Consider the following 72,089-nt stretch of genomic DNA (forward strand, 5'->3'; position numbering starts at 1 on the left):
TTTTAGTAAAATGATTTTAATAGAAGTCAATGGGAGCTTGTTTAATGATTTATATAAGTAAGAATTATCTTTTGATTAATTTAGAAATTATTTTTAAATAATAGAGGGATAATCCTATGTTTTATTCAAAGAGATAAATGGGTTGATTGATAGAATAAATGATGAATCTTATACACTTGAAAATATACTTGACTGAAAATGGAAACCTCTTACTTGGCATAACCATGTATTTGCATCTTGATTATCTTTGGAAATTGAATGGGGTAATTTTGTATTATATTTGACCAATTGAATGAGTTAAACCATATCGAGTAAGATGTACCTCTTTAAATGTAGTGCCTGCCCCCTAGGTCGCATTTTTGTTGTCATTGTCGAACTCTTTTAGGGTTAGTTTTATGTTGATGGTTAGCAACATTGTTTTGAGATTATCAGATATTGTGCTATGGATTCAATTAATACATGATGAAATTACTTGGTACTTTATATTTCATGTACGCATGACGATTATTCAAGTGATTTCAGTTATTGATGGTTATTAGCTAGATGGTTTATTATCATGTGTTTTCTTATGGATACTTACCCCATACTTGCATGTGTATGGTGTGCGTGTTTGCTTTTGTATGGTGTATCTGATGTGGTTAAGGAAGGGAGTGGTAGTCACCTGCTAGTCGAGATCTACACGATGCACCACTTCCTGCCATTACTTGTTTAGTTCGTATATATTGTGCTTGTACATGCATGGATTTTATGCAAGTTGCAGGTACCAAGTATCGACTTCCCTGAATTGCCAAGATGAGTGTACCCTATCACATTATCTCAATGATAAGAGAGGGGAGATAAATTCTCAAGTTCAAATCCCAACCCTTTAAGCCATTTGTCCTAATTGAAAATTAGGACAAGTATCTGAGTTGAGTACCCTCTAAATACGTCGAATGACGTAATTCATGATATAACCCTTGATTTGATTTTGTATGTATATTGGCTATGATGGATTTTCATATTTTTACCTTGTGAGTCTTTGGTGTATTTTCTATTAATTAAGCCTAATGAAAAGATTTAATTAATAGTTTAATTTAATGAAAAATTAATATGATATTTTAATATTTATTTTATTTAATTAATTGAAAAATTAATTAAATAAAATAATTAAATTTAAAAATTAAAGTTACAAGTTTAAATTTGGAATGTGACAACATTTATTTTAATAATAATATATTTGGAGTTCATTTTTAAATAAATGACTAAATAATAAAATTATTAAAGCTAATAAATATTTTAGCAATTAAGTTTTGAAAATAAAATTTAAAAGTGAAAAATATATTTAAATTATTAAAAAATTCTAGATTTCATGTGATTAAAATATAAATATATTAAAATTGAAAAGTGAAATTATTAAAGTTAGTGCGTGAGATTTAATAAATAAATAAATTAAATTGGAAAGAGTAAATTAAATATTATATTAATTATTGTGCATTATTTTAATATTTGCTCACATAGGAGTTGGCAAATTTTCGAGAGTTGTCATGTAGAAAACACAGGGGTTTACACTCTAAGAATGCACTAGTTGTCTACACTTGGAAGTTAGCATTTTATTTGAGCACATGGTGTCTACAACCTTAAGACTCATCTAGAAGGTTGAAGAAGATTCATGCTTGATTATCATGCTTATCTTCTAGTTGTTTCTAGAGACACTCTAGATGCATCTTAGAGGCTTTTAAATAGAGGCTCTCCTAGTGTGTTTGGACAAGCTACAAGCTTCAAGCTTACATACATTTGAGAAGCTTATATGCTTCTACATGCTCATATATTTTCTACTTGCTCCTATGCTTCTTCTAGCACTTCTAGGCACTTGGAGGTTTTCGGTTGGCTTGGATCTTGAAGAAATTGTGAATGATGGAGAAGGAAGAGATTTTCTACGAACTTCTAAGGCATGACAAATTAGCATCAGTGTCCAGGTGTACTCGTGATATTCACATATTCCCTTTGCACTCTTTCTCTTCTTGTTTTCATCGTGTCTGTTATATGTGTCTGAAACTTCTCTATGATTGAATCCTTAATCTTGAAATTGGAATCTAGATATTTTATTTGGTTGAGAAGAAAACAATATAAAAATCTTAGATCCAATTGAGGAGGAAATTAGATCTGAATCGGGTTTGGGTTCGAATTTATATTGTGAAATTAGATAGACAAGATTTGAAATTAAAATAGAAATTCTAAGTTGAAAATTTGAATGGCTAGATGTAATCTTTCTATCAAATTATATTTTCAGATGCGTACGAACAAACCTATTAGATGGATGAATGGGTAAATTTAGAGAACAATTACCTTTTAGGAGAAATTTTTAATTCATCACAAACTGCCCTGTTGCTGCCTCTTGAATAAACTCGAACTCAGTCATTCATAACTTTTTATTGTGATAGAATTTATTCGATCGCTTCGGTCAGAATTGGTGCAACTTGGCCCTCTCCAACATATTTCAATTTCAGCCCGATCCAACGGTTCATTAGGGAGATATGACCCTCGTACTAGGACTTTTTTATTCAAAGACAGATATTTTTTCATTTTTCATAACCAAGAGTTCTTTATGCTGAAACTTCACAAAAATAATATATCAAAGCATGGAATGAATTAAGGATATTATTGCAATCTTCTCTTAATAGAATCTTATTACTATGCATTAGTTTTATATGATTTATTAACTAATCTATTAAATTAAATTAAATTAAGATTAGTTAATAGTAGAAGAAGTGTAATTAATTATTAGTCAATTAAATTTCAAATAAGTGATATAGTTAGAATTTTATTAGAATGAGTTAAATATTTAAGTCATCAATTATTTTTGGGGCTTTTGAAATTATAAATCAAAGTTTTGAATTATGCAATTATTGTTTGATAATATTGGGTTCATTAGAATTGCTAATTGATTATTGAAATTGATAGGGGTCTTTTTCAAACAACATTTATACAAACAAAATATTATTAGAACAATTAGAAAATTGAGTCTAATGGTTGACTTTTAATATTAATTATTTAATGTATATTAAATATTATTTAATATATATTAAATAATTAAGAGACGGTAATTTATATTATGTAAAGATGTTTAATGATGATTATTTAAATTAAGAAAATTTAATGATATGAGATTTAAGATCTAATTAACAAGGAGTCATTGTTACATTATAACAACATTGCTACGATTTGAATACGTTATATATTATTAAATAAATTATTGATATACCTTAATGGTGGTAAGAGTTAGTTAAATATTAACTAATGAAATTTATGGAAGGTTCTCTAGATCGAGTTTTGATGAGCTTATTATTTATTAATGTTTGTTGGGTCTAATAAACTATTAATAAATAATAGCATAAATGGTTTAAATAGTTATCAATAAATCCGATTAGAGTTAATCTAGTGGAGATTATCTTATGATTGAAATTTTGTAAAAGATATTAATTTTTGGATTTGAAGTATAATCGACTTGTAATCAATTGATGTTCATTGAGTTGATATTATAACTATGATATTAATAATTAAGTTGTGCGATAGAGTCTTATTTGAAATAATTATTGATAATACAAATTTGTCAAAGGAATGTTAGTTTTCTTTGAAAGAATGACGTATGTGCTCATTAGAGATTTTCTATAACGTACTATTAAATAATAACAAGTCGTTATTGAACTATTAATATGAATATTATAGATTTGAGTTATAGTTGACTTTTTAACTTACAAAATTATAGTTACTTATTAGTCAACTGATATTAATTGGAACATTGCCTTGGATATGTTATTATTAATTAAATTAATTAATTAGAGTTAATTACATTTAATTAATAATCAAGTTATGTAATAGAGTTTTAATTGATATGCTAATATCAATTCCTCTAGCGTAATTGTGAAGTATTTATATCAAAGTTGACAAGTTGTACTCTCATGACTTGAATAATAACCTTAGGATATTTTAATGGTGAGACTTAGTAATATTTAATTGAGAATTATTAGAATGATAAAAGGTCATGGATTGTGAATCTATGAGAATTGATTGATTTAATTGATCATTCTAATAAAGTTATAATCTTCTTATTCGAAGATTGATAATTGGCTTTCTTATAATATAATGAATAATGATCTTTGATTTAAGTTGAAAGTTGAAGTAACATTATAGGAGAGTTAATCAATTAGAATATGGATCTTAGTTAAATAAAGAAAGCAATTTAATTAAAGGTCAATGATAATCAGTTTAATGAGTAAATATTTATCTTTAAGCTATTCTTAGAATGTTATTTTAAATAATGAAAGGATAATGCTATCGGAGAAACAAACGGGTTGACTTGTAGGTCAAATGATAAATCCTATACACTTGAAGTATATTTGCAAACAGAAACAAAAAACTCCACGCATTATTCAGCTATGTGATATTAGTAAACCAAAACATGTGTTTGCATCATGTATTCTCTATGCTTCTTGTTTTGGATTTTGGGTTGACTAGTGTTGACCAGTCTTAGGTTGTTACTAGTGGCTTGAGGGTTATGAGATGTGATGGCATGTTGAACTTATTTGGTCTCGATCTTTATAAACCCAACCATGGTTATGTGATCGTATGCTCTATGAAATATTTGTATTTACTAATTGTTATTGCTTTTTAGTCTTCATGTGTGAAGCTGAGATATATGTGTATGAGACACTTGAGCTAATCATTTTTGAGTCATCGATCAGTTATCCTTGGATTACTTTCAGTCACCATGATGAGACTGAAGTGTTGATTTATTTCTTGATGATGTCATGTTGTGACATGTTTGACTCAACCATTTTGGAGTCTTCGATCAATATGATTTTGAGATATTTTTGGTTGCTTGTTGAGAACCAATGGATATTGTGATTTATTTTTAGATATATTTTGGTTATTGAGAACCAATGGATACTTATGATTATCAGTGATGCCTTCAGTTGCCAATAGAGAACTGTTGTAGTCATGATTTTCTATGGATGCTTTCCAGATGCTCATGGAGATTTGATGATTCTTATTATGGATATTTGATGCTTTTATCATGGATATTTGATGATTTTTTTATGGATTATCTTTTGGTATTTTTACAGTCGCTTGTACGGGACTGTGGTGATTTTATGATTCCATGAGCTTAGGGTAGGTTATCTACTTGTAGTGTCGGGAAGTGGCTTGCAATGGGGGCTGGGGCCCTAAGTGGCTGCCAGGGTAACTCATTGTAAGTTTGGTTAATAAGTGATAACATTTACAAACTAAATGGAGATTAAATGAACCTAAAAAGATAATTGTTTTGGTTCTCGGCCATGCCTCGAGTGCTTGTACAGACTAGGATGGGAGTAGAGAGAACGCATGGTTGCGACAGTGCATTCCATAGTATGCCTTGTCAGTATGAGATGATACTAGTGGCTGCATGAGATCAGTATGGACCCGTAGAGTTTAGCTAATTGCTAAGGTAACTTGTACGTGATAAATGCGATGACACTTTCCCGCTTGTAGAGTAGGTTTTCTACATGTCATTGTTGTGCCTTTGGGAATTAGATGTTAGTTTTGTGTGATGGAAACTTTGAGTTAATATACTTTTAGGATTCCAAGACTTAGAGAGTATTTTTGCTATATGGTTTTAATAGCCTATTTGGGACTTGAGATTATCTCCTCAGCACGGTGAGAGTGAACTACTTAGGTTTCACGCGATCGAGTGGTAGTGTATTTCCACTCTTATCATTTGAGATCCATCTAAGACACCATGGCTGGAGTATTCGTGGTCGGTATTTATCTTCATCATTATGATTGATGATATACCTTATGATGGATGTATTTACTAGTATGTTTCTTATATTGATGATTTGCATATGTTAGATGATGATATCTTATGGTTTACTTTGCATGTTAGTAGGATGTTTTAGGAATGACATTCCTACTATGTTAATAGTTGATGATCTCTTCGGTGCTTTGGAATGTTACACATGGAGGGATGGCTAGGATCCACGATGGTCTAATGATGCTATTTACAGTTGGAAGGAACTGTGCACTTAGTTAATTATGTTTGTGATATATGGTTATCTTTTATGATGGATGTTTATATCTTTTGTGATGATGTATCATGTATGATATGTGGTTTCATTTACTTTAATTGCATCATGGATTAATATTGGATGATGATGTACTTTATTTACATGAATGTTTATTCTTTTAAGCTTTTCATACCCTGTGACTTGTACAATGGGTGATTGAGCTAAATTAAAATGTAATTACTTAAAAGACACTTGTATATTGTTTAAGAGCATTGGATGTATCATTGCTAAGGATGTAATGTTAGATGAATAGTTAATTTAGATGTGATTCAACGTTAAGAGATCTTTAAAGAATGTAATCTATTATGTATGTATGTTATGTTATGTTTACTTTCGATTGGATATTACTATTGCTTCCATGAATGTTATGATGGTTTTATTTTCATGTTTTAAAAAAAAATTGTTGGGTAAACTTACTAAAATTCTTTGGATCCCTTGGTCGAGCATTACATTAAATTTGAAAGCTCACACTGTGTGTATTGGAACTTTACTATAAATTGACATTGTGTGTTCAGAGCTAAACCCAAACATGAAACTTACATTGTGGTATGTATATTGTTTGTGTTTTGGGATTTTGGGGTTGACTAGATTGTTGACCAGTCTTAGGTTGTTACCAAAGGCTCGGGGGTTATGTGTTTGCGATGGCATATTGATGTTATTTGATCTCGATCTTTCTAAATCCAACCATGGTAATGTGATGATGTGCTCTATGAGATGTTTGTATTTACTGATTGTTATTCCTTTCTAGTCTTCTTATGTGCAACTAAGGTGTATGTATTTGAGATACATGACTTAACTATTTTTGAGTCATCGATCAATTGTACTTAGATTACTTTTCAGTTGCCTTGATGGGATTGAAGTGTTTGTTTTTTATCTTGATGATGTCATGTTGTGACATGTTTGACTTGACCATTTTGGAGTCTTCGATCAGTATTATTTTGAGATATTTTCTGGTTGCTCATGGAGAACTGATAAATATTATGGATTATCATTTAATGCCTTTTAGTTGCTTGTAAAGAACTGTTGTGAGTATTATGACTATCTTTTGTTGCATTTTAGTTACTCGTGGAGAGTTGATGTGAATATTGTGGATTATCTTTTAATGTTTTTCAGTCATTTGTTTAGAACTGAGATGATTTTATATGGCTCTTTGATTTGTGATTTTCATGAAACTTGGCCAAACTAGGGTATACACTTGAGGTTTTGTGAGATATCCTTTATACTATTTATGTGGCTGGATGTCATGATATGTCCTATGATTCAAATTGGAAATTATATTTATGAGGTTTACTTTGTGGAGCATTTATGTGTACTTGGGTGGAAGTACCAGCTTATTTTCAAGTTGCCTATTAAATAACCGAGTTTGATTACTGTGAATGTTGTGGTATGGGACACAACTATGTTTTATGTTCTTAAAAGAGGTTGTCTAGGTACATGTCTTTGGGAGTGGCTTGTAGTAGGGGCCTGGGGCCTAAAGTGGTCAATGTCAGGGTAACCTATTGCAAGTTATGTAATGAGTGATAATCTAGAAATTAATAATTTTGGGGAAACACACTAAAAAGATAAGTTAGAGATATTTGACCTGCCCATGCCTTAAGTGCTTCTAAAGACCAAGGATGGAAATGGGATGATTGTCTCATCTTCGTGAGAGGGCTTTCTAGTTCCACACGTGCCACATTGAGGGTCCGGGGTTCAGAGTAACCAGTCCAAGGTAACTCAACGCTTGAGGGTCCAGGGTCTATTGAGAGACTAGTCCAGGGTAACTCAAGTAGCCATGTGATGACACTCCCTAGAATGTAGTCTGAGTCTCCTCTATAGAGTTTGTGTGTACCTTAAGTGGTGTACTTATTGTTGGATGTCTTTATTGTGGTTATTCACTTTCATTGATGATGATTGGTGATTTTTGGTTGATGTACTCTTGACATGTGGATTTTGACTTGAGCCTATCTCCTCCAGTATATTCTTTGTTAGCTTTTACCTTCAAAATGTTCTTGGACCATTATGATGGATGTTATATCTTATGCTAGATGTTAGTTACTGACATGTTTCTTTATATTGATGATTAGCATGTGATAGATGATGTTATCTACTTTGTAGGATCATCTTATGCTTTATTCTTGCATGTTAGATTTTTTTATGCATATGTTGTAGCATGTTTAGGAGTGACATCCCTATTTACTATAATACCAATGATCTCTTCGGTGGCTTGGGATGTTACGTGTGGAGGGATGGCTAGGGCCCATGATGGTCTAATGATGCTATTGATGGTTGGGAGGAACCACGTACTTAGATAATTGTGTTTGTGATGGATTTTTACGATGGTTGTTATATCTTTATTGATGGATGGATGTAGCATGTATGTTAATGGTTTCATTTACATTATTGCACTGGTATCATGGATTCGATGAGGATGATTTATCTTTATTTTTACATATGTATATTATTTTTAGTTTTTCATACCCTGTGACATGTACTTTGGATGATTGAGCATTCCGAATTTAATTGCCAAGAGGCATTCGGAACAAATGTATATTATGGACATTAGACTTTTCATTATTTTTTCATATGGATGTGGTATTAGATGGAATCAATATTAGTTAATTTAAATGTGATTCAACATTAAGGGATCCTTAAGGAATGTAACCTGTTATGTATATTTATACTTTTAGTTGAATGTTGTTATTGCTTCAACTACTATGTGTATGTTGTGAATGGTTTAACTTTCATGTTTAAAATAAAATAAAATTTGTTTGGCAAACTTACTAAAATTTAGGTTAATTCTTTTGGATCCCTTGGTGGGGCGTTATAGAAAACCTATATATCAAATATAATTGGAGGATAATCAAACCTAATTGCTTCAATCTCGGCACTAGTGTCATTGGTCATGAATGCATTGACTTGCTAATCTTCTTTACATTGCTTGCCTCTTTTGTAAACTTCTGCTAGCCACCCATGTATATCATCAATTTTATTTCTTGAGGATATGGCCCACGCAATAGGTACACCAGCCTTTTGTTCATCAAATACAGGTAATGAATATAACTCATATTACACATGAAGAAATCAATAAATTAAGATTTTAGATAAATTTTAGATGAACTAAACTAAAATATATTAATATAGTTGACACTGGTAAACTCACATCATATTTGTTTGTTGAAATATTGGAATCCATTACTATAATAAAGTTATGTGAATATCTCACCATAATCTCTCGCATCCATGGTGTTTGAATACCTATGATAAATGGAATATTTTCTCCACTATTGGGTGTTTTATAGTAGAAGAAGTTGTCTTTCTCCTCTACATGCCATAAACTTACACTTTTGGCATCATTTTCATTTTTTTGTGATTGAAGGGAACACACCCTGTTCCATGCATTCATTACATCTTTTCTTAGCAGAAATGTGTCCCTATTATTCATTAACTTTGTAAGACCAGGATCCAAATAATGTTGCTCACATATTGTGGAAACCCCCACACCCATCAATAACAATGACTCAATATAAGATTTATATTCATTTCACAATCTCAGTGTAACCATACTCCTTGGATCACCAGAAGGGTCATCCTTTCCATGACAAAATTCACCATTAGCATCTTGATGACTAAACTCATTATAAGTAATGATGGCAATATTTGGTCTTCCATACATAACTCTAACACAAAAGTGCATTTTACAACCTCTCTTCTTTGCAAACCTTGGTAACCTTTCCATATTTGTTTGGGATTTTCTTCTATTATTATTAGGTCCAAATGCACATTGATATCTATATATACATGTACAAATATATTTATACCAATTTATAACCAATAAATTTTTAAAAATTAGAATATTGCATGCTTAATTATTATACTAAATCTAAACAAACCTTCAATACATCTTGGTAGCATGGTTAGTAGGGTTTGTCAAGTTCATCTCATTATGTTCTTTTCGTATGAATGTTGTTTCTGTACCATCCAATAGACCTTCTCCCTTGAAAAAGTGAGACAATCTCTCAAGAGGGATAGCAACACATAAATCCATAAATGCATTATGATTTCCAATACTAGTTGTGAACTTGAAAAATCATTTCCTTCATTGGGGACATCTTGCATAGGTAGTTTGATGAGTGATTGCCATTTAAAATTTGTATCCATTCTAATAAATATTAATATGGTTAGTGATCCTTAACTTGTTGAAACATGTTAAAAAAAAAACTAATACAGATTATTACATATATCCTCAATAAAACAATTAGTATATTGAAATCACAATAAATACAATTATATCCTCGATATGAAATAATTTCACTATACCATCAATGAAATGATTTCTCAAAATTATATTAGAAGTTTATATTATATATTTTATTCTATATTTTTCCAATCTTGTGATCTAGTAATGAGATGCATGTTACTGCAAGCCTAGGACACATGATTCATATTGCCCTAATAAGCAAATTCCTCTTATATAGAAAATAAATTTCTATAATTTCAAAACCTTTACTAGGAAATCATGTTGTCACTTATAAATTTATAGATATTAAAATCTAATTTGATTAGTCCACTAGTCATATATTCTAATTCATCATTATTTACCACTAACTAATTCATTTATTTTGTCATTAAAGATGATCACCTAATTTACTTTTTAATACTAGGCTTCGTGTTATGTATGTACATTAATTTAAGCTTATGATAATTTTGAATGAATTTGAGTACAACTAACATGGGGATGTAATTCTCCTACCTTCCTAGCAATAAATAGATTGATTTGTTCTCCTGGCTTCATGTTTGTTCCCTGCTTTCCTTTAGTTGGGGTATCTTCCCTACTTCCCTTCTAGTTGTAGAGTTTCTCTAATAAAACTAGATCATAACTCATAGCATATTTATCTAGGTGAAGTTGTAGAGTTTCTCTTATGATTAAAGTCTATAGGGTTTGAGTTATGGAGTTTCTTGCATGATTTAGTCCACTCAATTTCAACCAATTTAGTGTTTATCCCATGTAGTGTTCATTGCATCAAGGCATTGGATCTTAACTCATAGCATTTCTATGTTTTTCTTATGATTAAAGTTTTCTTATAACATCTATATCTAGGTGAATTTGTATAGTTTTTCTTACGATTAAAGTCTTCTTAGTTTGATTTATGGATTTTCTTTCATGATTCAATCCACTTGATTTTAGCCAATTTAATGTTTAGCCCACTTAGTGTTCATTGCACCAAGGTCTAGGTCATTTTCACATAGTGAAGTGATGGAATTCTAAGTCATTTTCACATAGCGAAGTTATGGAGTTTTCCATGGATAATTACATTTAGCTATCAAGATCTAAGTCATTTTGTTATCAAGGTCCATAGTGTTCATTGTATCAAGGTCTAGGTCATTTTCACATAGAGAAGTTTTGAAGTTTTCCATGACTTAAGTCCATTTCATTATATCAAGGTCTATAGATCATTTTCACATAGTGAAGTGTTCATCATTGCATCAAGGTCTAGGTTGTTTTCACATAGTGAAATTATGGAGTCTTAGGTCATTTTCACATAGTGAAGTTATGGAGTTTTGGGTCATTTTTACATAGTAAAGTTATGGAGTTTTTCGTGGATAAGTACATTTAGTTATCAAGCTTTAATTCATTTACTTATCAAGGTCCGTAGTGTTTAAGGTCCTTAGTGTTCATTGTATTAAGGTCCAGGTCATTTTCAAATAGTGAAGTTATAGAGTTTTTCATTATTTGAGGTAATTTCATTGTATCAAGGTCTAGATCATTTTCACATAGTGAAGTTGTAGAATTTTCCATGATTAAGTCTATTTAGTTATCAATGTCTAGGCCATTTAGGGTCATTTGCACATAATGAAGTTATGTAGTTTTTCATGATTTTGTCATTTTCACGTAGTGAAGTTATGGAGTTTTCCCATCATTAAGTCCATGGAAATTTCCATAATTAAGTCCTTTTAGTTATCAAGGTCTAATGAAGTTATGTAGTTTTCTATGATTTAGTCAATCATTTAGTTAAGTTATGGAGTTTTCCCATCATTTTGTCAATCATTTTCACATAGTGAAGTTATGGAATTTTCCCACCATTAAGTCCATTTAGTTTGCCACTGTAGTGAAGTTATGGAGCTTTTCCTTATGGAGTTTATTTCATGATTCAATCCACTTAATTTTAGCCCATTTAGTGTTTAGCCCACTTAGTGTTCATCTCATGAAGGTAAAGAAATTGTTTTCTAGTTGAACATGAACAATTAAATCAATAGATAAAACTATCATATTATCCATCATTTATTAATCTAATTTAGGAGAAATCTTTATGGAACTCTAGTATTATTGACACCAAATCATAACTCATAGGATAACATCTAGGCTATATGTTCACAAGGTGAAATTATAGAGTTTATTCTATGATTAAGCTCACTTAGCCTTCATTGGATCAAGGTCTAGGTCATTTTCACATTGTGAGGTTATGGAGTTTTTCCACGATTAAGTCCATTTAGTATCTCGTAATCAAAAGTATCTCGTGAAAGATATTGACCCTATTAGGAATCTATTACAACTATATAGTTTATTTTTTATTGTTAGGGAACTTGGCCTTATTAGAAGCCTCAACCCTATTAGGAGTTGTTATTATAATAAAAAAGGTACAAGATGAGCCCACTTGTCAAGCATGCATATACAACTGTGCAATGCTTATCTATTGGGATAGATACAAAACCTTTCATTATGTTGATATCTTCTATATTTGATTAGTCTTTGTGGTTCTTCTTTAAAATTGTACATACAACTATTCTTCTTTGCTCTTGCATAAAATTCACATCTTTACAAAAACACTATTACCCTAGAGTCCAAATGATGAATGATGAGTTGTCCCTTTTTAACCAACTAAGATCAATTTCAAATTTATAAATAATAATCAGGCACATAGAACAACAATCAGGGATTTCAAGCAAATGTTTACAAACAATGGGCAAGGGACAAAGCAACCTTGCGCATGAACAAAAATAGTGTCGTAGTATGAATCTAATCCCTAGAACCACTACTGTGTATGTTCTCAAAATATTTTTCAATCATGCACATAGTCCTAGAAAAGAAAATTTGACAGCACTAAGATTCTTAGTAATGGTCAACTCTACAGCTTTTGCAATCTAGAGTTGGTGAAATCCAATCCTGGTGTACCAGGGTTTTGACATAATCTGAGAATTTAATCAATCGGAGATACTGAAGAGATCTAACAACCCAAAAAAAGACTACACCTGTGAGGATTTCCCCCACAAGGACATTTATATAGTGGTTGCTACTACCATGTCAAAAATGGCTATTACCGCTTAAGGTACCATCCACGTGGTTGACCCAATAAAGGGAATGTCCACTACGGTTTAACTCTCTCTAATCAAAGAAGACTCACAAAGTTGTACCACATGAGGACTTGGTTTGGATTTAAGGGTTCCAAATTTTTGATGTGCCTAAAAGAGAATAGAGCATACTCCTCTAGCCTCTTCACCTTACCCAAACATAACAAACAAGATTCTTTGACACACTAATTTGAAATCACATCACCAACTTTTTGAAAAATCTAACAACAAAAACCACCAGTCTCAAAAGAGAAAGTACTAGTGGATGTTGAGGACAAACCCAAGTGGAATAGTGAGACAATAACAAATATCCTTCCCTACCTATAAGGGGATCCGTCGTCAAGAGGAGCTTCGCATGTAAAGCAAGCGAATGAAGTTCAGTCTCTCAAGATCTCCCAAATAGTGTTCATAGTGCCTAATTACTATGCGAAACATATATGCGTGAAAGCAAATCTAGATTCAATTTTAGAGCACCAAATGAAGTGTGAATCTATGAAAGCATGTAAAAGCACTCAAGCCAAACACATGAGATGTTCATTTTAGTTCCAAATCCAAGTGTTATAGAGATCCAAAAAAATACCTAGTAATCCTTGCAACACATTTTTCTCTATTGTACCTTTCGTTAATGCTTGAACGCTCGCTCGCAATGAACAAAGCAACAAGCAAACACAAGATATGCAATAATATACCAAAGCCAAGATGTATTCCTAGATTAGAGGAAAAATGAAAATTAAATGAAAAGGTGTGACCCACATAACAAAATGTGCAATTAACATTTAATTAAGAGATGTGGAGTGTAAAACTCCATAAAAATTATAAGATGAGGGGTGTTTTATTTAATTTAAATGTAAAATAATCATTTTTCTTATAAAATAAAGTGTGTGACATTTATTTAATTATTTCTTTTAAAATAATAATTGTTGCACATAACATTAAGTGAGGAGGAGTTTTATTTAATCAAAAGGGAGCAAAATCTTTTAATTAAATAATACAAAAATTAAGATGATCCAACCATTTATTTAAAATTAATTAAATACATTAACTCCAATTTAATCAAGGATATCGATGTAAAATAATAATGATTAATTAAATAATTCAAATAACTTAATTTTATGAAAGGAAAAGGTGATGTAAATATAAATTCAAGCTTGAAATAAGTTATAAAACAGGGGCACATAGTCAAGATGACCATTTTAGGGTGCATACACTAGGATGTTGATTCTTAGTTGGTTGCTAGTTGCTAATTTATAGTTTTTATCCTTGTAATAGGTTCTTTAGTGGAGTTCTAGATCCCTCTCAAAATCTATTTGTAAAGGGATTGAGGTCCCTTTAAACCTATTTTCTTATAATAAAAAATATAAAAAACCATCTTCATAAGCATTTAACAACTACGAGATGAGATCTTTCTCATCTATATAAAGGATAAGAACAAAAGAGTATATTCTTTAATACTAACTTGTCAATAATGATTAAGCCCCAAAAATGCCCTTTATAGAATTTAAGATATGAACTCAACATTTACTAGACCTGCTATATCCTTGTAAATTTGTAGTATTTTATCTTATAGTGTCTCAGTCAATTTTAGGTATTTAACACTTTAAAGTGTAGAATAGATATTATTTTTTCTTCGTGCGCCTACTTATCCTATCCTTTTCTATTTTCTTTTTTTTGTTGCTATGGATTTTCCATATCAGGTACCTAACACTTATTTGTGGATGACCCCCATCAAAAAAAAAAAAAAGGACTAGGAGTGTAGAGTATTTAAAATTGTACTTGTTTCAATGAGAGATCATTAGATAATTACACTAACTTTATTCTTGATTATTGGAACATTTGTGTAAGTATTGGATCAATTGTACCACTTATTTTGGCTTCAAAGTAAGTGGATAATAGAACGATATAAAATATAATTCAAATGGCATTATGACCACTTTTAACACTTGCATGCATGAAGGATTCCACAAAATTTACCTCAAAGCTAAATCAATAGTTATGAGTAATTAAGTTATATACAAAGTTGTCAAATCAAAAGTTGTGCATTCAAAAACATTTAGGAGGTTAGGTACATTTTTTGTGCATATATATATATATATATATATATATATATGCAACTCAAAAAAGAATTATGTTTAGAATGTCATGTACCTATAAATATGGCAAAGAAAATCATTACAAATTACAAATTTTGAAACATGTCATTCTAATTTACATTAAAGTTTTACATTAATTATAAATTGTTCTTTACATTTTTTTATTATTAGTTGAAAGACTTTTGATTGTGGACTTGCCTTTGTACTTTCATGTAGAAAAACTTGTCTCATATTATCAAATCACCCAAAATAAAATAAAACACAACACAAAAATACTCTGGTTTTATTCTTATTTCATATTTGTTCTAAACAAAAAAACACTCACAATTTGTATTTTTTAAAAATTTATATAATTAAATATTATCAACAAGATAAAGAATGAAAAAATAATTCAATTTATTATTATCAAGTGCTTTAATAAATATATATTTTAATATTATTATACTTAATTATGATATTATATTTTTAATTTTTCAAAAAGTAAAAAAAAATATTAAAGATGAAAAATTAACTTTATTATATTCTATTAATTCTTATTAAATTATAAATAATAATCAAATATATTAGACTTATTTTTTATATATTAATTATTGTATAATAAAAATATATTAAAATTTATATTTTTAATCTTATTAAATTATATAGATTTAAATTACATTATACAATTAGTTATACAATATAAAATAAATTAAAACTTTCAAGTGCTAATGTAAATTGTTATTTATAATAATAATAAATGAATAAATAAATAAATATTGTATATAAAATTTAATTTTAATTTTATAAAAACAACAATTTTTTTAACATTGATATTTTTAAAATCTCAATGAATCTAAACTAGTAATTGCACCTTAAGGTGCAATGGGTATGCCGAATATATATAAGGTCAATTAGGATAAATAAAATTAGATTTATTTTTCACATATTTATAGAGTTAATAAGGTGAGTAGGCTAACTATTTCAGAAATGATATTTGTACAAAATATGTCTAAATAGAGAAATGATAGCTATTAAAATAACTATGCATCTTAACTTAAACTTAAAAATTAACTCTATAATCTATAAAATCGACTTGATTTTATAATAATAAAAATATTGAAGAATATATGGTAAATCAAAAATGAAAAAGAGAAAAATGAAGAGAAAGTATTATGCTAATAAAAATATACCTCAAAATTTAAAGGCTTTTGAATCTTTAGATGTCTATCAAACCAATTTTCATTATCAACATACCTAATGTTATAACTTTGATATAATTTACTTTTTAAATTTAATGGTTATTGTTAAACTTATATTTCTATCAAATTAGCATTATACTTAAAATTATAAATATTTGTAAGCTTAAATAAATAAATCATTTTCAAATTTAATTATGTTATAAATGTTATTGATCTTTATGTACATTTGTTCTTATATATTTATACTATAGATATAATATAATTTAAAATAATATAATAATATAATTATGATTTAATTCAAAATAACATAATAATATAAATTTGCATCAATGTAAAATAAGAACTACAAAAAAATTAGATTTATTTATATCAGTCTATATTATATATAAATTCTAATTTAAATTTTTAATATAAAAATAACATAATTTTAATCTATAAATATTAAAAAAATTAAAAATATCAAAATTTTCATCTATATATAAAATTTTAACAAAAAATAATTTTGATTTTGTAAATAATAAATGTTAAATCTTAGAATTTATAAACCTAATTAAAAATATCTAAATTGAATATATATTATAATTAAAATAAAAAAAATTCAACTCTAATTATAAACTTAATATTAAATCTAATCACCTTAACCCTTACTCTAAACTAAATTGAGACAAACAAATTCTCAAATCAAATTGTAAACTATATAAATGTACTAATTTATCTATCAAATCCTAACATCTTTACCACTATTGGCAACCAAAAGAGTCTAACATCTTTACCATTATTGGCAGCCAAAAGAATCCCCATTAAAAAAGTAAAATTACCAATTTAATTTTTATGGGTTGTCAATGACAAATGTTTTCTAAGGAATTTAAATGTTTAGGAAGATAATGGAAGCCAGCTTTTTAATCCTGTCTGTTACGGAAGGAGATAAACATGCGGCTTTTTTCAATATTAATTGATATTTAAGTGATTTTTATTACATTGTGTCTATTGTTTTTTATTTTATTGGAAATATAATAAATGTATAATAAAAAGCAGATGGACCAATTTGATTCAATCGTCTTGCATCAGTGTAAGGAATTTTGGGCCATAGATTCATTTTTGAAGTTGAACAACTTCACTATAGGAATGTGATCTTTGCATTATATATTATAATGAATAATAATAAAAATCAAAGCAAAACTATATGGACATGGCAAAATCAAAGCAAAACATGCTACGCACGTACCTTTTGCCTGGTGAAGAGTGGGGAGCCAGATGATTGGAAGTAACAGCAGTAAGATTTCAGGGCAAATTTCAGCAGGTGGCTACCTTTTACCAGCGCAACAGTAGTAAGATTTCTGGACGGTTGAGAAGCTTCAACAGAAGCGGTGATGCAGAACACAATATGCTCCAAACCAGTAGCATTTTCTCTCAAACCAGTAGCATTTCCACTCACGGCCCTTCCAAATGCCCTTATTGTCTGCGTTGCAACAAATTTCGAAGCTCCCTGACTGCTGATGAAAAGCGCCACCCAACAATCAAAGGACTGCCAACAGGGATGCATAGAAAGAACAAGAAAAAGAACATAGAAACGAGTAGGCTTCCCACTTTTTTTTTTTTTAAGGAAGTTGGTGTGTCATTGATGGCATTGACATCGCCATGTTGGCGTGCAAATCTTGTTTGCAGCCGGTGATCCCATCTCGGCATAAATTCCCCACCTTCCTGAACACGTCTGTTCCAGGGGCAGGTACTTCGCTACATCATTGTCAGAGGCGAGTATGACAGGGACGCAAGGTGGCAGGATGGCATGCAGAGGAGGCATATGGCTATGAGGATGGGGGCATGGCGGGGGCATACCCGAGGCAATCGATCCTCCTGCCTGGGTAGCCGATGCCCATATCATTACCTACCTATATCTCCTGATTTCTCCATCCCTTTTCTTATCATTCTCCCTATCTCTCTATAATATATTTTATCTACCGATTGGTTGGAGACATAAGAATTGAGAATAGGAACGCATACAACTAGTTTTTGGAATGGAAATAAGCTGATTTTAGGAGCAAAATGAGAATATCTATTCCTATTCCCTATTCCAATTGATGCACCAAACAAAAAATAGAAAACATATTTCTAATTTTCTATTCCTATTCCAGCAACCAAATAGAGTATTATATCTCCTTATTTCTCCATCCCTTTTCTATCTCTTCCTCTCTAGCTATATTTATCTCCTCTTTATTCCATCCATATCTCTATTTCTTTCTATATATATTTTTAAAATCTTTTATATCTTAAAAAAAAAAAAAAACTATAATTTCTCTATTAATAACTTCGCGAATAACACATATTCCATCCATTGAATCGTCCTATTCGACTGTAGAGTTGAAAAAAATGTATAATTTCTCTACTATTTCCAGCTTTGGTGATCGCGCTGGCTGGGGACAGCAATCCAAATTTTGAAACATGACTAGTCTTAAACCCTAAACCTAGAATATTTTTAAATTGCATTGAAATATCTGGAGCCTTGAATTATGTAAGCCTTGGCATTCTGTCAAACAAATCGAGACATGGCGATCTTCAAAGAGCAGGCACTGAATTCTGGCAAGCACGAGGAAACAGTAGCAGCAGCGGAAGAATATGATAACTACAGCGAAGAGGAGGAAGAAGATTCAGAGGATTCAGACGACGAAGAAGATGCCCCGCTTACCGAGCCTCGTAAAGACGCAGTGTACAATACCATTGGTATCCATGAGAAACTTGAGGAGATCGGTTGGCCCGACAATGTCAACTGGATTGAGAAACTTTGTATAGATTACAAAAGAGAAGGAGAAATCGACGCCAACGATGACCTGGCGCGAGAGATGGCCTTTTACACTCAGGCCTTAGAAGGCACCCGCCAAGCCTACGAGAAATTGCAAGGCATGGGAATCCCGTTCTTAAGGCCTGAAGATTACTATGCAGAAATGGTGAAAACAGATACACACATGCTTAAGGTGAAGGATAAGTTGCTTTTCCAGAAGCAGAGAATAGAGGAGGCGGAGGAGCGGAGAAAGTCGAGGGAGGCGAAGAAGTTGTCCAAAGCCGTTCAGGCGGCGAAGTTGAAGGAGAGGGCGAAGAAGAAGAAGGATGATTTCGAGTCGGTTAAAAAATGGAGGAAAATGAGGCAGAATAGCGGTTTTAAGGATGGTGATGATGAAATGCCGCTGGATTTTGAGGAAGGGAAGAGTTCGTTTCAGAAGGGAAAAAAGACCAGGCCGGGGATTTCGCCTGGTGATCGATCGGGCGGAAAGGGGAGAAATAATATGGCGTTCGGTGGAGGCAAAAAGGGCAGAAATATGCAGTCTGGTGGAGGGAAAAAAGGGGCGAAGAATAGGCAATTCAAAGACTCTAAATTTGGACATGGTGGGCCAAAGCGGATGAGAAAGCAGAACACTGCGGATTCTGCTGCAGATGTTACAGGGTTTGCGGGGAACAGGAAAAACAACAAGAAGAAGAGAAGGATGAGTTGAGGATCTTCTGGGCTGTCCGTGTGCCAGGTATTTGTAAATTTGGGTATTAGGGTTTACAATGATTTTTTGTTTTGTTTATGTTTTGACAAAAACTATAATGGACAAAAAGTTCTCATGGATCTGAAGTTTCTGTCTTTTGTAAATAATGGTGGATAAATTTGTTCTATAATCAAAATGTTCAGAATAGTAAGGTTTACATGGGCACAAGTAAGTTTGCACGGCTTTCTTCATGAAGAAACAAGGTTATGAACATAAAAGTACTCAATAGTATCCTCCAAAGCTAGAAAACATAATTTATAAGTCAAACAATAACATATATCCTTAGAAAACAAAATTACTTCAAATAAACTATGATCATTAAATTTAGGTTCATCCATGCTACCATAGCATAATCATGAATATACCAAGTTCTTAATCTTTACTAAATCAACTATCCGAACAAATCCAAGACTGACTCGGTGACCATACAACAAGGGTAACAAAAATGAAGGCAACAAAAGTCACAATAAAGGTCACTTGATCATCGTTGCAACATCTTTGAAGTTCTCAATCTTCTATTTCCTGATAGAGAAGTTTAAAAATCTCAATATCAGTTTCACTTACAATTACGCACTTATAAATAAACAAATATGTAACATATGAACGAGGCTTGAGAAGATGACGAATCATACAAAAACTGAATCGAAATAATTTAAAAAATATAGATTTCTTGAACATTTACAAGATTTTCGTTGAACAGAAAACATATTTAAAAATGGTATTAAGATGATAAAAAATCAATTTCTTGAAAAATCATAAATTGCAATATTCAGATGTTACCATTGAAAAATAAGGTAATAGTATTATTGTAACAGAATTTTACATCAATATATCAACATTTTTGGCCTGCATTATCATCTGGATATATACAGTAAGAGAAAAGATCAAGTTATATATTCTGTATTCTGAGGTCAATTTCCATCAGTTAGGGAAAGAAAAATCACAATCTAAGCTTATTTCATTTAATAAACAAATCAGCCAACATGTGGAAAACTCAAAACCAAAATCTGTTAGCAATGAATTTTTACAACAAACCAATGAGATTACAAACTAAATAGTAAAACATTTATACAAATGAGTAACCACATTTAAATCACAATCAAGCAACAGGAATCCCGTATATGAAACTCCATCACAAACCAGTTCATTTCAATAACACCATCTTGTGAAGATAACCCGTAGAGGCCAAATTGACAAACCAATTGATTTCAATAATTAGGCATACAAAGACCAAATTCATAAATCAATTCAATTGAATAACATCGTCTTCTAGAAGACAATCACACAGAGGTCAAATTCACAAACCAGTTCAATTCAAAAATTAAAGTAATGCAAGTCAAGATGTGGGTTAAGAAAAGAAAATTAAATATTTTGCGTACTTGTGGAAATTGACTTTTTGTTAATGTTTTAGCCCAGAAATGAAATAAGCAGCAATAAAAAAGCATAAACAAAACACAAAAGACTCCAAACATTTATCCTGGGAAAACCCTTCCAGTTGTAGGGAAAAACTCAACCACACTAGCAAAATATCGCTTTTATTGATCAAGAATTGTTTATTGTACAAGGCTTTCAATTGATTGATTTACAATACACCAAGTAATTACATAAATAGATTGCATTTTAGACTCTTCATATTATACATGAAAGTCTCTTTAAATTCCAAATACATGACCTCGTATTTCCGAATATTCAATGCTTCATATTTCCATATGCATGCCTCTTCACATGATGTAAGACATGTTTTTTTATATAATATTAACTTAGATACTCTCACCAATGTCTCTTTCGGCTGAAGGTGACTATCACGGTCATAACAAACATATTTCAATTTTATAAGAGTGGAGATATAGATCTCTATCTCTGCTACAAACTTTAACACTCCCCCTTAGCAAGAGAGAGATCTTTAATAAGGGAGGCTCTCATAGCTGCAACCAAAAAACATAAATTCACATCACATAACACATTTTATCTCAGGATAACATGATTCACCATAATTACTTCATAAGCACATAGAATGACCATGCCTGCTCGCAGAGGGTAGAACGAAGACTTTTATCTCAAAACTTCTCCTAGAGAAGGATACATTTCCACCATGCCTACTTGCAAAGGGTGGTCCATTGTACCTACTTGCAGAGGGTGGAATGAGGGCTTTCACCTCAGATTTCTCCTAGAGAAGAATACATTTCCACCATGCCTACTCGCAGAGGGTGGAACGAGGGCTTTCACCTCAAACTTCTTCCAGAGAAGAATGCATTTCCACCATGCCTACTCGTAGAGGGTTGCCCACCATACCTATTCGTAGAGGATGGAACGAGGGCATTCACCTCAACTTTCTCCCAGAGAAGAATGTATTAATGAGATTTTCTCTTAACATAGACATCCTCTTAGCAGAGACAACTTTAATAACGGAGATTTCTCTTAACAAAGACTCCCTCTTAACAGGGACAACTTTAATAATTGATATTTTCTCTTAACAAAGACTCCCTCTCTACAGGGACAACTTTAATAATACACAGTCCCTCTCTGCAGGGACAACTTTAATCAGCACAATAAGATGGTTGACTATTGCATAAACTTGCAATGTGCTGGATATCTCCCTCTGCCGCTTAATCTCTCTCTGAAGTTGAATAGCCTCCGTCTCTAAATATGATCTTCCCCTTTCAATAAAGTGCCACAAGTTTAGTATCATGACTGCAAACAATGTTGCATAATCTCTCACCCTCCCATTGCACCTTGCAACCAAGAGAGATTTATAACAACTCATAAGATCCTCTTATCATAGAGGTCAATGCAAAGATCTATTCTCTTTCTAGTTAGATACAAAAATCATAGAACACTTATCTCTTTGAAGCCTGATCTCAACACAATATGAGCAAAGAAATATTTGCATACCAGCATTCATATGATAATCATATAACTGGTTTGAACAAAATGTGTTAATAAAGATGTTACCATAAAGAAAAATAAGAACTGACAACTTCTAGAGTAACCTGCCAGTCTCATCGCATGCTTTTGCACAAAGTTAATTTAGCATGCACATGATAAGATTTTGAGAATCAGAATCAGTGAACACAGGTGTAATACTAAAAATAAATATGATCTCATATTTTACCTTAATGGTAAGAAATCATATCTCAACCTTGTTAGACTCAAAATTTATTTTTGAATGAGATAAAGTTGCCACATATTCTCCGAATTTCATCAAACCTGTAAATTCTTCGAAAAAGAGTCAGATTAATGATACAGAGTACTGCACGTCTGGAGAACTTTGGGCAATAGCTAGAGTTATATAGCTCAGAGTTTTATCAATGCAAACGATGAATTTGTCTTCCAGAGTTTTACAAAACGTTGAATAAAAGCTATAGATAGCATATCAATTAATCAAATTTATATCAAAGAACTTTTATTTAAAAAATAGCTTATCGTGGAGAAGAATACAATTATTAGATTTATAAAATTAAGAGCATTCAAAACAGCTATACCTGGATAGATTCACAAATCTTTCTTTTATCAGAGCTTCCACATTTCTTACCACATCTTACATCATAAGGTAGTGGCGATGGTGGAGCTCATATGTATCAGGAATTTATGTCCAAAATAATAGACCTATAGGGATTGAAGATGATGCTCTTTGTACAGATAATGAGGTATCTACCACCCGAATAGGCACTGCAACTAACGACAAGGTTCTCTCCTTCCATGAGACTTCTTCTTTCCCCAATGTGCCATGCTTGTCATGCCTCACACACACTGCATACTTAATTTCCATTTCCTCTAAAGACTGCAAGGACACATTTGGCGACCCCCCCGTCCAACGTAAGACTCGGTTTTTATTTCCGAAGGAGATGGCTGCTTGCAATTTTGTGCATTGGGCAACAATGGCACCTCATTGCCCGTCCAACGTAAGACTCGGCTTTTCTTTCTGAAGGAGATGGCTTCTTGCAATTTTGTGCATTGGGAAACAATGGCACCTCATCGCCCATCAATTTTGATGAAACTGACTGTAATTCTTTTTCTTTCATTGCCATCCTTTCATTCCTCATCCCCAATTTTTTTAGTCAATGCAGAGATTTCATCACTTGATACATCTCTGAATTCAGACAATTATGACAATCGAATAATCCCATACATTGTCACAACCTGTGCTATGCTCCATAGAAGTCAGACCCATAACAATGAAGCAAAAATAACAATAATCAGATTCGATAGTATCTAAAGCAGAGAGCAATGAACATTTTTCTTTAGACTTGGACTTGCGCTTTTGAACATTATAACATCAATACCATCCAAGCTCGAATATGCCCATAAAATACTTTTCATTGAGGATACCAAGAGATAAAGCATGAGATGGTCTGAATATTAAATTTGAACCAGATTAACAGAGATAACAAAGCAAAACAAACTGATAAGCTTATTTATCCTGGGAAAAACCCTCCTCCACTAGGGAAACAACCTAGCCTCGAAAAATGATACCTTTATTATTTAAATAAAGAGAACTTCTCAAAGACTTTCTCAGTCTTTAACAATAATATCATCTTCAATGACTTGATTCAAAGGAAACTCTTGAAGAGTTAACAACAGATACTATAAAACAACAATTTGAATAGCTCCAGAAAATATTATAATCGGAGAAAGAATAAATTAGGAAGAGTTAAATTCTTTTGGGTATCTCAAATGCATGATAGAAACCTCAGCAGAAAACTTGAGCAATACATAGACAAATATGCAGAGATTGAGAGAAATGTGATGACATTTACTGTTGAACAAAGAAAACCCTTCAGTAGAAGGAAGGTACGTAAGCTTCTGAAGAATACTGAATACCAAGAGCTATTGAATCCTCTTCATACACGAGCACCAAGCACACATGAATACTCCTCATCGCATGATTACCTAGGTGTTATATATCCAACACAAGCACCTTTCTTCTCCAAAATATAATGCATAAAAAATGGGAAAATATATGTCGGAACATAAACCCGAAGCTAGAAGTAAGATTATATTGTTCAATAGTTGAACAGCCCCCTTCAATAGAGAAATGGAACTGATGCCAAGGTGAAAGCAAACAACAAGGAAAGAGAGAACGACAGTTACAAGATGATTTGCTGCTTTCATATTGGCGGAAATATAAAGGAACGTGCGATACAAGAGAGGGGCATGATACCAATAACCAGTGTAACACGGGGACTTGCACCCCCTCCCAAACCTCGAAGTACTGGTCCCCAAGACGTTCCCCTACCGGGTACTTGAGTAATTGAGTACCCACACCTCCACCATTTCGCAACCATGCTGCCGCTGGGATGAGTACTTCAATTTCTATTTGAATTTTGATTTTTGAATGTTACTATTATGTAATATGTTACTATGTTAAATGTTCAATGGTTCTAGTTTATATTGCAGTTTTGCTATATTTTAGTATTTAATTTGGTATGTTTTGCTGAAAGATCGTTTCATAACTAGCATTTCAAGTTCTATACGTATACTGTACAACACCCCTACCTACCCCGTCCACCACTTGCCACTGTCCCCTTGCCATCCTGAAAATGAGGCCCATTTTTCCCCCATCCCGGAACCTCGTCCTGATGTCTCCCTGTCCCTACGTACCCCAGTACTGGTGTTACACTGCCAACAACTCATATCCACGTGGAGAAGATAAAAAGGTGGATGGAGATATGAAGAAGGTGAAATATCACAGCTGCTGATAGACTTCAGCAGAACTCTCCAAAAACCAACTGTAGACTTCAGCGCAGCATATCAACTGTAGACTTCAGCAGAGTATACCAACTGTAGACTTCAGCTTAGCACACCAAAACAAAATTGTTTGAGGCATAACACTTGAAAATTTCTTGATGCAGAAAACAGAGAGAAGATCTCTCTAGCAGCTACATCAGATCTTCAGCACTGAAAACTGAAGGCAAAGAATCATCACGTGAATAAGATTTAAACACTCCATGGCAATTATAACGCATGTCACTAGGGATATTATTGGACATTCGAACGGCACCTTTTAATAAACTTTCTCTATACTCCAAAGATGGGCCCTTGTTGAATACAGACTGGCCTTTTTGAGTCGAGCCCAACAATAACTCTATCTCTTTTCTTTCTACAAACTTTCGCTAATATCCTTTGCATGTTTCTTGTGCAGGCTCACCAACGTCACACAATAACAACTCCACTTCAAACAATACTCCAGCTGATGCATACAATAAACACACAAGTCACCATATATGAGAACTCAGCTGTGTTTAGAATAGACATGATGGATTTATTCAGATTGCTGTATCCTTCTTTACAAAGATTGCCAAAAAAACAAAAACAAAGGTCATGATACACAAATACTCATAAACTACTGCTCAAAATCTGAAGATTGGATAATCAATAATTAGAGCTATGAATATCACACAAAAACATTCAAAATAAAAACTTCCCTGCAACATCCGATACTATTCAACAGAGGAATGTGGCACTCATGCGTCTGCAGGGGATAACTATGAAGGTCGCTATTTTGGTCGTATGCTAGAACACTTGGAATCATACATTTTGTTCCATATAAAAAAAAACTTTGTGAATCCTGAGATAGGTTAAATGCTGGGTCAATTGAAAAAATTTCTTGAAACTTGCATGACTCCCTTGCTATGCACAGAGAAGGTGTCGATTCACCACAGTTTTCTGAGAGAGAACTTCTCAGACCACCATTATCTGATCTTTGGATTTAATGTATTCAAATAGGATGAAGCACTCGACCAACACCAAGCATCAAAATCTTTCCCTTGAGCATCCTAAGAAATGGATGGTTCTAAATCAAAGTGACCCAATAGCCGCACAGGCTGATCTGCTTCCTCATCATTGAAAGAATGACAAACTCCTTCCAGACAGTCGGTAGCCTGTGCAAACTCTGTAACTTTAATTGCCTTCCCGATTTCCTCCATTATTGCATCACATGATTTTGAATCCGCTTAATTGCCTGTGCAAACTCTGTAACTTTAATTGCCTTCCCGATTTCCTCCATTATTGCATCACATGATTTCGAATCCGCTTGATTCAAAATTGTTGGGTCAAATCTTGGCATTACCTTTAATTTCCCTGATGCAGCAACTGTTCTTGTTTGTGCCAGGAGATTTTAAGTTCTTCAGGATATGGTCTAGGATACATTCTTACTTGTCCTTGTGATACGAGGCCTGACATTTGTCATCATAACTTAGACATCAAAAGTCATGGAAGAAGAAGAGTTACTGCGATGACTAATAAACATCCTCACAAGATAACTGACGATGCCAGAGAATCTTTGATCACTTGATCATACAAGGTCTCCAGTCCCGTCTACTTACTCTCTTGCTGAACCGACAAATTGACAATCCTAAAGTGCATGTGTTCTTGCTTATCACACTTGATTGCCTTGGGCACACCGCAAATGGTAATGCCTCCGGTTATAACATCAACGGTAATGCCTCAGGCAACCATCTCCCTTACAATAAGACAACCAAATATCAATGGTATATATCATAGCCGCGACCCACATCTGTAATTATGTTCTCCCCAGCCGCTTGGGCATTGCTCTTACAGATCTGCCCTTCCCATTCAGCATCTATGGATATAATAAGATTGAAATAATGAACTTTCAAACATTGGGCATATGAGACATCCACCACTGAAGGAGGTTACGATAGCAGAAATAAATAAACATTGCAAGAAGCAAGATAGCTCCTGAAGCTGCTAAATTTCAACACTTAAGAATGGTCTTTCACACAACTACTGGATCTTTAATACTTCTTTATATGCTGTAATTGAACTTGAAACCTGGCTCTGATACGATGTTAATGTTTTAGCCCAGAAATAGAGATAAACGGCAATAAAAGAGCATAAACAAAACACAAAAGACTCAAAACATTTATCCTGGGAAAACTCTTCTTGTTGAAGGGAAAAACCCAGCCACACCAGCAAAATATCGCTTTTATTGATCAAGAAATGTCTATAGTACAAGGCTTTCAATTGAACGATGGACAATACACCAAGCAATCCCATCAATAGATTGCACTTTAGATTCTTCATTATACACACAAAGGTCTCTTCAAATTCCAAATACACGACCCTTCATATTTCCAAATGTTCAACACTTCATATTTCCATACGCATGCCTCTTTGCATGACGTATGACACATGTCTTTTATATAATATTAACTTAAATATTCTCACAAATGTCTCTTTCAGCTGAAGGTGACCATATGGTCATAATTAACATATCTCAATTTTTACAAGAGCAGAGATAAAGATCTCTGTCGCAGCTTCAAATTTTAACACTTTTTAAGTTTTAGTAATTCCGATAGCAACAACGATTATTTCATCAGATAGCTCACAAATATATTCTGGCAGATAGCTCTGTTACAGACCCATTACGTATATAATTTTCTCTTCGTGCATGCAAAATAAGGCTTTCCCAAAAAAATTTGTACTACGATACATATTGTCACATCTGTTGACATGAAACTAAACTTAACATTCTTACCTAAGATTACTGCCACATCAAGATTATGTTGTCAACAAATTCAACCTTGTCACATAAATCAATCTGATTTCCATCACTATTGACACGCTCTTTCAATTAGTTTCCAACCAGTCCAAAACTTTTAGATCACAGGACTACTGAAAACTACTTATAACTGCAATCTTATTTGTAGTAGTTGTGTATGTCTTCAAAGGCATGATAGTAAAATGTAGAGCTATGCTGAAGACAAACAAGTAATGGACAAAATTTACGTTATAACTTTTTGTTCATAGACAACCAAACACAGTCAATTTGAATTATTTTCATATATCAAAGTTAATGAAATAATTATTCGGTTTCAGCAAATTTACTGTTAGCAAATTGTTCTAGAACTCAGTTTTTTGGTAGAAGAAATTCAAGTAAGCAATCTATAATAAATGGAGGACAAGAAAGAAATATTCTTAGTTACCAGTTCTAATGTGGGTAGTGATGCAAGTTAAGAGAATCAGGTATGTGTATGTGTGGATTTTTTTATAATCGATATGTGTATATATATATAGAAAAAATGAAATAAGTATATATATAGAAAAAATGAAATAAGTATACATATTTATAAAAGAATAATCATTTGATAGTATGATACTTCAATTATTGATCAATACCAAATTTTAAACATACCAAAAAAAAAATAGAGAAATATATAATATATAAATATATAGTCTAGGATGTGCACCTGTACACATCCACATGTATCCAGTGCATTCAACTGAGATCCACAAGGGAAGGGACGAATCCTGCAACTAAGTAATGTTCCAACCAGTTGATAAAATAGTTGTTTTTATTTGCAAGAATAAATTTCAAGAAAAAAGGAACATTTTAAGCTATATTATAAAACAGGGGGAATACCCTTATAAATTAATATTTGAATTACAATTTTCAAAGCTGAAATTCCCAAAGGTATTTGCATCATCTGGTTCGGGTTTGGAAGAAAGTAGTTTGGAACTTTTGTAGTAAGTTTATTGGCAATTAGAATGTAAAATTATTAATTTTAAAACATCAACAATGCAACTAAGATCCCTGAGAAGTAGTCAGGCGACAAATTGAGAAGAGGTTTGTTTTTTATTTGTATGCTTTGGGGAAGTTAACATTGGTAAAAATTTCCAGCTGCTTGTTGTAAGTTCACGTATGAAGTATTTTTAATTTCACAGTGTAGTCTATGTACTGGTGCACTGGTAAAATCAGAGGCATTCATAGTTTATTTTGGTGCTGTAGAAGGGATTGTATGATTAAGAGTGGCAGTAAAATTAAAAGAGAAATCTAAAAAATTATTTTTTCAAACACAACAATGTGACTAAGCTGCCCTGAAAGTAAACAGGCAACAAATTGAGAAGAGGTTTGTTTGTTTTGGATTCATATGCTTTTGGGAAGTTAAAATTGGTAAAATTCTGAGCTGCTCGGGACAATAGATGGACTACTAGCAGAGTGCTCTCCGAATTGCGAAAACTAGCTGAGTTTTCTGGCTTGACAAGTTTTTATGACTTTTATTGGTGCCAAAAACTCGCAAAATTTTGGGCAAGAACTTGTCGAGCAGTTTTTTTTTAAAAACTCGGACATAGTTTTATAATGGCAGTTAAAGGCAAAAGTGGCCCAAATCAGTTTCATTTCTCATTTCTTCACTTGTATTTTGCTAAGAGGGGAAAAGTCTTCCAAATGCTTGCAAACTGATTTCAAATGATTTGAAATGGACTTGAGGTGGGTTTGAAGCACTTTTAGCGGGTTTGGAGCAACATTTTGAAGAGGATGACATCAATGATTTGAAGAGGCAGGATATGGAGGAAGGCATGGTTTTGGTTTCATGCTTGATGACATTGAGTTGAATAAGTAGTCACTACTAGTGAATGGAGATGCTAGAGGCAGAGTTATATCTAAGATTGAGGACAAGCCACAAACTGAGTTAGACATAACAAGCAAGAAGGCAATCATGGCCAGTGCAAACTTCTAAGATTAGATCCTCTATTGCTACCTCTCCCTTAGTTTTTATTAGAACTGAGAAGAGGAAGATGTAATTGGAATGATGTCTTTACATTTAGTTTGACATAAATTATTTACTATCTTGCTTCCAGCCGCGAGTCTTCTTTTGGAGAATGTGTTTTTGTACCCACGTTGTGTTTAAAACTTTAAATACATCTAGACTAAGCTTGTTTGTTTTCTGTTCTCATTTATTGATTCATTGGATGTATCTTCTCATTGATTTTTGCAAAAAAATGCATTTCTAATTAAATTTAAGCAATTTTTTAAGTTGTTGAGTTTTTGCTGAAAACTGGCCGAGTTTTCCCCTAATTTATTTTTCAGACCTTGGCAAGTTTTCCAACTATGCTCGGGAATGATGAATGCATTAGAATAAGTGGTGTAACTATAGGAGGCATGCAAACTGTCGTAAGTTGTGCCATGGGGTTTCCAGAATTTTCAGCTTCAGGTTCAAAATTTTGCGAACCCATAAAAAATGTTAAAAACTGCGAAGTTTGTCATAAAATTCGTACAGAAATGTTTTTTGGTCATTTTGCAGGAAATCATAAAATATTCTGGTCTTTTTTAGTGTTTTCTGGCAAAAATATAAAAAAAGCTTAAGCAATAAATCTTTTTGTCTGCTTTGAAGCTCGGGTAGGGGTAAAACAATTGTGTCTAAAGGTTGCGTCTAAAGATTCAGCTCCATTTTCATTGTTTGAAGGTCGCTTTTGTTCCATTTTCATTATCTGGCGTCTAAAGATTTTATTGTTTTAAGGTTGTGTCTGGTGTCAGCTACTCCATGTTCGTCCGATGACTCATCTCCATCTTCATATGCAACTGCGTTTGTATTTTCCTGCAACTGCTTTTCCACTTTTGTTTGCATTTTGGTTTGCATCTCTTTTGATAAGATCATTATAGTAAATGCTGATATTATTATTATTATTAGGTTTCAATATTTTATAAGGTTATAATAATAAATATTAAATGTTATTTCTATGATTTTTTTTTGACCGGTAAACGACCGAAGCCTTTGATTATATTATGATAATAAAAAATAAATACAACAGAGTATCTCCGTTCAAACAAGCACCGATAGGAAAGAACGGAGAAGAAAATCTCCAGTGTTGCCCGGGACCTTGGTCCTATTTTATTGCAAAATTAAAAGGGGCATACTCTAGTTGAGGATTACATATTTATTTATAATTAATACAGAAGGATACTAATCCCCTCTTACTGTTACCATTTAAATTAGTGTAAAATTGAGAATATTTTTCGAAAATTACAAATAATTATATTAGATTAATATGGGTAGTTATTAGAATACTTATTATATAATATAAAATGAGGGAGGGGAATAAAATAACAAATACTAGAAACCTAAGGAAATTATAGATGTTGGATAATAAAAAACCTTCACCATCAGCGCCCTTGTTAGCTAGCTGGTCTGCCTTCGTATTTCTTTCTTGATAGATATTTAGAATTTGAGTATTTGTGAAATAGTCTAGGATTTTGAGGACTTCTTCCAATTTTGAATTAAGGACCCAGTTTGGAGTAGTGTGTTTCCTAATTGCATTAAGAACAATTTGAGAGTCGCCTTCAATAATGACCTTTGATACTCCTAAATGTAGACATATTTGAAGTCCTTCTTACAGAGCTTCCAGTTTCGCAAGATTATTAGTAGTGGGGTTAATGGATTTGGCTCTTTTCACTATCTATTTACCCTCAGCATTATTAATGATGCATCCTATGCCTGCTTTCCCAGGATTGCCTCTTGAGGCACCATCAAAATTCAACTTGATCCACCTTGGTCGTGGGGGGGTCCATCTGTAGTTTTCCCTTGCTTTTTTACTTTTCTTATTATATACGAGTGGGGGGTTTATTAGGTTCTTCTAGTTTTTCTTCATTAACCCATCCCATCTCGAGAAAGAGCCCTCCTCTTGTTGAGACTTTCTAAGGTGTGAATTTGAGGTTTCAACTATGCTTGCTTCGATTTTATTGAGGATTGCATCTATCTGCACGTCCTGATTTTTGAAAATTCTTCTATTCCTTTCCTTCCAAATTTCCCACATAAGTACAGATAGACTAATGTTCCAGATTTTGCTGTATACACCCTTACAAATACCTGTTGGCCATCCCTTGAGAAGCTCAATGAGGGATAATGGCGTGGGCGCTGACCAACCTAGCATCTGTCTGAGCCAATCCCAACATTGATGTGAATAGGGGCATTTATAAAGGATATGGTTGGTATCTTCGCCATCTTGCCTACAGAGCACACATCTAGAAGGGCCTTCAATGCCCATCTTACGAATTCTATCAGTTGTAAGAATCCTGCTTTGGAAAGCCAACCATAAAAAGAAGCCTGTCTTAGGCAAGCAGGACACATCCCAACAAAGATAATAAGTTTATAACCACTTTTGACGCAATACTTCCCATCCTTTGATGCAGCTCATATGAGATTATCTTTGCTTTCAGATTGCTTGATTTTCCTATTTTGAGTGAGATTTTTGAAAACTTTTTGTTCGGCTGAATTTATATTTAGCTATTCCACAGATTTCCAAGCTCATCTTGTAATACCGTCAGTATTAATTTTAGTTCTAAAGTCACAGACCTTGCTTCCCCAGGCTATTACTAATTTCTCCTTAAGATTTCCTAGGATCCCCATACTGTCTACTGGGGGGTACCCATCCCAAGAATCTTCTCAGAATAGAGCCTCATCACCCTTACCAACATCCCAAGTAAGATATTTGCTAATGATTTCTCGATTTTTGACTAAGAAGTTCCAACTCTTGGAGCCTTTAGGGAGAGATTGCATTCTGAAAATTGAATAAAGGTCTGCTGGATTAAGGTATTTACTATACAACACTTTGGCCCATTTTTGATGTCTTTCTTCAAATAAGCGCCAAGCAAATTTAGCCCCAAGTGCTTCGTTTTGCTAGCTTAAATTTTTAATTCTTACACCTCCTAAATCCTTAGGTTTACAGATGTTGTCCCACTTAATGAGAGCTAGTTTGTTAGATTCAGTCGAGTCGTACTATAAAAAACTTCTAAATTTGGCCTCAAATTGCTTATTGATGTTTTTAGCTAGGGGGAGGCAAGAAAGTTGGTAGGTAGGGAGAGCAGATAGAACCACTCTAATTTTGGAGATTTTCCCGGCTTTTGTAAGCCATTTATCTTGCCATCCCCCTTTCTGGGCATCTAATTTATTTAGAATACTGTGCCATAACTTGTTAGATTTATTACTTTTTTCTAGTTTGATTCCAAATTTTTTGCATGGAAATGAGCCTTTCTTGTATCCTATGATGTTACATATTTGAGTCTCCTTTTCAAGCTTGGTGTGAAAGAAAAAGATTTCTGATTTTGCTGCATTAACTTTTTGACCAGAGGCTTCCATGTACTGCTGAATGATAGATTTAATATTAAGGGCCTCGTTTTTAGAGCTTTGGCAGGGTAGATGGTATCATCTACATACTGTTGGTGGGTGATGTTAGGGACATTTCCAATAACTCTGATACCTTATATTTTTCCTTCTAAATGAGATTTGGTTAATGCTCTTCCAAAAGCCTCTGCCATAATGATGAATAAGAATGGAGAAAGCGGATCACGTTGTCCGATACCTCTTGAGGTTCCGAAGAAACCTTCGGGTGTTCCATTAATTAGTACTAGGATCTTTGGTGTAGAGATGCATTGATAGATGAAATTGATCCATTGGGGCGAAAATCCAAAAAACTTCTTAAACTTTACATAAAAATCTCCAATTGACCATATCATATGTTTTTTGTATGTCCAATTTCATGAACATACTTGCTAATTTGTTTTTGTGAGCTGAGTGGAGTGCTTCTTGAATAATAAGTAAGCCATCTATAATAGCTCTGCTTGGAACAAAGCCAGTTTGTTCTTCTGAAATGATCTTGGGGAGAATAGGTTTAAGATGATTTGCAAGAATTTTTGATAAAACTTTATATCTGGTATTGCAGAGGGCTATAGGTTTGAAATCTCTTGGAGTTTCAGGATCTTCTTTTTTGGGTATCAAGTTAGGAAAGTATTATTAATTTCGGATAAAATAGATCCGCCATTTCTTGTTGCTTCGATGGCTTTCCATATATCAAATCCGATAATATCCCAACATTTTTGGTAAAAAAAAGCTTGGAATCCAACCGGTCTTGGGGATTTATTTGGGTTCATGTTGAAGACCACTAGCTTGACTTCTTAAGTGATAGGGCTATTTAATAATTTATTATCTTCTGACGAGATCAACCTAGGAATGGCTTCAAGCAATTTTGTTTGTGCTACCAAATTTGAACCGTCATAATTATTTAAATTGCTATGGAAATGATCATAATTATTTAAAATGCTATGGAAATGATTAACGAAGCTCTCAACATTTTTATTTGGATTTTCTATAGTGGAACCTAGAGGGTCCTTGATTTTTGTAATTTTGCTTTTGGCTCTGTTTTGCAGGGTGCTGTTATGAAAGAATTTTGTGTCTTGATCTCCTTCATCTAGCCATTTTTCTCTTGATTTTTGTCTCCAAAAAACTTCTTCTTTAGCTAGGATGGATTCTTGCCTAGCAAGTAAATCTTTTTCCAGATTATAGCTGTCGTTATTCATTCCTTTCTTAATCACTTCTATGCTTAATTTCCTCAAGCTTTCTTCTATATCTAGTTTTTTTTAAATATGTTATTAAAGTGTTCATTATTCCACTTACAAATCTTTTTTTTAATCATTTTCATTTTTGAGACAAAGATGTACATTTTGGAACCTTTGAAATACTCATGTCCAACATTCTTTGATAAGTGCCATAAAGTTGCTGTCTAAAAACCAATTTTTATCACACTTAAAAGGATTTCTACCTGGTTTATTGGGTTTGGAGAATTCAATACAGACGGGATAGTGATCTGAATTTGCAATTGGGAGAACTGAAGTTTGGATCTCAGAGTTTAGTAAACTTAATGTTCCTTTGAGGAAAAACCTATCTAATTTCTCAGCTATGTAAGTAAAATCTTTTCATTTATTATTCCACGTATACTTACCATTATTAAACGTAATGTTTATCAGATTGTTAAGGTCAACCCAATTTTCAAAAACCTTGGTAGCTTGGGAGGTTTGTTGGATGCCTTTGAATTTCTCATCTATATTTAAAATGGTATTGAAATCACCTCCAAGCAGGATGAGTTCATTGTTATGATTATTGATGAAGGTACTGATTTCATCCCATAGACTTTTTTTTATCACTATTAGAGGTTGGTCCATATATGTTAATTAGGATAAATTGTAAGTTGGTTTTGATATTGTTGAGTCTACTACATGACCATGACTGGTTTGAAATTAAAATATTTAATATAACTTTCCTAGGATTCTAGATCATACCTAGGCCTCCTGAGGCCTCTCTAGATTCATGTAGATAACAATTCCAACTGCTTAGTGTCTTTTCTAATTTAAATCCTTTTTGTTTATTTAATTTTATTTCTTGTAATACAATAATTTTCGATTCAAAGTTTTTTAGGTTTTGTTTTAATATGCGTTTTTGCTAGGGGCATTTAGGCCTCTAGCATTCCATGTTGTGATCTTCATGTTGCTTTGGGAATGATCTTCCCTTTCCTTGCATAGTGTAGATGACTAATCTTTTGCTGTTCCTTTGCCTGTCCATCCGCTTCTCTAAGTTCCTTGAGGGATTTCCTTCCTCTTTTGGTTTTAATTTTTTTGTAATTTGGAGTATCTAACCCTTCTTGATTCCTCAGGATGCCCAAATGTTCTGTGGTTCCTAGAAAATTTACGGCTGTTTCAGCCTGACTGCCTTCTTCTATATCTTTATCCTTTGTGGTTTGCAAAAATCGTGCTCCCTTTTCTACCTACACCATTGTAAGACTGTCATATTCTTGAGGTAACTGCGGAGTACTATCATCATTGCCATCAACCCTTGTTGCAGTTACTTTATATTCTGTTCTCAGAGGAGATTTCTTGTTTGCTTCATCTTTTTCAAATGAAATCAGATCTCTTCTTAGGTCTTCATAAGTGTACTGATCTCCACCTATCTTTAAAACTCGCTGTATTAGGTCTTGTTTCTGTGAACTACTGCTCTTATCCATATTCTCATAATCAAAAACTTGGATTAATTCATCGGCTAGAAGATCTAAGTTTTCCTTTTCAGTTTCACTAAGTATATATCCTTCACAATCTTTGCCTTTTTCCAAATCCTTATTCAAAAACTCCTGGAATACTTGAATTGAGGTTTTTTAACTCACTCTGTTCATCATCCTTTGCCTTATGCTCATTGAGTTTGTATTCTGGAGATGCTTTCCAAGTAGGAGGCGTCTGCCAAAATTTGGTAAATAGATTTGTTGCTTTGTTCTCAAGATTACTATTTTCCTTTGAGAATTTTTCTAATTGTTGCTTTGGAGTTTCCCATTTATCCTTTGTATGTTTAGTCATTTCCTCATCTGGTACTTCGATTGAGAATAATTGACTATTCTCCATCTCTTCTATCTTGCTGAGCATGTTTTTCGGAATCTCTTTATCTTGGTTTTTTGATTCAAACTTCGAAGAATTCCTTTCCTCATTAAATACTTTTGGGCTCTTACCCTTCTTTGCTTTCACAGATTTTTTTCTTCCATATTATTTTGTTGATTACATTATTCTGACTTTTTATGTTAGCCATGCTCTGTGAGGTAACATTCCTTGTTCTGTTACGATCTTTGATACTCAGGTCATTCTGCTTGGGCTGTTCTATCAGACTAGACCTAATTCCTTTAGACTCCTGTGTATCTGATAATTCACGAGTGCCTATATGTTTCACTAATCTTGGGAGATTTCCTGCTCCCAAACTTTGAGAGAGTTTCTTTTTTGCTGCTGTCCTTTGTTCTTGACTTGATTACTTTACCTTTTGCTTCATTTGCTGTTTCTGCCTTTCTTTTTTTGGCTATGGTTTGAGTAGCCTTTGGATCAACTTGCTTAGCTATATCTTCCTTTTGATACATTCTCTAATTTCTAATTTTAATCATGGGGAATGTAGCCATAAGATCAGTGGTGGTTTGAAGCTTTTTGAAGGTAATTTTCCTCTCATCATCTAGTCTGATAATCTCTAAGATTTTTCCTTCACAACTGTGTATTTTTAGCTTATATATCGATCTATTGGTTATTATTTTGATGGGATTGAATTCCTTGGTGTTAACTTTACGTTTTACCAATAATTTGATGTTATTACAAAATTTGAATGAGGCGTCTATGCCAGTTAGGTCTCCAAATGAAGAGCCTAATTTCCTAATAATCTTTATTTGCTTTTTTGGAGGGATGGAGTTAATAGAGATCCATGTTGGAATTAAAAAGTTCAAATTTTCTTCCTTACAGTCAGGAGTCCGATCAAAAAATTTAACTGCATATCTTTTAAAGAAGCAATCAGAGACATAAAGGAAGTCTTTCTTAACATACTTATCACAACATTGAATATAAGATAGTTATCTGAATAGTGAGAAATACTTAAGAAATACTTACTTGGGAATTGCAGAAGTCCTCAATCCAGCAAATGAGATTATGCATTTCAAATCTTGGCCCATTCCAAAAAGCAAAAACGCCAACTTCTAGGCACTTGTGCCATTTATCTTCGTTCTTTTGATTATTGATAATCAAGACTTTTTCCTTTCCTTCTGTATGGTTGGTTTTGGGCTGAGAGGCGAGGGGTTGAGCGATGGGAAGAGGATGGATGTTGGAATTCTGTGATCTGCGATGAGGGGGAGTGTAGATATTGGGGGAAAGGGGAAATGCAAAGAGATTTGAGTCTCCCAGTGCTAGATCTGTAGAGAGATCCGCAAGAAAACCTGTTTTCTGGGCATATAAGGCTTGATTGTTAGGGTTTTCGTATTTGGTGAAGTTGAAGAAGCGGATTTGATTATCCAAGCAAAATGTGGAATGGATTACCGGTCGGGGGGAATAAAGAACTTGGTGATTGGGGTTAACAGTTTCCACAGCATGCGATTTAAACAGAGGATTACCTTTTTGAACTTGAATTCGGGGGGAAGATTGCGAAAAGACCCGATTTGTGTCCTAGCTTGTTTGATTGCCGATTGTGCTTTGGCGTTGATAGTTTTTGCTGCTTTGTCTTTTCGCTTCCTCCCCTTGATTTGATGCTGCTGTGTATACCCAGGATTGCGAAATTTATGTTGTTTAAACTAGGGTACCTGATCATGTGCCCCATCTAAAACGGAGAACGCATTCGAAGTTTTAGCAGTGTAGTCAAAATTTGTAACATCCTTTTTATGAGATAAGTGCAGAACTTGATCAACTTTATCCACTGATTTGCTAGGGTTTCGTGCTGGTACTAAACAATTAGCGGGAGGCCTGTGTGATCGGACGGTCTTATTGCCTGCAATATTTGGGTTTTTTGTAAAGTTTGTCATATTCGCAGAGCTGTATTTTACATTATTTTCTGTCCGTCAGAATTCGATCTGCTTTCTTCTTCACTCTTGCGTTCAATTGCTCTTCTGCAGTCTTTGGAATGGACTCTCCAGCATACCCTAATTTTTTCGCCTCCAAACAGTTTATTTGTGATATAAATACTTAATTTTCTGATTTACTTATGGTTTGCTGGTGTACTTTGATTGTTGTGGTTTTCTCAGTATAGGCAATGCCACACAATATATTTATAGCTGAGCCACTTGTAAATGGATGTAGTGCACTTCCAGATTTATTTAAATACCAAAGTGTGTAATAGAAACTCTTATTATTTTTCTTCAGCAAGGTAAATATTAGAAAGCTTGCCTACCATAACACCGCCCAGGTCAGATTATAATTTCTGAGAACCGAAATATGACTTAGCAGTTCTCGATTCCACTTCACAAATGCATCATTTGATTTCTAATCACTCGTAGCAATTAAAGTACTATTTGTGAAATAGATTTTTAGCGTATTTCTCAATCCCTGTCTTTAGTTATTTATGTGCATCTCTTGTCTGCTTGTAAAGTTGGACTTTACCCTTCGTTTGTTATGATTTTTGAGTCTGTGATATAAAGCCTGTGATATGATAGGTGTTTCTTTGGTTAGTTGTTTTTTATTATTGATTGTATTTGCCTTTTCTCTGATTTTCTTCCAATCAATATTTCTCCTTTGATGATTACACAAGGAACCCTATCATAAATATCTGCCTTACCTATTCCATTGAGTTAATATGTTTTCACCGATGGCTGTTTGTTCATAGATGTCTGATTATGATCATATGCAGCCTGAGGTTATCACTCATGTAAAATATACCCTCTGTATACATGATATGCCCTCTGTTATCGTTGGCTAACTTAGATTGCAGTATATAATATTTATTTACTCTGTAACTGGCTGCATATGTTGTGTATCCCTTCATAGAATGTTCTGCAACTTATTATGCTGCTATCGTATTTCATCTTTCCCAAAAGCAGTTATAATTGTCATCCATATACAAGTCAGTTATTTGACTTCATGGCCACCGGTTCCTTTAAGAACTCATTATTTAATTATGGTGAATTGATGGTAAGATGATGCATTGTCATCCTTCTATTCACGTTGCTATATCATATCATGGCACACCTTAGCATTGATGGTATGGATTATTTCCTGTGTTCCATGGGGACGCGTCCCCTATGCTTTTTGGCTTGTACCCATCCTGGGGACGAAACGGAGACGCAGTCCCCTTTTTGCCAAAATCGGAAACATCCCCGAAATGGCAAAAAAATTGGGGTAGGAAACTCGGGGATTTTTGCCATCTCCGAAACTTTTAGCCGTCCCCTTTTTTCGAGCTAGTTGGGTAACGGCAAAACAATAAATTTTACTTTTTGTGCGGGTTTGTAGTTGTCTTAAAGACAATAAAAATGTGAAAACCATATTTGTCCATGAAAACGCTATAACTCTTCTACCCATTTAAAGATATGATGTACTTGCTAAGAGTGGAAAAAACATAGAGCAACATCAGTAGCAGCAGTGAGGAAAGATTGCATTTAGTATTTCTATTTACTACTTACTATATTAGTTGCACTTTTCTTTATTCCATTCTGATTTCATACATAATACTTGGAGACTTTAGGCATTTTGATTTTACTACGTATTTATGTGATATGTTATAATGGAGGTACTTAACATTTGTCATTTGATAATTTTCCATGTATTGATCTTCAAAAATCTCTATGGTGAATGGTTTATCAATGTTGTGATATGCATACTTGAATTTTGTGTCTCTATCTAAAAAAATCCCCTATGTTTTTAATTGCCGTCCCCTAAGGTCTTGTCCCCTAAAGTTTGGCTTTGACCCGTCCTCGTACCGGAAACACGTTCTTGTCCCTAAAACATCCCCGTCCCAGAAACTTCGTGGAGCATAGATTATTTTTGAAGTCCTTTTTCCTCCCGATGATTTTTTATGCCCTTGAAATCTCAGTCCATAACAATTATTTCTATGATTTTTTATCAATGATTCAAAACAAATTTATTGTAGGGAACATTTATATCTTGTGCATATTTTTTGTATATTTATTTATTTTTATCTGTACAATTTTAATGTTTTCTATATTCATTTAGGATTATCAATCAATTTATTATTTACTTTATTATTATTTTTAATTCTATAATGTTACTGTTATGTTTTATTAATAAAGAATATATTTTAATCATTTAGTTTTATTAGTAAAGATTAAATAGAAGCAATATAAACTATGAAACCATTTAAAAAGCAACATAAAGATCTGTATTCTCTAACAAAGAGATCAAGCTAATTTGCATTGACAAGTAGAGAAGACCATCTTAGAACAATCAACTTAGCACAGAATAATAGATGCTTTTGTCTTCTGACACACAAAATCTATTGAGCTATTCAATCAAGATGAAAAGGATTATGCAGAGTGCCCACCATTTTTCTTTATCTTGAAAGCAATGTGTTTTTTCTTGTGTATCCGTGAACTAGTTATGCATTTGCCAATGATGGTCTGGTTGCATTGCATACATTAAAACATCTTCTTATTGTTCATCTATTGATATATTCTTCCATCTAATGTTCTAGACTCTCAGACATTTTCTTTAGATACACAGAAACATGTCATCTCTCCTGAACATGTTAAGCTTGCATTCAAGAAAACTGAATTGGCAGTTTGGCATATTGATTCATGAAGTATGATAAAAGATACATCGATACCAAAAAGAAATAAATAATCATGTACCAGAAGTTCAGTAACTGACTCTAATGGACCAGGAAAACATCGTATGTTAAAATCATCAAATAAAAAACCAATACCCATGCAACTACTACACACCTAAACAAAATTAAACCAATCCATAATAAATGTAGTATGAAATACATCTTATTATATTCTGAACTTTCATCTACAATTAAAATGATGATTATATAAAAGCTAATGCATGCAAATAACTTTGACCATATAACTTTCATCGGACTCACTCTAACAAAAAACAAATAGGAAGCAATCTAAGGAAAGAACCAGACCAATTTTAGTTGCCAAATGATCCACTTGTATAAGGTTCACACTGGCCAACTTAGCAAATCTACAAGGAAAAATGCAAATTAAAGGTAATGTAGACCTCACTAGTAGCCAGCAGCTTACTGAACTTCTCCTGGGCAGCAGTAAAAATGAATCTTTCCATAATTCGTGAAGAAGTCAAGAAGATGGACTTCTGATTTGGTCCTATAAGTCAATTTGTTAAATGTTACACTACTAACAGTTGATAAGTGACCTCTCCGTTTCCCCAATATCAATCAAAATAATGTCATGGCAGAGTTTAGTGATTAATACTACTACGACTTCACTATCAAAATAAACTGAACAAATTGTATTAAAACTACTGAGTGACCTAGACCTCGAAAATCTGGTTTTAAGACTAATCATGATTATCAACTATCCAGTATCAGAAAAGCCTGATATTGCCAATAGTCAAATCATAATGAAACAATACCTGTGGAACAGGTGCCAGCGGTAGTGGTGATGAGGGTGCTCAAGAATCAGGCATTTGTTATGTATCTGTTCATGGCCTGCACTGAGGCTATTCAACAGAATGGTTTGAAGATGAGTAAAACCCTGTTACTGCTTCTATTGTTGATGGAATGCATAAAGTTATTAGTAGTCTTCTGTTTTGCAGTAGAACCAGATTGTTGCTGCCTCAATGGGGCACTGGCTGATGGGAAACCTACCATTACTGCTAATCATGTGCACCTCCATAAACCTGCCACCCTGATGTATAGCTGTGATTTTTCTTGAAGTCCCAATATCAGAATTTGGAAACTCGTAAAACACTACTAGAAAAGTCTGCAGCAAATGACCACCAAATTTGATGATTCAAAGAGAGTTGAAATGGTAGAGAATGAGAAGAGTGGGCATGTGGTTTATGGACAATTCACCGAATTCTATATGTAGTTTACCTGTTCCTGACACCTACCTACTGGAACTGTCTAGAAACAGGAGCGTGAAGTTGTCATGTTAGAAGGAAATGCTTCCAGAAAGACTTTAAGATTATGTCAATTTTAGCAATAAAATTATAGGTAAATTCAATTTAATAAAAGTATTGTCCAACATATTAGATTTGAAAAAATATGCACATTTTCCAAAAGAGAATTAATGGGAAAAGGTTCAGTGAAAACATTAGTATGCTGCCTAAAAGGCAGGGACTAATAAATTTCTTGGTTTGTACATCTTTTACATTCAATAATTGAGGAGTTTATTGAAATAATTTTTCTAGATTGGATAGTTTAGATAACTTAGAATTTATTATGATTTATCCTTTATCTGATCCTTAGTTATCCTTTATTTGAAATGGTAGAGAATGAGAAGAGTGGGCATGTGGTTTATGGACAATTCACCGAATTCTATATGTAGTTTACCTGTTCCTGACACCTACCTACTGGAACTGTCTAGAAACAGGAGCGTGAAGTTGTCATGTTAGAAGGAAATGCTTCCAGAAAGACTTTAAGATTATGTCAATTTTAGCAATAAAATTATAGGTAAATTCAATTTAATAAAAGTATTGTCCAACATATTAGATTTGAAAAAATATGCACATTTTCCAAAAGAGAATTAATGGGAAAAGGTTCAGTGAAAACATTAGTATGCTGCCTAAAAGGCAGGGACTAATAAATTTCTTGGTTTGTACATCTTTTACATTCAATAATTGAGGAGTTTATTGAAATAATTTTTCTAGATTGGATAGTTTAGATAACTTAGAATTTATTATGATTTATCCTTTATCTGATCCTTAGGAGCGGGAATGAAGTTGCTGATGCCCATCTAGCTATAGATTTCGACAACTGAAAGAAAGGATCCAATGTTTGCTTAAAATAATTTTAGCTGGATAGATAAGGTAGAAGAGTGAGATCCACAACTCTCCCTTTACTGGAACCAAAAACATTCGGATAAGCGACAAGTGATCCCACTGTAAAGTATAGATAACAGTAATTACATGCAATTTTGACTTTATCAATATTTGTTATGTACTTTGTATTTTGTGCTTTACAGAGTCTACAGAGTGCAAGTTCAACAGTCTAACATGACAAATATATTGAAAATTTGGGCAGTTTCCACCTTGTACCTTTTTCTAGCTCCGCTGAGTTAAGTGTAAAATTGGTAATATGCTCTGAGATATACATTATCATTTGGTTTAATGACATTGAGAGGAACAGATCCTAGTAAAACTTTCAATCTTGAGTTTTATCTATTTTATCATGTAATTTTATATTTTATAATTATATTTAAATTGATAAAGTTCTTGTTTTCCATTGGTTAAATGACTTCTTCGAGAGAAAAATTTCCAAGTAAATCTTTTAATCTTGTGCTTCATCCATTTTATTATGTAAATTTATATTTTATAACCAAATTGTAAAAATTCTTTCTTTTCATCCAATGGCAGCAAAACTTTTCATGTTCCTTGGGATGTATTGTTATTATGGGTTATCTGCTGATGAATATAGACATTTGGAATCACATCTTTTTTTTATTGTACTGTTAGTGGTTAGAAACTGCAATCCAAGATAGACGCTAGATTTATTAAATTTTTTGCATACTGCTCCTGCTTTCTATTGTTATAATCATAGGAATGATATTGAGAATTAATAATTCATGTTGCCGATATTTTATAGTGTACGGGTCTATGAAATGTTTTTGATGTCATTGATGGGGCTTATGTATCCTTTTTCATTGGGATTTCTATTTGACATAATTATGTAAGCTTAGTTCTTGATTGCTCGAGCTTTTAGTCTCACTCTTTGGTGCACTATTATCTTGGTTCCTGTTGCAGGCTACCTGTCATCATCTGTGGCCATAGTTGGGGTGAGTGTTGTTTTAGGCACAGGTAGTGATTTTGTTCATAAAAAACTTGGTCCATCCTTCACAATTATAGTTTTAGGACTTAACAAGATTTGTCTGTCCTTCACAATTATAGTTTTAGTACTTAACAAGATTTGCTTAACTTGCAAGTTCTCAAGGCAGCTGAAGTGAATTAACCAGGACTCTCTATCTGAGTCCAGCAAAGTATTTGGTCGAGTTTTGCTCATGGGCTCCCAATGTCATGTCCCCAATTTCTGCCCTTCTTTAGTGACAACATTTCTAGCAAGGTTGGCCTATTATCTGGTTCCCATAGGCCAGTAGAGTATAGAGGGAACCAACCCAAGCACTTGAAGAGTCATGCATGAGCTTCCCAAGTAGTTTGGAGCATTAGACAACAGTTTCCTACAATTTAGGAGGGATTCCTATGCCATCGGAGTAATCAGGTGGGTTGAGGTCCCAACAACTATTCGGAAGAATAATTGAAGCTTCCCAAGTAGTTTAGAGCAGTAGACAACAATTTCCTACAATCTAGGAGGGATTCTTAATTTGTAGGGATTGACTAGGAGTGGTCTAGGAGGCATTTGAAGACTTTGGCGAATTTTTTGGAGACTTAGAGTGCATCTCCTATTTTTAAAGAGGCATTCCTATTTTTTAGGAGGAACTCCCTGTTCAGTGACAGTTCTCTCAGAGGTGCACACAGTAGGGGAGAGTCATTGGGACTCAATTTTGGTTGATTGGGGCTGTCTCCTACTTTTTAGGAGCATCCCTAGAGTTCAGGGATGGACTGCCAGTTGACCCATCTTGTTCGGCATCAGTTACAGACAGGTGATAGGTTAGATTCATGTTTGATTGGTCATTTTGGGCCTTTTGGGACCATTTGGAAAATATTTTAATATATTTAAATATTTCCTAAGTTGGTGATTAAATAAATTAAAATAAGGTTAATAATATAACCATTTTGGAGTAATAAGGGGATTTTGGCTTCAGTTGATCAGGTACACCTATGTGTTATAGCTCGTTGGAAAGGTCTCAAATTATTATACATGATTTTTACTATCTGTAGACTTTTTGGTGCCTTTAGCTATGGAATTTTAATAAAGTAATTTTTTTCTATAGCATGGACGACTTTAATTGGGAAAATGTTATTTTATTATATTTTATTTAAAGGGCAAAGTGTAATTTCCTTTTAGGGTTCGATTTACAGTTGGAAGGGGATATAAGGAGATGGAGACCTAATTTCTTATTATCTTTGGCATATTGAAAAACTTGTTTTTGTGAATTGGCTCCGAGAGAGCAATTCTTCATCTGAGATGCAAACCCTAGGTTCCAGATTGGCTGGGACGTAGCCCTCAGCAGTTATTGGCATTGGATTTTTCAGACAGTGTGCGTTGTTATCAGGGATAGAGTACACCATTCTTTATTGTGGATTCAGGTTGCAAATTTATGGTTTCAGCGTTGTAGATTTATTCTTTCAGCTGGGACGTGATTCCTTGCAGTCTTAGTGCCGCCATTTGTATTAGTTTGGCATCGTTGTTGGATGTAAGCTCCTTGGAGCTGCATTGAATTTATTATTTGGCTTTATAAATCAAAAATCTGCTTGGTACGAATTATAGCAATTCTGATTTGGCTCTATGCTCTTATTTATTTTCAGTCTCCTCTCATGTTTATTGTTCATTATTCATTACTATTGTGACAACTATCAAAAAACACAAAACAAAAACAAAACCTTCTGCAACTTCTGTCTATTCTCAAAGACCATTAAAGAAATCACAGGAAAATATAGTTTATTAATTTATAAACTACAACAGATCAGCAAGGGCATCCATCAACGATCTTTCACCCAAGTCTTGAGCTTGGACTCTTCTAGAAGTTGAACAGAACAAACACAGTGATTGAAATTTCAAATTTTGAGTTATGGTCATATGATAGGTCTAACGTTTGAATTATCATATATACTTTAGATTTTACTTATTAGTCCCTGCCTTGCGTAAGGCAGGGTACTATTGTTTTCGGTGGTGGTCGCCATCAAGATTTTCAACCAATGCTAATAAATTCCAAAGGTTGAAAACAAAGTTTATTTTTTAATTAATTTTGAATGAGGAATTCTTGTTTTCTTATTGGCTGGTGGCAGTTATAGTAAAGGTAAAAATGATTTTTTTACGCTAAAAAAAAGTTTCTGGAAAATTCTTCAATTCTTTTCAGTTGAATTTTATTTTTATAGTCTAACTTTCACACACTAACCACAGTTCACAGATACAAGAAGCAGAGGATCAACAACTTAACAACTTGAGGACAACATGATCTGAGATCAACAACCTTGTTCGCCTCCTTGTTGTGTGGAGCTGTTATGATTTTACATTTTTTTAATCAGTGAAAAAAAAAAGTGTCATCTAAAAGAAAATCTGTGCAGAAAAAGTATGCGTAACCCTTGAAACCACACAAAATCTAGGTAAAAACACCATCAATTATGCCCTAAGAACACTGTAACCCTTGTTGCATTTGAGCAGCACAATTTGTGGCACCAAACCCCTCATAAAAAAATACATGCCCTAGCCTACAACTCTCTGTCTATTCTCCACTTGTTTCAATTCCACCTATTGTTTGTGATCCATTCTCTCACATCTTCAACAACAGTTTGCCAGAATCCTCTCCTGCGATTTTCTACAGTGTCTTGCTTCGTTTATTTTTGGCTAATGTTTTTTGTGCTAGTGTTTTGTGGTCAAGTTCATAGCATAATCACACTAGCATGCGGTAAGTCTAAATTGTTCATACTTAGCCAAGAACAAGAAAACATCATAGGAAAGACTTGAAATGGCCAAACATCCCCACCTTTTTGAGGAACTTAGAAGAAGGCACAAAAGATGCAGAGCTTTCATGAACATGACTTGGGCTTACAACCACTTACACATCCCTTACATCAAGACCTTTCCCATCATCAAAACCCCTGCAAAGACCATCAATTTATTGCTGGTACTAGTCAATGCCCCAATTTCTACAAAAGGCAATTCAATGTCCGTGTGTAAACATTGCACAACTGAAATTCCAAATGCCGCTTTCTCTTTTTTGAACTTATGAACCAAAGATCACATTGCCCATTTCACCTTGTATCCATTGATATTCATAGCCTCCACAAGCCAAATGTAAAAGGGCAAAATCGTGCATTATGGTGAATTGGTACCCTGAACGCTAGTCATTAATTATGCTAAAAAAATGCACAATACTATGTAACCCCACCAAAAGCATATTACCAAATCAATGCATTCACACAATGATTCCACTAAGTGGAACTAAGGCACTGAGCAATAATGAAAATTTGGAGAGCATTCACACTTTAGATTTAGGATATGAAAATATCAATGAGAGGCTTCAGCAACTGCACAAGTCCTTATTTCCCTCCTCTGCAATGTGCCACGTTCACACAAGTTTACAAAATGTCATACATGCATATGGATCATAAGCTATCTGCTATTTGAAATTTTGCCATAGATGTAGGTTTTTTCGATGTGTCACCGGGTCTATAATCTTATGTAATTTTATAGTTATTTTTAAAGTTAAATTACAATCATATATTAAAGTTATTAATTGTAATTTATAATTTTATTTGAAACAATAGCTGTAGAATTCTTGTTATAATTATATATATTTGTATTTAAAATAATATTTAAATTATATTAATATACTTATATTCAATAATAATAATTATTTAGATAATCCCCTTTTACTTTTAGATATATTGAAAATGTAATTTTTATTAAAAGTTTTTTGATGAATATTCATTAGTTGATTTAATGTATTCAGTTGTTAGTAACATTATTTTAAAATATAGAGAGAAATATGTTTTAGGGTGTTATTAAAATATATATGATATTTTTTTAGGTGCTAAATTTATATTTTCAGATGTAAATAAAATTTAATATTTTGAAAAAAGTGGGAGAGTTGTAAAAGTTGATTGGAATTGAGATAATATATAAGATGAGAAGATAAATGTAAATTGGAAAGAGGTTACAATGTTAAATGATTATTGTTCAATAGTATCTTTCTAGGAAGATTTATATGCAATGGTAAATATAACAAGATTTTTGAATATATATAATGTAATTTAGAAGGACAACATGCCTACAAAGTGTGGATGCATATAAGAAACATGTAGGCTTAAGTATGATGGATACAATAATTCCATTGCACCTCATTTGGTGAAGCGCTAGTATGTAATTTGAAAAATAATATTCTATTATGCTACATTATATTTTGTATAATTTAAATGAACATGCACCAATGTCTTGGCATATTTTAACTTTGTGGCCTAATAGGTCAGACCGCTACAACATAAAGCCTCCAATGGAAAACCAACACTCACATTTGGTGATTTGCCTCCTATGATTTACCTATGTCTCAGACTCTTCTATTTTTTCACCCCTTTTGAACTATGCCTCGGGAGTGGTGGCAGCGAAGGTTCATGTTCCCCCTTTCACATTCAATCACTATGTTGTAACCAAGGAAATGAAAATCAATCTTCTTCTTACAAAAGGGAGGGACTCTTAGCTCTTTCAGAGCTCTTGTTAGTAGTATTGTTACAATATACCCAATTTGTTTTGAAATAAGCCAAGGCTTAGATCAACAAAATATAAGAGTAGAGCTACTACAGTTGGTTGAGATGGACTGACTATGCATTTATGCTTTGGATATATTTCTGGCAGCATGTTTACAATAAAATTATAGAATTATGGTATGATCTGACTAACCGTTCTATGTTTTTTGGCTGCCTATGTACTTGATATACAACAATATTCTTGTTTCTTTTGTAACTTTTAAAATGCCTTATAATGTCTAATATATATGTTATTGAACTTTTTGGAATTTGAAACAATTTTTTATTTGTTGGGAGTGCTTCTGGAATCGCCAATTCATGGCATGTGGGCATATCTAACCTATGTGCAAAGCAGATTCCACACTCGCGTCCAAACCCATTTGGTTCTCCAACAACAATCAAACCCGATATCCTAGTAACAAAGGTTTTCATCTTCCGAAGGAGTAAAAACAGGGATAGGAGTTCTGAAACTATTCATGGTTGTAGTTTGTATATCCTTGGTTTCAAGAATAGGTTATTGGTGTGAGCTGTCCGAACAACAAAGTTCATGTTGATCTATGGTGCCTTTAGGCTTTTCTATATGATTCATGGTAAAAACCAGGGTTTGGAGGCAGTTAAGCCATTTATTCAAATGTTGGTTTCGGTGATGGTGCCATGGGTCTTTTGTTGGGTTACTAAGCTTGTGTTAGGGTTCTCTTGTCACATCATTATTCTAGGGTTTCAACTTTAAGTTTTCTGTCTTTTTGAGCCTAAGTTGTTATTTTTCGACTAGAATGGTTTAGGTGAATCATTGGCAACAAGATCTAGTGTGTGGAACATTGAATTTGTTTTGTTTTCTTGAAGGACATAGATTCAAGTCACCAAGGTGATTAACGGAGGTGACAATTGATCTGTGATTAGGATTTTTCATATTTACTATGTATCAGAGGATTCACCAGGTCTTGGAGTAAAAAATTGCTAGTATATCATAGAGTGCACCCATGAATTAAATTGCTATTGTTACCCACACCTATTTTTGGTATTTGCTATTTTGACTTCTTTTATTTCTAGGTAGAAGGTTGAGGCCTATTTTTAGGTCGTTTTACTTATATTTTTGCTTTAAAATGATCTCTTTCCTACTTTTTCTTAGTGTCAAACATAGTAAGTTTACTGTTTAGTTTTTTTTTGTTGACTTTTTGTTCGTAAAACTAAAAAATCTCTCTTGTGAGGCAATGGTTGTCATTATGGAATGACTATATTTTGTCTTATAGCTTAGTGGCTAGGGTAGTTCAATGCTGGACAACAGGATGATTTTCAAAGGCCTTTTGCTTCAGCTTACTCTCATTTCAATATTGGGTGTTGCACTTCAAAGCTAAAACAGAGTGTGAGGATTAAAGGCTATTCTTAGAGGGGCTCCATCTCATGGTACCGTTACAATTTGATGTTAGAAGATATTACTGAGGGGGTCCCAGGTCATAGTTCAATTGCATTCTAGTATCTGATGCTATCCTGAGAGGGCTTCCACTCTGAGGCACCATTATAGCTTGATGCCAAAGGCTCTCTCTCAACGACTTTCACATGACAGTTCAATAAGTGGACTCTTCAAATATAGAAATTTAGCTTCACAACTCTTACCATCTATAAATATTTAGCAAATTGATGATTGTTACATGATTTTGGCATGTTAAAACTGTATATAACATTCTATGGTGGTCATATTTTAGTCAAAGGAATCAAATACAAGAATCCTTCATTTAGAAACCACACAACACCAAACCTTTGTAAGTCCACTAATTTAGAATTTCAATCTATTATTTGTTACCAGTCTAAAGAACCTTTTATAATTAGTCATGTGCGTAGCTGATCACAGTTGAATTTGTAATGTCAGCAGTTGAAGACTATCATAAACAATATAAATGTAAAGTACGATTAGAACAACATTCATCTTACCTTGCTGATGTTACCAGTTAAACAATCAACTAACAGAAAATGTACCTTCCTTTTGTTGTACTATTTCTACTGATGGCAACAGGGAACCACAATAAAATAATGTAATGTACCCTATTGATTTGTTTTCTTTTCCCCCTTTAAATTTAACTTGAGTTAATAGTTGCGCAATTAATTATAAGTAATAAATTAATATAGACATTGTAGCTGAATAGTTTATTAAATGATTTAGATTCAATGTTACCAAATTCTTCCATAGTAACCCCAAAGTCTAGTCTGGTTCTTGCAAAAGTCTGGTCCTTATTCCCCTAGTTACCCCAAAGTCTGGTTTGGTTCGTACAAAAGTTTGGTCCTTGTTATATTATTTTAGAAGTCTACCATAGACCTTCAAAGTCTGCCCAAATTTTGTCAGATGAACTTGACAAGAATTTTGCTGTGTTACTAGGTTCGGACCTTGGAGGTTGGATCCAAGTTAGGCTTCTAGCTTGGGTTTGCCACTGGTCCAAGTAGGGTTTGGATTTTGGACTGTGGGTCCGACCCTGAATCCAGACCTTGTTCGGACCTGGGTGAACTGAGCGGACCAGCAGTGGGCAACAAAAAATACTTTAAATAAAGCAATTATTAATAGTTCTTTTTGTAACCCTAAATGGAACTTCATAAAAAATATTTCCCTTATTTGCTCTCTTATTTTGCCCTCTCATTTTGGTGTGCCTGTTTTGCAAGTTTGAAGAGAAGGATGTAGAGATTGTTTGTAAAGTCTCAAATCCTTCCTATAATTAGTGTTGAGTGTTCTTCGTATGCATTTGATCCTTCCTATAGCTTTTTTGATAGTTTGTTTTATGTTTTTTTACTATTCTCAAATTGATTAGGTTTTTGTATAAAATTTGAAATATATTGTTTTTATTTTTGTTATAGTTTGGATTGTCAAAGTTTAATGAGTTGGGAGGGATCCCAAAGATTTAAAATTGATAAAATTTCTCCTTTGTGGAATTATAGAACAAGAATTGAACAATGTGCTTGAGGGGAGAGAAGGCAGGGGTATATATAGAAATGCACAAAACCCAATATAGAAGCTCCTATTTTGAGTACATCATTTAATAGGCCTTGGGGGTTAAGGGACCATCATGGGTGAGGGCCCAAATAGAGATAAGAAGAGGTTGTTGGTTGCTCAAATAGTAGCCATGTTAAAAGTGTTTAGTAACATGGATTTTTTTTGCAAATGTACTAACATGGCCATTGTAATTGATATGTTCCAAATGCAGCTTTGGATCTCATATAAATATAAGAGGAGACATGTCTCTTCATGAGACGTCTCTATGGTGTAATTATCACTTAATAATATTACATTAACATAAATAATAATATTTATAATAATACTCACACACAAACACAATTTAACATGGATAAATATATACAAGAAATGATGATTTACCAATAACAATAATGTATATCAGAACAGATCAATCCAACTAAAGCTACAACTTTAACACTCCCTCTTAGCTAGGGAGTATTTGTAGAGCACATTATGCTATCAAATATATGAAGAGATATCATCTCAGTATGATATTCAACACAATGAGGCTAAATTTCTCGCATTTCATAACACACAATTGAAACAATTTCCTTAACTTTAATATAAGCTTAAACACCACCTTAATTGTAGTCTATAATAGTAACTATGTCATGGTGTCCAACAATATCCAGCCCAAAGAACCATAACAAGTTGGCTGTCATAGTGTCTGGCAAAATCCGGCCCAAAGAACCATGATGAGTTGGTTATCATGGTGTTTGACAAAATATGGCCCAAAGAACCATGATGGGTTTGTTATCATGGTGTTCGACAAAATCCGGCCCAAAGGACCATGATAACACTTGCTCCTAAACATCCAACACATTTAGGTGCTACAAGTTAATGTAGCATATCTAGACGATAGGTCAAACTATTGATAAGGTCGTCACCTTACAATAGTGAACTTACACACATGAAAGATCATCACCTTTCATTACATATCATATGCAAAATGGTAACCACCATGAACCAAGTCAGAGGGTGGTACAAAAGCTTTCACCTCAATTCTCTCTCACAGAGAAGAATGCATTACAAGGAATTCACTTAGAACTTCTCCTCATCGAGAAGATATCATTTACAAAAGATTGCACGTCAAAATGCTCTCTGATTAGTGATCCTAGAAAGTTAGGTCCTCTAGTTACTCTCGTAGAGCTCTCTTCGCCTAAGGATGTCTGTTGAACTCCCTCTGAATTTGATATTAATCTTTCTACTTTTTGCTAACAAGTTGTTACTTCCTCATGATATACACATGGGTAGGCCCATTTTAAAATCATGCAGCTACACAATGTATTTTTAGACTCCCTCTGAATATCAACCTTTTGAACTCTTATATTGCCCCTTTGATGAAGTGTTAGGTTCCCTCTTAATCATCATCAAGAATATTCACTTTAAATGCCTTACTTTATCTAGTCTGATTATCAGATGACTAATAAATTTTAGATCACAACCTTCTTTACTTGCAAGAACATCCTTATAAAAAAAGAAAAAATCAAGGCAAATAACTCTTATAGTATTTATATAATTACAGATAGGATAGAGACTACAATAAGTAGATGAATGTAAAAGAGAAGAATACTTATCTACACATCTTTGATACAAATTACTTTAATGAAAGCCCATATGCATCAAATCAAATAATGATTCAAATTTGGAACTCTGATGATGCCCCTTCCCTGACATCCCCCCTTTTAAAGATGGTTTAAGTGGGAATGAAGCATTGATTATTATTATTCCCCCTACAACGTAAAATTTTGACTCATTTCATTTTATGGAGTCTGGAAAGTTTCTACCAATTTGCTTTAGGAGTAAGCTCTTAATCCATTTGTGATCAATATATATGCACCCTATTGACAAAACATTGTTAAGTTGAATCACATATTTCCTATCTTAGCTACCACTGCGATGATCCCTCTCAGTAATTTTTCTTAAGGTGGTAGTTAATATGAATACTTTATTTTGACAGTAAATGTAAATTCTTATTCATTGAACTGACATTCCCATTTCATACTTCCTTCCTTGTCACTGAAATTATGCTATGAATTGGTCTCTCTCAATATCAATGATATTCACCAAACTCTGAGTAATGGTCTTCCAAAATGTTGAGATGCAAGACATTTGCCATTTAATCAATTTATTTGATCTCATAATACAAGTTATTGAAAGATTGTCACCTTACAACTTCTCCAAATACAAGTGACGATCATGTGGAAGTCGTTACTTCCTCATGATGTACACAACGGTAGGCCCATTAAAATCACATAGTCATGAAGTATATTCATGAATCATAGTCCTCTTGATTGCTACAATTTATTGATCATTGGAGAATCCATCTCAACACATGGTTTACTCCCTTTGAATCAATATGAATGAGATCATCAAAGGTCGACAAAACCATTTCCTCTATCTGCTCCCTCTACTTTAGGGTTTTCCATAATGAAATGCTATACTCCCACTAAATATCTATCTCCCTCTGCTTGCAATAACATTCTTAGAGGAAAAGATCAAGGCACATAGTCGGACACCAGATCGGTCAAACCGCACCTTGAGTTCCTCAGACGATGGCACCTTATCCCCAGTGCTACACAAAGACAACGACAAATTCGGGCCCTGACCCTTGCTCGTCCTAGGCCTTATCCTTCTATGCTGGATTTCTTTATACCCAGAAATTTTTTTTGATCCTTCTTTCGTCTTGTTGTTTTCCCCTTTTTCTGGTTTTTTCCTTGGATGCCTTTTTGGCACTCCCGCTGTGCTATTCTTTTTTTGCACTATTGTATATTTCAGTCCCATAGACTCGTTGATCTCTTGTTGGACATTAATATTATTATTTTATCTTATCTTAGAGCTCTTATAGTACATATTGAAATACAAATAAGAGAGACTAATATAATCCTCAAAATAAGATCTTTCCAATAAAATATAGATAATATCAATACTTTGAACATATATACATATATTTCATTTAAATAAATTATTAAAATCATCTTTTCAATAATAATTATAAATTACCCTTTGATTATACTAATTATCCTAGAAAGATATGTAATCATAATAAGAAATAATCTTATTAATTATTGATCATTGAAGACTTTAAATTAATTCCTCTTTCTCTCACACAAGCACAAGCACATGCACACGCACACGCACACACATATGCACATGCACATGCATGCACACACACACAGACACAGACACACACACACAGACATGGGCGCGTGCACACACACACACAGTCCACAATATCTACAAATAATTAATAATGGAAACAAGAATTTTAATTAGATATCATACCTTGTTTACCTTACCAATCTCATTGCCTAATATTCTAACCACTATTTAATAAGTGGTTTTGTCACCACTCTCTAATGGAGCCCATGCAAGTTGCCGATACTCTCCCCTCATCAATATTACCTTCCTTGGCACAAGAGTTATGTTTACCCATTACTCTTGTTTAATTTAATAATTGTGCCATCTTTGTATGAATTCCACCATCTTAGTATGCATGGCATTGGTTTAATCACCCTTGGCTTAAAGCACATCACAAGATAATTTCATGTACCATCAAAGGTGAGACAATACATAATATTCCATGTCTTATATATCTATCATATCTGTATATCTATCATATCTATATATCTATCATATATGTATATCTGTCATATCTATATATCTATCATCGTAGCCAATTATAAGCTTCTGATTGTAGTTCCTTACAAAATACTCCATGATTTACACATACCCAAAATAAATTTTACTTTTAAATTAAATGATTTCTCCCCTATCAATGACTTCCTCCAACGTAACAGATACAAAATTGGTACATATTCTTTGTTTTGTTGTTTAATGTATCTCCCATTTGTGGAAAGTTGCTTCATCTTTGATATTCTTGTTCCTTTCTCATAAAAGTTTTCATTGCTGCTTTGATATATTCTCCAATATAAAATGTTAAAAGGACTTAGGTCTGACTTTAGTCTTGAGAAAACAAATGAAATGATATAATATAATGCCAGACATTATTAATTCTCCTTATGCTATAAAATTTCAAACCCCTTGTTTCATATAAGCAATAACAAGAGTGTTTGAGTAAGTATATGAAGTAATCATAAACTCCCAACCTGACTCTGATACTATGTTGAGTAATATGGATATTTTCTGCAAATGTACTAACATGGCTATTGTAATATAAAATTTAACATGGATAAGTATATATAGGAAATGATGATTTACCAATAGATAAGATAAGATAAGATAGTTTTATTAATGTGCAACAAAAGATCACAACATGGGTCTATGGAACTGGAAGCTTACACCAAGAAGAAAGAAGACAAATGGAGCACCAAACAGTGTCCAAAAAAGAACAAGTACAACAAAAGAAGAAGAAAGCAGGAGACATCATGAAAAATATTAGGTATCTGTCCTCATAGGGAAAAAGTCCAATAATGATTGATCTGTGCGGCTACCAGAGGCCCTATGATGAAGCTGGGTGTTATGAGAGGAATGTTGCTGGTGAAGAGATCCGTTGCAGGGTCTCATAGATCTAGAATGACCCATGTTAGGGAAATTGTACAGTCCCTTCACACCTCAAGTCGGAGCTAAGGGTGAGAAGAAGGTTGTAATAAGTTGTGCCTGGGTTTGACTCCTTGGAAATGATAGCTATAAAGTACGATCATGAAGTTGTAAGGAATCACAGAGATAGAACACAATGCAATGCTGATTTGTGTACCTAAAAAAATTTGGGAGCAATTTGCAGTCTCTAAATAGACAATGAATTCTCCCTCTAATCTCATAGTATATGGGGCATCTGAAAATGAGATGGATCTCAAATTCTGCCTCTAGTAAGGTCCAAAGTCTACACACTCAATCCTCTCTAGGAATATGATGATCGACCTAGATCCGGAGTCTGTGTGAGCCCACCCTGAAGGAGCTAAGGGAGATACATAGGGCGTATGTCCAATATCTGTGTAAGTACTCAGGGTGTACAATAATCCAATCCTGAATCTCTAAGAAGTGCTCGGCGTAGAAAGCCATCCTCAGACATAGTCCCCCTGGAGGATCCACCTAGGTCCGTATGATATACTGCCTGTAAATGTCAAGTCTGACATGCTCGTTCAACTCCTACGAAGAGGGGAGTAGATGAGCAAGAGCGTCCAATGAGAACTAGTAGGGAGGGAGATGGTCAATGTTGATCCCAACTGAACTCAATAGAATAGTAGCCTGAGCATACCAACAACGGGTTCTAGTCGCTAGACCAGAGTCAACAATAGCAACTGAGGAGCAATAGGCTAAGTAAGGGTATCTGTCTTGGCCTTCAATCGAGTCTACAAAGCCACAAAGATGGTGGAGAAACCAGATTAGGTCAAAAATGGCTACAAGTCTGAATGGGTGAGCTCCAAATTTAGCCAAAATAATACTGTGGTGGGTAGATCTATGACATCTGATAATCCAATGGAGGAGCAGAGTTTGGGTACAGTCAATCATGGCCCAATCTGAGTCTAAAAGGGAAGGACCCTAAACCACCGAACCATAGAGTACTATGGGTCTTACCGAGGAATCCAAGAGGGATAGCTTAGACGGTGTGTCCTGAAAATGGCGTTTGAAGCACTGTCTCTCGAGCATGGCAAGGGAACCCAACCCTTTATTGATCTGAGGTTGAATGGATGTCTCAAGCTGAAACAAGATCTAGAAAACTTAACCCCAAGGTATGCATAAGATGATGTAATCTCAACTTCCTAACCCTGGAAGTGAAAATGGAGATGTGAGGTTGTCATGTCCCCTTTTCAAATAATTAAAAAATAATAATCTTTGCTAAGACAGGCAGGCCCAAGAAAGTGAAGTTTCGGAAAAAGGGAGTTAATCTTTGGAAACCGTTGGACTAATAAATGATAATTATTATTAAAATATGTTTCATTAACCTCTCTTGGACGTGAGTTACAGTTATGCCCTTTTTAAAGAGGTTTGGAGGCATTTTGGGGGGATTCCAGAACTTGATTTTTCTCATTCTTTGTTATTCTTCAGAGGCTGCCAAACCTGTGGAGAAGGAGACCCAAGAACGGGAGTTTGCAGGTTTCCAGGAAGGCTAAGGACGGGAGTTTGAAGCCATTCCATGTGCATGCTCATACAGAGTATGCCTTTGTGTTGAACAGTGCAGATTTGTGAGTTTCCGGGTGTGTTTTTGTATGAGTTTGGTGTTTACAGTTGAGTATTTCATATCAGTTTGGGTTGCTGTTGTATATCAGACTTTTAAATATTAAAATAGAGCTGAATATATATATTGGGACGTGATTAAACTTCTGAGATAGATTATTAGTGTTTTTGTGGTGTTTCCGGGCATATTTTGTGCTATTTCGGGAGCCCGATGAGCATAGTTTTGGTCCTACATTTTTGAGCTGTTGTGTAAAGGCTATACGGATCTGAAAATGTCAATTTGTAGGCTGTTATGCTGCTGAAAGTTCTGTAAAAATTTCCATTTTCAGATTCATTAATAATTTGTGAAGTTGTGAAGCTTTTAGCACTATTTTCAGCATACCCGATTTGGGGTTTCTTGAGAAATTTGGTGGATCTTTGTGATATCAGTTGTTTGATCTTAAAGATCTGATTAAAGGTTGGAAATATCATAAAAAAAATCAGAAAAGGGACATTTCAGTGGTATCAGAGCCATGATCTTGCCAGCCTGAGGGTTTGTAGAAGTTGCAGGTCAGTTTTGACAACTACCCAGATCTTGCATGTTAGTTTTGATAACTACCCAAATCTTGCATGTCAAAATTTATGGTTGCATTCTACTTCTAATCATATGCATGTTAGTTCTTGGTGAATTTGGTGGTTGCATGTTGCTTCTAATCAGTTGCATGTCAAAATTTATGGTTGCATGCAACTAAGTGAAAGAGAAAAAAGATATTTGCAGCGAGAAAAGAATAAAGAAATTTTGATCAAACCTCCAGTTGAAAGTAAAAGTACAAAATCCAAGGAAGGGAAAAGTATGGCTGATCCAGATAAGATGGCAAAGAAATTCTTCCAAGACATCCAAAATACTCAGAAGCAAACAGTGGATAGTTTGGCAAAAACTAGAGAGGCTTTGCGAATATTGACAGAAAAACTACAAGGAGTTGCATCTATTAATGAGAAAGGGAGCACTTCAGAGGAGCCAAGAAATCTGAAATCCACACCATCTAAATCAACCAAAACTATTTTCTTGCCTGCAGATGAGCCACCAGTACCAAATCCAGCCATTAATCCTATGGAAGAGGTTACAGGTAACTTGATTACATTAAGAGCTACTTATAATGGCTTAGATGATGACTTTCGTAGTTCAGTTCCTTTTAGAGAATATGTGGATATGATGAACACTTTGATGCCCAAGAAAGAGTACAGAAGGGAGCATGACATAAGTGGAAGAGAGCTCAAAAATAAAATAAGCAAGTTTATAGCACCTACTTTTGATGGAACAAATAAAATTTCAGCTAGAGCATGGCTACAAAAATTACAGACCTTCTTCACACTTAACCCCATGAAGGAGAGTGATGTTGTTCAAATTGCAAGTCTACACTTGGAAGATGCAGCCTATGATTGGTGGTATCATGGAATGACTACTCAAGGTCATGATCAGGTAACTACATTTGATGATTTTAGTCAAAGAGTGATAGATAGATTTGACCTCAAGGATGATGATTATGAGGATGTTGTTGTGCATGATGGTGAGATACCTGGTGTAGATGAGCAGACATTGAGCATTCATGACTTTTTTGAGAGAGAGTACCAGGCACAGTTAGATGCTTCGTCACATGAGGTTGAGGCTAGTAGTACTTCACATGATTTATCCCGCCAGCTGAAGGTGTGTGAAGACAGTATTGTCACTACATTATCTCATCATGACAGGTATGTGGAGTTAGTTGGTATTGGTCATATTACTCAAGTCAGGATTTTGCTTGAGTTACCAGCTAATTCTAGTTTACGGATATGGACTCGAGATTGTTATATTGGCATTTGGGATTCAGTTGGCTGGAGATCTTTAACACTTTTTGGTAGCAGTGTTTGTTTGGGTGCTATCATGGATTTGATTAGCAGATTACATGGTGTTGTCTTTTCTTGTGCCAGTATCTTGTCTGATGTTGGTATTAGTTTTTATACACCAATGTTGGGCTTTGTTCATATATCCAGTCGGCCATACTTGCTGGAATGTGTTGATGATATTTCATATTTGGCAGTGTGTATAGATGAGTCCCAGGATCACATTGGCATTGATGACATCCAGAAGGATGCAATGGGCAGTTTTGAAGACTTAGTTTCCTTGGGTATAGAGGAGTTGGACAGCAATGCTAATGTTTTTGATACTCTGTATGTTGATATGAGCTTTAGATTTGATTCACAGGATATGGATGGTAATACTCTAGAGACTAGTAACTTTGAGGACACTCCTTCAGATAGTGCATCAGAGGAGGTTTTTAGGAGACAGTCAAGCCAGTGCCATCATTTGTCTAATCAGTTGAGAGTTAGTGACCAAGACATTTCTATCACTTGCCAACATTTTGATGCTGCTCGTCAGTTGTTAGCAGTTATGGATGGGGTTCTCCTACTAGTGATGAGCAGGGAGGAAGTTATCTTTCCTTAACAGAGATCCACTCTTTATGGGAGGCTATTCGGATTTTGAGACAGAATTATATGCAGTTGGTAGCCGACAGAGATTATCTTATGGAGTGGGGCAGTACAGCATGTGATGCATTATTGGCCAAGGAAGATGAGGTGAGTGATCTTACTGAGCAGCTTGAGGTGACTTCTGAGATTCTTGAGAGTACACAATTGGCTCTCAAGGAGTCACAGTTTCATTTGGCTAAGGTGACCATGGAGTTAGAGCGACTACAGTCTTTACCTGATTCTATACAGTCACAAGCTATGGTGTTTGGTGATCCGAGGATGTCCATGGCCGAGATTGTTAGAGACAGTGGAGATGGGGATGCATCCATCCTTGATACTAACATTGGCATATCAGGTTCATCCCCACTAGAGTCAGGTTCAATTGAGTTGGGTGCTGTAGCAGATTTTTGTGGTGTGCCTAACATGGTGGTGACCTCTAGTACTAATGGCACGAAGACTAGAGATGTTGTATCAAAGACCATGTGTGATGTTGGTCAGCTGATAGTTGGCATGGTTCCTACTAGTAATACTACTCCCTTCGCAATGTCTTCAGAGGTAGTAGTCAGTTCCAACTTGGTTAATGATCGATTGCAGTTAGTTACATCTGGATTGCAGTCTAAGCCACTAACTGAGATTGGTGCATTCTATCGGCATTACACTGTGAGGTATGCTCATCTATCTACCTTTGATGACCATGTTGATGAGATGATGGTACAGAGATGTACTTTGGTTCCTAGTGCTTATCATCAGTTATGGGATAGTTTGATGCCTCGGGATGAGATTTGTGATGGGCATGACATGGTGATAGGTCCTGCAATTGACAGGTTGATAATACATGACTTAGAGCAAGATTTTTGGAGTGATGCTTTAGCAGGTGTTGTTATTGATTCTACTCCTTTGGCTATGACATCTCTTGACTTAGCTGGTGATCAGTGGGTTGTATCACTTCTTCATGGTGAGCTGTTGACTGAGGTTGGTTTTTTTTATCAACATTATATTGCAGGGTATGTACATCAGTTAGCATTTGATCCCTGTGCTGAGGAGTTGATGGCAGACAAATTTGGTTTGGATTCCATTTCTTACTCGTTATCTTGTAATGTCTTTTCACCATCAGCAGTGTATGGGAGTTATGGTTATGAGATAGTGGCCGATGATTTGCAGAGTTGTGTTGACTGTAGGAGTTGTACAGTGTGTGGATTCTCCATACTTGGTATAGTTTCATTCGAGAGGGTTCACCATTGTTGCAGAGTTGGATTGTACATTCCATATAGGCCAGTGGGATGCGTTGATGGTATTTACTATGTTGGTAGTTTGATTTGTCCACTTTACTTGGGTTCTGATGTTCTAAGAGTTTATGCCTCATGGGTTTTTGATTGTGGTAATGGTGATTTTGGAGTTTGGTTGAGCTATAATTGCCAGTTTGATTATGGATTCCTCTTGGTCATATTGCAGAGGATCTTGCAGGAGTCTGTGTTAATTGGTAGTAGTATAGTTCATGACTACATTTGGGATCCAGGAGGATTGATTGGTTTATTGTTCAACCATTGCTTGAGGACAAGCAATGTTTGGGAGGGGAGGACTTGTCATGTCCCCTTTTCAAATAATTAAAAAATAATAATCTTTGCTAAGACAGGCAGGCCCAAGAAAGTGAAGTTTCGGAAAAAGGGAGTTAATCTTTGGAAACCGTTGGACTAATAAATGATAATTATTATTAAAATATGTTTCATTAACCTCTCTTGGACGTGAGTTACAGTTATGCCCTTTTTAAAGAGGTTTGGAGGCATTTTGGGGGGATTCCAGAACTTGATTTTTCTCATTCTTTGTTATTCTTCAGAGGCTGCCAAACCTGTGGAGAAGGAGACCCAAGAACGGGAGTTTGCAGGTTTCCAGGGAGACCCAAGAACGGGAGTTTGCAGGTTTCCAGGAAGGCTAAGGACGGGAGTTTGAAGCCATTCCATGTGCATGCTCATACAGAGTATGCCTTTGTGCTGAACAGTGCAGATTTGTGAGTTTCCGGGTGTGTTTTTGTATGAGTTTGGTGTTTACAGTTGAGTATTTCATATCAGTTTGGGTTGCTGTTGTATATCAGACTTTTAAATATTAAAATAGAGCTGAATATATATATTGGGACGTGATTAAACTTCTGAGATAGATTATTAGTGTTTTTGTGGTGTTTCCGGGCATATTTTGTGCTATTTCGGGAGCCCGATGAGCATAGTTTTGGTCCTACATTTTTGAGCTGTTGTGTAAAGGCTATACGGATCTGAAAATGTCAATTTGTAGGCTGTTATGCTGCTGAAAGTTCTGTAAAAATTTCCATTTTCAGATTCATTAATAATTTGTGAAGTTGTGAAGCTTTTAGCACTATTTTCAGCATACCCGATTTGGGGTTTCTTGAGAAATTTGGTGGATCTTTGTGATATCAGTTGTTTGATCTTAAAGATCTGATTAAATGTTGGAAATATCATAAAAAAAATCAGAAAAGGGACATTTCAGAGGTCTTTAGACTGTTGAAGACCATAACACGAGTCTTCTCAAGGTTCATGACCAGTTATCTCATGTTGCAAAAAGATGCAAGTCTATCCAAAAGCCTCTGAAGATGCTCAGGAGAAGAGGAAAGAAGAACCACATCATCGACAAAGAGGAGGATGATGATCAATACTTGGTGTAGATGACAACCATCACCAGGAAGCGAGGAGTCACTAAGAAAAGCATCAAGCTTGTCAATGTAGATCTCAAACAAGGTGGACAAGAGGGGTAGTCCTTCTTCACCCCAATGGTGCTCTAGATAGGGTCAAAGAGGCCCTCTGTAGTCTTGAGTCTACCAATCACTATCTCATATAACCTCATGATGGCCGTCAGTAAGATCTCAGAAATACCAATATCTCCCAGTCTCTAAAAAAGGGTTTCTCTAGGGATGGAATAAAAAGCCTTACAAAAATCCACAAAACAATAATAGACTTTATTCGAGTGGTGCCAAGCCTTCTCAATAATAGCATGTAGTGTAAAGATATGATCCATGGTCTAGTAGTCTACCCTGAATCCTGCTTGACCCTTAGCCCTACAATCCTCCTGTCAAGCTCATTGGATAAGATAGTATTCAATGCTGCAGCATAAAGTTTGGCAAATGTATGCCCAATCATGATGGTCATATAGTTTCCGAGATTGGAGGCTAGGCTAGACTTATGAATCAGGTGAATAATGTGTCTTAACCATGAGTCTAGAAAACCAAAACAAACCACTCTATTAAAGAGTGTAGAGAGATAAGGTCCCAGGATCGTGGTACCGAGCTTGAAGAGCTCCGCCTAAAAACCCTCCTCATCAGTCAACCTGTTGCATCTCATAAGTTTGATGGCCTCGTAAATATTGTAGGTGGAGAATAAGTGACAACGGGGGAGTGGGCTGGGAAGGGGAGCGAGCTGACCTAGGTTGTCATACAACATGGAGATAAGGGAGGCAAGTAGGTGAAGGTCGGGGGTGGAATGGGGTTGGCTATGCCAGGGGAACATGATGCACCAAAACAACTTGGGATACTGAATAATCATGTTATGGAGGGATTTTCCCTATGAAGCAATAAACAATCATTTCTTATGGTGGAGAAAGCATTTGTAAGAGAGTCATAAGTTGATGAAAGTGAGGGAATGAGCATCAAAATCCAAGCGCAAGGAGTGGTGGAAAGTTTTATAGACATCATCAAACCATTGGTTCATGGGAAAAGTATTCCATCAAACAAATCTTGGAGTGCTAGGAATGGAGCGGTGGGGGATAGAGAGGAGACCCAACTCCCAAATCGTGGTAGCTAGTGAGTGAAACATGGTGGACACTTGACTGTGATCCATGAAGCTAGTAGGGTAGAGGAATCTTCTCAAATTAAAAATGAAGAGGTCTTGATCACTATCCTCAAAATAGAAATGGGTATGGCTATGGATCTAGGCAGGGTGACTAGAGGTGGGTGGTAGAGGGTGGGGAGAAACACAAACTGAAAGGCTAAGGAGGGCATGATCAGCCAAGGGAAGATGATAGATAGTAAAGTTTTGGATGGAGGGGAGGAAAGAAGAAACAATGAGGATATAATCAATCATGCTCGTAGCCCCAATATGAGGCCAACACATAAAAAGCTCAAAACCTAGAAAGAAAGAGAGGCCAAGTTGGAGAAGGTGGCGACCATAACAAGTTAGAGATCCACTGTGATCCTCAGACAAATGCTAAAGCCCCATACTAGTAAGATCCTTCTCAGTAGTACAAATCAATTCGGACCCACAATCATACTGGGGTCTAGATATCTTTAGTCTGTGCATTAAAATCTCCTAAGATGATGATGTTACACATAGGCCCAAACTTGGAGATGCTCTTGAATAGGTCTGTAGAAGGGTTCTTGTCATCAACACTATGAATGGTGTAAGGTAAGGAATTCGACGGAAAGTAACATACGACAATGAAGATATCTCTTTGACGACGAATTGTGCCTACAACTCGGATCCACATAAATCTGGCATGAATGTTAGAAAGAACTAATGTGGTTGTACTAAACAAATAATCTCTAATCAAACAAACAACCCCTCTAGAACCATGCACACCACCTAAATCTCGGACCTCTGCAAACTGAAATCCATTGATACCCTGTGTAACTTGGAAGGGGTTGAGCAGGACTCTCATGAGTGTCGATAACAACCAAAAAATCCACATACCCAATTGCATCATGAAGTAATCCTGACAAAGACCATAGGGAGCCATTGCCATTCCAACAGTTGACAAGCAGAGAGCCAATGGAGGGATTAGACTTGCCCAATTGTTGGTGCTCAGACAATCATTTGGCTTGGGTATGCCTTATATCCCAACCCTTGGGAGGTGAGTCCCGAATAACTGCTTTTAGATTCCTTATTACTGCCCATTTTCTATTACTCCTTGCTTCTACCACGAGAGTCTTAGAGTGCTTTAGTTTAGCTACTTGTGATTTTGTGAGCTCCTCATTAAGAAATATATTTGTGGGAAGAAGGAAGAGCTCCTTCTTTCTCCTAAGAGCATGTAGTCGATCAACTAGTTAGAGAAACCTAAGAAAAAGGGTGCCATCATGTCCAAACCATGCTTTGTCTAATGTAGTATCAAAAATACCTAGTTGATCGCTAAGAAATGAGTAGCTTGTGGGGAGAGGATCAATGGAGGATGAAGGAAGACCTCTAACTCGAAGGTTGAGTTCCTTGAGGTGCCTAACTCAGTCTTTTGCCAACCTCTCTTGTACAATTTTTTTGACCACGGGCAAAGGCCTAGTGCTAGAGTTTTTGCAAGTGGAGGCCCAAGATTTAATTTGCTGCTCTATTTCAGTCAAGAGAGATGTTTGTTTATAAATGAGATTGGTTTGCTTGTCCTTGAGGTTTCCAATATCATTGAAGTCTTCAATAATGGAGTTGATATCTTTTGTAATGCTCGTTGTTCGTGTGGTAAAAGTTTTAGAGAGGTTTAGGATGCATGAATAATTAGCCACAACCTATTGGTTCAAGTCATTTAATGATTCAGATAAGGGGTGAATAGTGTCCTAGAGAGTTTGGTTCACTGATTCGAACTTCTACAACTTTAGTAAGAGACCTTGGGAAACTACCGAGAGAGAAAGAGTTGTGACTTTTATAGTTGCATTATCCTTCTCTAATAATGTTAAGTGGTCAACTATATGCTGTAATTTTGCTGGATTGGATGGGGGGTCTATGATTCAAAACAATACTAAGAAGTATATGAATAAACAATACTAAGCTGTATTTGAATCCATGGATAATCTACTTGTAGAGGTATATTGTCAAACACTTGGTCTGGCATACCAACACCCCCACAATATAAAAGTGTTTGATCACGACAGGGGCTCATGATAGGGACTCCTTTGAAACTCCATACCTTGCTTGCATATGGCATGAGCTTCTTGTCTGTTCATTGTAGTTAGAGAAGATTACGCCATCCTTGAGATGAACAACTAAAGCAAAAATCTTCCCAATTACAAATCAAATTGATCCAATCTCTTGGAACACAAATTGTTAGATTAGGATTGGACAGCCACGACCACCGTCTGAACTGAGAGGCGATCTTGGTCTAGATGAGGAAGGGAGGAGCACGATTACCACAATGAGGAGTTATCACTGAAAATGTTGATAAGAAGAAACCCTCAGCTGCCTGTGCAAGAGAAAGTTTTGGCTGCCCGTGCAAAAGAAACCCTCGGCCCATGGAGAAGTGTAATTCAACCCTTGGTTGCCCGTGCAGGAGAAACACTCAACTGCTTGTGCAAAAGAAACCCTCAACCTGTGGAGAATTGTAATTCAACCCTTGGTGACCTGTGTAAGAGTAACCCTCAGTTGCTTGTACAAAAGACAAGGATATCAGAAATGCAGAATAACAACAATGTGTATCAGAATGAACAACAAAGAACAATAAGATGCTAATAGGTTACTGTCTAGGGGGAAACAAGAAAGATCAAAGCACAAATCACCAACATCAACCTCTCAAACAATCACTAGACAACATCCCTTCCTACCTACCCCTTCTATGGATGAAGAAGTAGAAACACCCCAATCCACCACTCGCAAGAGGGGGCCATTAGATAAGGCATTTTAAATTGAATTAGGAGAAATTGGTGACATAAAGGTTGGGCATTGCCTCTTTATGAATAGTCTTCCATTCAACCTAGTGAGATCACCTTATTGGAGAGAGATGGTGGAAGTAATAAATGAAGCACCCTGTGGTTATCGAGGCCCTGGATATGAAAAGTTGAGAACCACCATATTGCATGGTGAAAGAAAGAATTTAGAAACCCTCTTCAAACCAATAAGAGATTCTTGGATGCAAATGGGGGATGAGTATTGTCTTTAATGAATGGAAAGATTACAAAAACCGTCCATCAATAAATATGAATGCTGTCTCCCCCAAGGGGGTAGTGCTTTTGAAAATAATTGATTGTGAAAGGCAAGTAAACAATGCAAATTTTATTGTTCGAATTATGATTGAATCCATAGAGTCTATGGGAGTTGACAATGTTGTCAAAGTAATAATGAACAATGCTAATGTTTTTAGGGCTACGAGTGCTTAGGTAGAAGCATAATATGATCATATCTTTTGGCTTGGCGATGAAAGCAATCCATGAGGATAGTGAGAAGATCCAAATGTTTGTGACAAATTACCATATGTCACAAGTAATTTTCAGAACTTTCTTCCACTTGGAATTATTGAAGGTAAAATTTTTACATTATTTAGTTTTATTTATCATTTTGTATCATGCTTTACATAATTGAATAAAATGTTTTTTTTTAAAGAGGGGTAAACGCTTTGACTTGGAGTTATGAACCAGTGAGGCCACAAATGGGGGATCTCATACCCATTAGATTTGAACCTTGATAGCAAGGATAACAACTCAACAACTTAACCATCACAACATGCCACTATTGGCTAAAATGTTTTTAATGTTGTTTACATATTTGAAATGTGTTATTATGTTGATAGACATTCTATACAATGGGAGTACAAATGGAAATTCCAGCACGAGAATATGCCAAAAATATTCTCTATCAATAAAAAAGAACTAGGAGCAGTTACAAACTTTAAAATTGAATATTAAGTTATTAAAACATAAAAAATAAAAGCATTCTCGAAAATAATAGTGGATCAAAATAATAAGAAGCCAAAGGCTAAAATAATAGGCTCAAAAAAATAAGGCCCAAAAAAATGGGGTCTGAAAAATATAACACAAAAAAAAGAGCTGTAATAATTTCATTAAAAAATCAAAATATGGATTTTTTTAAAATTATATTTTTGCATGCACATTCAAACTTATTTTTGGTGGGGAGTGGGGGAATTTGAAACAAATTCATGGAATGTGAAGAGATGTCCATTAGGGGATATGAGGAAACTCTCACAAGTTATAAAACAAATACTCCTCATTTCATTTTCATTTTATGTTTTTGCAAAAAGGAAGAGGTGGAGATTACTGGAGGAGTAGATTGAAGTTTTGGAGTAATTTTTTTTAGGTAAGATTTCTATTTCTATTTCTATTTTTTATTTTTTATTTAGATTTTCATTTAGACTTAGATTTAGATGTAGATGTAGATTCAAATTAGTTATATTATTCTACTTTGATTTGGATGTCAATTTCAATTAGTGCAATTTAGATTTAGAATTGTATTCAAATTTGTTTAGATTTGTATTTAATAGTTTAGTCTTCCATGTTTGATTTAGATTTAGAATTGCATTCAAAATCTATTTAATTTGTATATCTGATAATAGTTTTCATTTGCATATTTTAAATGTGCATAGATTTGCATTTTTTATGTTAGTTTTAGATTTTCATATTTCAAAATAGTTTTGGTTTGAATGATTTAGATTTGAATGTTTCATTATAGTTTTACATTTGCATGTTTATATATATGTAAAGTGGAAGGCAATGCCACCATATTTCAAACATCACAATCTAAATTTTTCATTTAAAATAGCTTTGATATATATTTATCTTATTTTGAACATTATTCATTTGAAAAAATTTATGTTAATTACTAATGCTTTTTATTCTGGTTATTTATATATGTTGATGTTCGTTTATAAGTTTGTAGGTTCCTATTTGAGTCATGGATCCCTCGAACAGAGAATCAAACATTATTGGTACAAGTCTGACTACTTCAGTGGCCTCAAATGATTTCTTTGAGACAAAGTTTGACAAATGCCTACAAAACTTAAAGAGACATGCACAACTATATTTAAAGTTGTGGAGAACACAATATTGCCAATTGACTCTCTTGAGGAAATGGAAGTAATGTAGATGAAAGATGCAGAAAAATGCACACGTGACACATCTATAAAAGTAGATGGATGGGTTTCTCTCAATGATGAAAGTAGTCATTCATAATCATGATTCAAATAAAAATTGCAATACAATCCTAATTATTCAAGAATTTGACATGTATTTACACCATTACAGAGAAATGCTTTATATATAGTTCATTCTTGTCTCTTGTTTTAGATGTTTATTACTTCTTATTAGTTGTATTGGGAGTTGTGGTTCCCCATTGTGTAGTGCCTCTCATGTTTGCAGTCAGTACCTTGTCTATTTTTGATTCGAGAGATACTTGTTACTCCTTTTGATATTTGTACCTTGAGATGACTTGAGGGTCAAATGTTATACTTTGATTTCCGTACCATAGATGTTTTGTTGCTATGTTGTTCAGTTTATCATACTTGCATGTTGATGCTATTTTGAGATGGATGTTATGCTATGGTTATTTACTTCATCTATGTTCTTTACACATTTTGCGAACGTGAGTGATGTAAATGAATTAATTAGTTAATTAATGCTTTAATTGCTTCGGCTATTATATTACATGCAATTGCACTTGATTGTGTGTTCTAGTGTGCAAGAATTACATCCCTGGTAGTGGCCTATGGAGTTAGTGATCCAATTGTTCATATTTTGCCAATGTTGCTCCTATATGGTCAACGTATCCTTATTTAGTTATTTTATATTAAAAATGTTTGGTGATTGGTAAATCTGAGCTCATTTGCATTATGTGATTTGACCAGTGAGCATGTCTGTGCATTTAGAAGTTCGCATTCGTCGCGAAAGTGTTAAGTGATTTTCTATTATTTTGGGTTTTCGAGTTTTTAATCTTTTTGGATTTTATTTCTGGCAGCTTTGCCTTAGGTAAATTTCCATTGTGGATAATAACCTGTTTTTGTTTGGGTCGATTCAGAGTTTAACTACTCCAACTAGCTATTTTCCATAATCAACTATTCACTCAAAATGAATAAATATTAGAAAAGTGAATTCATTATTCACTTCTCACATTTTGAAAAATTAAATTTGGAGAGCAAAATTTGGAAATCCTCTTCTGAAGGATTATTGTTTTGCTCGTTGTGGGAGCTGTGAGCATGGGATCTTTGCGAGGTTGGTCTCATTGGATTCAACTCGAGGAGTTCTCACTTTGCCGTCAGTTTCAGCATTTTTGACGGATTGGTTATTTTATTCTACAGGTTTTAGTTTCGACCCCTTTTGCTGTCAGGTAGGGCCTTCCCATTTTAATGGTTTTGCTTTGTTTTTGCTTATGTTTCTTGTAGCAGTATGTTAGGAGGTTGAGAACTAGTGTTCTCTTCCGTTTCTGGTTGCTAGTTCTGCCCGGTTGGTCAGTTATGAACGTTTTCCCTATTTTTGAAATGGGGGTTTGGGTTTTTGGGCCGTTATGCTAGCCCTTTTTGCATACGGTGTCCGATTTCTTTTATTTTTGGATTTTTGGGGTTTTTGAACCCAAAGGCCAAATGGGTTTTAATTTTGGAATTTTTTTTTTAAAATTTGGGGTTTTTACCTCATTTTACGTGCCACCCTATTTTCTCGGCACATTGTGGTTCGTGGACCTAGATGATCCGCTTGGATACCAATCGAAACACTTTTGCATCTTTTGTTGCATTGGGACGCGTGTAGTATCTGTCATCCCAATTTTGGTTCGGTTGATTAACTTTTGTTTGCATTCTCATCTTGTCCTTGTGTATGATTTCTGTGATGGTGGTGCACCACACACATGTACATCTATCGGGTGACCTGCAGGGCCCGATCTTTCGTGGTACTTTCGAAAGTTGTGATCATTGGGGTTGGGTTGGGAGTTTGCATGCCTATAGGTACTCATCACTGGATAAGCATGGGTAGGGTAGGGTAGCATATGGAGGGGGCTTCTATCTCGCAGCCTGGTGACCTTAGTCCTATAGGGTTGGCAGAGGAAGTTTTAAGTAAGTGATAATTAAATAAAATATTGGGTGATAATAAAATTTAAGATAATAAAAAAGTATATGCGGGGCCCTCCATTGAGGAGTTGAAATGCATGATTCGAGCTTGGGCTTGTTGATGCCAAGTGACTCTCCATCATGTCAGTCCCTACGTAGTAGCCCATTGAGGTGTCTGACCAAG

General features: G+C 34.4%; 1 protein-coding gene across 3 annotated transcripts; it reads left to right on the top strand.

Moving 5' to 3' along the window:
• Positions 1–19,157: 19,157 nt before the first annotated feature.
• Positions 19,158–44,339, top strand: LOC149558441 (rRNA processing protein-like protein). 3 transcript variants are annotated; one of them, XM_089832679.1, is made up of 2 exons: positions 19,158–20,189; positions 43,901–44,339. In XM_089832679.1, exon 1 carries the CDS (start codon positions 19,221–19,223, stop codon positions 20,160–20,162), a length of 942 nt encoding a protein of 313 aa, XP_089688805.1. In that variant the 5' UTR covers positions 19,158–19,220; the 3' UTR covers positions 20,163–20,189; positions 43,901–44,339. The 3 variants fall into 3 exon arrangements, with proteins under 3 accessions (XP_089688805.1, XP_089688806.1, XP_089688807.1); XM_089832680.1 differs by lacking the exon at positions 43,901–44,339 and adding an exon at positions 43,101–43,841; XM_089832681.1 differs by lacking the exon at positions 43,901–44,339 and adding an exon at positions 43,107–43,841.
• The last annotated feature ends 27,750 nt before the right edge of the window (positions 44,340–72,089 follow it).

The sequence above is a fragment of the Cupressus sempervirens genome, chromosome 5 (genome assembly GCF_028749045.1).
Source record: "Cupressus sempervirens isolate cs-2001-9-10 chromosome 5, ASM2874904v1, whole genome shotgun sequence".
In the NCBI taxonomy this organism is placed as follows: Eukaryota; Viridiplantae; Streptophyta; class Pinopsida; order Cupressales; family Cupressaceae; genus Cupressus; species Cupressus sempervirens.

What these genes read in the sequence shown, in the direction of transcription:
- LOC149558441 (XM_089832679.1), top strand. Translation starts at nt 19,221, where the DNA reads ATGGCGATCTTCAAAGAGCAGGCACTGAATTCTGGCAAGCACGAGGAA.